Here is a 59,203-nt window from a genome sequence, read left to right on the forward strand (position 1 = left end):
CCTCCCGGGCACACACACACGCGTGTGCACACACACACACACTCCTGGCCTCTGCCCTCAGGCGCCCAACACATACAGAAGCACTGGGCCCACCTCTCCGGGAGGAGGGGTAGGAGCTGGGCAGTGGCTGTGAGGGACCTGAGAGGGCCAGGCCTTGTCTACTAGGGGGTAGATGTCCTTCTGGATGTTTGAGCACCCACAGGTAATGTAGGCCAAAGCCCCTCAATAAAAGAAGGGGTGCGGAGGTATGGGTTCCTCAGAGGAATGGGTAGACATTCATGAAACCTGGACTAGTGGACCCCCCGAGGGTGGTTTGTGCTAGGGCATCAGGTTGTCTGCATGCTTAAAGGGACTGTGGAGGAGGGGTTCTGGGTTACTGAGTACCAGTGGGGAAGGAAGTCAGAGGCCTGGATCACTGGCTCTGAAGGGGGAGGGGCTGGGGGCCTGGGCTCCCATGTCTGAGGGAGGAGGGGCTGGGGGCTGGACCTCCAGGTCTGAGGAAGGAGGGGCTGGGGGCGTGAAATCCTGGGTCCTGGGGAAGGGGTGGGGTGGAAACCTGGGCTTTGGGGTCTGAGGGAAGAAGGCAGCAGTCACCTGGAGTCCTAGGTCTGGAGCCCTAGGTCTGAACAAGAGGGCTGGAGACAGGGACTTTGGGGTCCTGGGGGAGGAGGGGTCTGGGGACTTAAATTTCTGGGCCTGAGAGAGGAGGGCGCTGGGAGCCAGGACCCCTGGCTGCATGGAGACCTAGTTTACAAGCCTGGCCTTCTGGACCAATCTGAGCCCAAAGCTGGGTCCTAGCATGTTGGAGACCAAAGTCCGTGAAAGGCCTCCTGCTTCTTAAGCCTCAAAGTGGGGAGGGGGCAGAGGGCAGCGGCGACCCGGCCGGAAGTCCAGGTCCGGAGCTGATGTCTCAATGCCAGATTCTGAGTCCCTGCCTGCTCCCACTTCTTCCCTTTTTATTGCCAGCCCCTCACCCTCTTGTCCCAGGAGGGAGGCAGAGGCTGGGAGCTGGGGTGGGGGGCAGCCCCCTCCCCCAGCTCCGGCAGGAGGAGGGGTCCCCAGAGAGGCCAAGAGGGGGGCTGTGGATCTCCCGGCAGGGGCGGACGGGGACTGAATGTTAATCGCATCCCGAGTGAGTGTGTGTGTGTGTGAGAACAGAGCGAGCGTGCGAGTCCCTCCCGCTCCGGCTCCTCCAAGCCGCGGCGGCCGCGCCACCCTCCGCCCGCAGCCTCCCTCGGCCCTCCGTACCCAGCTGAGGGGGGTGTTGGCCTGGGTGGGTCCGCCCGGCCCCCAGGGGTCTCTCGTGCTCCTGCCATCCGCCTGGTGAGGATCTGTGGGTCCGGGTGTCTGGGGCTGGGCTGGTGGAGGGGGGGTGTGTCTGTAAGGGCTGCGGCGGCGGCGGCGGCGGCGGCGAGGGAGGGAGGGTCTGCCTGTCCGTACGGATCCCGAGCCGCCTGCCTGGGTGTCGCGGGTCCCCTGCTTTCCCCCCGCTAGCCCCCAAACCCCAGTGGATGGTGTGTACCTGGGCTCTGTGCCTCCTGCCTGCGTCCGGCCGCGCGTCTGGCGTCCCTGGCTGCCTGTGTGTCCTCCTGTCTGTCGCACAGCCCCTGACGGCAGTGGCAGCCCGGCCCCCATCGGCCCCCCGCGTGTGCGTGTGTGTGTGTGTCTCCCTTCTCCAGCTCCGGGGGTGTTGAAGGGAATCCCAGGGAAGTGAGGTGGTGCGTGTGTGTGTGTGTTTCTGCCTGGGTTTCAGAGTGGGGGCGCCCCTGGGGGGGGGTCTGGAAGTGGCCAAGCAGAGAAGGGGCAAGCAGTTCCCCAGACAGGCCGCCTCCCGCCCCTCACACAAGCACACACATCACCACTGGCTTCAGAGGTGACCCAGACAGATAGACAGACAGATACACAGACGCTGGGGGGGGGGGGCGCTGAGGGCACAAAGGGGGGGTGCGAATGAGCCAAGGAGAGGCGGGACTGGACACATGGACAGGGTGGGGGGAGGAGCCGGGGCTGAGGCAGCAGAGGGGGGCAGCCCGGGTGGGCGGAGGGGGATCCCCACGGGGTCGGGGCGGCGAGAGGACACCCCGACAGCCTCCGCAATGTCCGGGGCCCAACTTCCAGCGCAACATGTGTAGCGGCGTCCTCGCCTAGTCGGGGTGGCCGCAACCTTGGGGGACAGACAGGGCAGGACGGACCGAAGAAGAGGAGGGAGAGCCGGAGCTAGGGACAAGCAGGAGGTCCCCGCCGTGACCGCTGCCGCCCCAGGGCCTGGCCCCCCAGCGGCTCTCTGAGCCCTCCGCGGAATCTTCGGGTCGCTGGACTCCGGGTTCCGGTCCTAGCCACCCCGCAATCCCCCCCACAGAACAGGGTCATGAAAAGGTAAGTCCGGGGTAGGGGATGCAGGGGTGGGGGTGGGGACGTGGACCCCCCAGATCTAGGCCGGGGAAAGTTGGCCCTGGGCCTCCGGGAAGGGCTGGGCGGGGGGGGGGGGGGTTGAATAGTGAGCAGAGGTCTTTGTCTCCCCTCACCCCCACCAGCTGCCTTGTCTCTCGGGGCTCTGCTCTGCTCCCTCTCTTTCTGGTCTCTGAGTCCCTTTTCCCCGGTTTTCTACACCTCAGACTTCCCCCCCCCCCACATTCCTCTGACACTTTGCTCGCTCTCCCGAGCCCCATCTACCTGGCACCCCGCACACCTACCCCCATCTCCCCATCTCACCGTCCCTCTGCACTCCCCTGCCCGCATCGGTCCCCCCCCCACCTCACTGGCCCGTCCCTCTCCCTCTCTCCTCTCCCTCTGCCCTCCCTTCTCTGAGCTATGAGTCTGCTATTAATACCCCTGCCAAGGACCTTGAGGGCATCCAGGCCCCAGCACCCCTCACCCCAAGCTACCACCCCTTCCCCAAGGTTCTGGAACACCCTCCCAGCCTGGTCTGAGCACCGGGATCAGGGTGGCGAGAGAACGGTGCTGTAGGTGGGGGAAACGGGACACCGTCTGCCGCACGATGCGCCGGGAGGGCGGGCTGTTGATCCAAGTGGCCTCTCGTCTCTTCTGAGATGGATTGGGGGGAGTGACAGAGTAAGGGCACCCTAGGAATCTCTGGCACCCTCCTCCTCCTCGACTGGGGGTTCAGGCTGTGCTATGGACAGCACCCGAGCCAGGCAAATGGGGAGGCTGGAGCTGGTGGGGGGAAGGGGCTGCCCAGGATGTTGGGACTGATGGGGTTTGAGGCAAAAGGGGGACGCTTAAGGGAAGAGAGGGCTATGGGCCTGGACTCCTGGTTTCTGGGCAGAGTGAAGGCTGGGCACCTGGATTTCTGAGTCTAGAGACAGAAGGGAGCTGGGACCCCTGCGTCCTGGGAGAGGACAGAATGGAGCACTGGACTCCTGAGTCCTGGGCGAGGAGAGAGCCGAGAGCCGGCACTTCTGAGTCTACTGGAGAAGTTGGAGGGTAGGGCTTCTGTGTCTGAGGTTGGAGGGGGCTGGGGCTCCATCTCCTGGGTCCCTGACTGGGCAGGGGACCAGACTCTGGCCCCATGGGGATGGGAGTGGGACCTGAGACTCGTGAGGAGGTGGAGATCAGGGGCCTGGACAACATGATCCCTGAAGGTGCAGGTTCTGGGGATGGGGCCTCCAGAGTCCCCTGGAAACTGGGGGTGCTGCTCTCAGTCCCCTGAGGGTGGGAGACTGCCGTCTGAATCCTGTATGGGAGCAGATGCGGTATCTAGCCTCCCAAGAAGGGGGAAGCTGCCCTCCTGGGCCTCAGCAGGGAGCAGCTCCCCGGGGTCCCCAAGGACAGAGGCCAGGCAGGGGTGGCTTTGAGAGGCAGAGAAGGGGTTGAGGAGTGAGCAGCCACCAGGAAAGGAGGAGAGAGGAGTGTTAACCCTGCCGGGGCCAGGCCACAGCTGTGGGTTATTTTGGGGCAGAGTGGGGGGGCTATTCTGAGCGCTGATTGAGCCAGCTGCTTGGGGAAGGGCAGAGGAGAGGAGGGACATGGGGAGCTAGGAATGGAGAGGGACCGCCATCCTAAAAGCCCCCCACCCCCATTCCTGGGAAGACTGTAGCCCAGGATCTCTGGGAAGGTGTGTGTTGGGGAGGGGGCAGGCCCCTAGGCAGGAGAGGGGGGTGTGGGCCTTTCCCCCACTCTGGCTGTCAGTGGGCTAGACAGGCCCGTGCTACCATGGCAACCAGACAGCAGCCTGATTGACAGCCAAGAGAGAACCCTTCCTTGCCTGGACCCTCACTCCTTCAGGAAGCCCCTAATGCAGGCTATAAGCTCTCTCTGGGACCTGGGAGGGCAGACCCCCCCAGTGTCCTCCTCCCTCAGACCCAGAAGCCGGGAGTCTGGGCTCTTAGCCCGACCACCCTAGGCAGCTAGCATTCAACAGGGGACACAGGAAGAGACGCTGTATTTCCTCTAATTTACTAAATTGCTCTGGGCTGGGAGCCAGGGACCCCTGTCCCCAGCTCTCCGCAGCTGTGCCACCCAACCCCACAGCCCACCCTGGGCCGTGACTCTTTCTAGCTCCAAGAATGGGGGAGCAGGGACCTGAGTGAGGGGCCCAAAATGGGCTGGGGGCTGTCGTCTAGGTGAGGGGTAGGGTCACGGGGGCATTTTCTCTCCTTAGGGTGCCCCACTAATTTCTTTTTCTCTCTTTCTCTTCCCCCACACACCTGACCCCTTTTCCCTTTCTCATCTTTCCCCCCCTCACTTTTTTTTCTCTTTTATTTTTTTGATCTCTCCTGCCACTCGCCTTCCCGGCCTTCCTTTCATGTCTGTGCTGGACACCTCCCTGGTGGGGTCCTGATCCCTGCCTTGCCTCGCTATTTCTGTCTGCCCGTTTTCTGTCTGCTCTGCCTGCCTCCTCCCTCCACCTCCAATCCTGCCTGGTTCTCCATCTCTCATGTGTGCTCGTCTCCTGGTGGCCGTGGGGTCTCTGTCTTCCCGGGTGTCTGTTCATCTTCCTCTCTCTGTCCAACTTACATCTCTTATCTCTTCCACCTTCCTTCATCCATCTCTGCATCTCTCCTGGCCTCCCTAATACTCCCTCCTCCTTCTTCACTCGGTCTCATCTCCGGCCCCTTTCTCCCTGTCTCTTCTCCCATCTCTCTCCTGACTTCTGTCGCTCTCTCTCCCTATCTCTCTACTGGTTCTATCTCTTTCCCTATCTCTGGACCTCTTTTTCTGCTCCCATCTCTGTGGGTCCGTTTCCCATCTGCCCTGTCTCATCCTGTACCTTGTGTCTTCCCCACCTCTGTATCTTCCCCACCCTATACCCACCACCACTCTCCATCTGGGTCTCTCCCTCTGCCTGAGTCTCTCCCTGTCTCTATCGCCCCAATCTTTCCCTCTCCTCCCTATCTCTGCGTCTCTCCCACCCTGTACCTCCTCATCCTCGTGTATCTCTTTCTGTATCTTGTCTCCCACCACTGTGTCTCTCACTTATTTTTGTCTTTTTTTCTACTCCCGGTGTCTCCCCGTCTCTGTGTGTCCTCCCCTTCCTTCCGTGTCCCTCCCCGACCCTGGTGCTCAGAGGCCGCCCGGCGGGGCCCGCAGGCGATGCGCGGCGCCGGTGGCCCCGGCGGCCCTCGGGGCCCCGCTAAGATGTTGCTGCTGCTGGCGCTAGCCTGCGCCAGCCCGTTCCCGGAGGAAGCGCCGGGGCCGGGCGGGGCCAGCGGGCCCGTTGGGGGTCTCGGCGGGGCGCGGCCGCTCAACGTGGCTCTCGTGTTCTCCGGGCCCGCGTATGCTACAGAGGCGGCCCGCTTGGGCCCGGCCGTAGCGGCTGCTGTACGCAGCCCGGGCCTGGACGTGCGGCCGGTGGCGCTGGTGCTCAACGGCTCGGACCCGCGCAGCCTGGTGCTGCAGCTCTGCGACCTGCTGTCGGGGCTACGCGTGCACGGCGTCGTCTTCGAGGACGATTCACGCGCGCCCGCCGTCGCGCCCATCCTCGACTTCCTCTCGGCACAGACCTCGCTGCCCATCGTGGCCGTGCACGGCGGCGCCGCGCTCGTGCTCACGCCCAAGGTGCGCGCGACCTGCGGGAGGGAACTGGGGCCAGAGGCGAGGGGCGGGCCAGTTGCGGAAGGGGCGGGACCGTGACCGTGGGTGAGGGGTGTGGCTTGGAGGGTCAGCTTTTGGAACGGGCCAGGTGGTAGGGGTCAGGTGTAGGTGGGGGCGGGGATGACTTGGAGGGGCGTGACCCATAGAATAAGCTGGGGGTTTAGGGGTGGGGGGGGCCTGCCTGGGGACTTCATCTAGAAGCAGGGTCTGACAGAGGCCAGTTTATGGGGAGGATTGAGGATTCTATGGAAGAGTGAGTGGGATCTTGGGAAGAGTCGGGACCAGCCAGCGAGGGGCGAGACTGAGAGTGAAAAGGGACCTGCCTGAGATGACAAGATCTGAGGGAGGAGTGGGATCTGGGATCAGCACGGGAGGAGTCACTTGGAGAGGAATGGGATTCAGAGAGGGGTGAGGTCTGGTGAGGAGGCAGGAGCCAAGAAGTCAGGGACAGGCACCAGGAAAAAGGGGTATTAGGTACTGAGGGACAGGGAGGCTCGGCCAGAGGAACATGGGGTCTAGAGATCTACGTAGACGGACAGGGCCATCGGTGACAGGGAGGAGTCATTAGTGAGAAGTGGGCTCTGGAGCGGTAGAACCATACAAGTGGGCTTGGGGGCGTGGTCAGTCAATGAAGGGCGGGGCTACCAGTGAGAGGCGAGTCCAGGGACCCTGCAGAGCCTGTACTCTGTACTAAAGGGGCCGTGTCTAGAGAGGAAGCTGGTCCTGGGAATGAGGTTTGAGCCAGGGCCAACTCGGCTGTAAAACGTGGAAAGCGAGAATCCAAAAGCTGGGCGGGGGAGGATGAAGGCTCAGCCACGGAGAGAGAGGTCAAAGCCAGGAGCCTGCAGGAGAGGCTGGGGCAGAGGCTGGAGCTGGCTGTGGCCTGGAGAGAGACCTGCTTCCGGAGGTCGCAGGAGGGGCCTGCTGGAGTGGACTTCCGGTAGCAAAGGGCAGAGCTGGAACTAGCCTAGTGTGCAGACTGAGAAGGAAAAGGGGTCAGCAAACCAGGAGGTGCAGGAAGGGGCGGGGCCTATTCAGGAGTGGAGCCAGTGTGACAGAGTGGGGCTGCCAGAGGATGGGGCCACCTGAGTGAGTGGAACCTAAATCTCCACCAGCTCCCTACTGTGAGTGCTGGTGGCTTTGTTCTGGGACTCTCCTGTCCAGAGCATTCTGGGAAAGGCCTCTGTCCAATTTGCTTTTTCTTTTTGGCTTGGCACTGCCCATAGATTTGTAGGCAGATCACCTTCAAGGTGAATGTATTACCAAGAGATGGGGTCCCTCATGCTTCCATTACTGAGGACTGTGATCTGCTCTGTTTACTGTCTCGTAGTCACTGTGGCCCACAGTGTGTACACGCATTCCCTTCTGGGAAATGTAGTCTTCGGATGAAATAGAGTGGTCCTCACAGCTATATCTGGGCCCCCATTGAATGCTGGGAGCGTGGTCTCCTCAGCACACATCCACCTGCAAAGGGCAAGGTCCTGTCGGGGTTTCACTGCATGCTGGAAGACCTCATACCTGCAGGCCAACTGCCCTCTTCCCTGCCCTTCCAACCACAGGCACACGCCTAGGGAGTAAGTCCTCTTGCTCTTCTCCTTGTGTTTCTGGGGGACTTCTAAAGGGCTAATTCTGTGCCTGGGGTGTTTTAGGTTCTGGAGAATACAATTGTAGAAGGAAAAATAGATATGCAAAGTCCCTGCTGGTAGAGCTTGCATTCTAACTGGGGAGACAACAAAACCCAAACAACATAATAAAATCTGTCCTGGAGGACAGCAACAGGATGTTGTAATGACCGACATGGGCCTTCGATAGCTGACAGTCAGGGGGCCTCCCTGAGATGCTGACAATGAGCTGAACCTGAGGAATGAGGAGGGGTAGGTCCGTAGTGGAGGAGCTGGGGGAAAGTGTCCCCAGGAGAGGTAACAGCTCATTTGAATAGCCATAGGTAGCCTGTGGCTGCCATAATGGAAAGCCTGTAAAGCTGAAAGGAACCTGATGTGTTTGAGAAAGAGCAGAGAGGTGGGGGTGGCGGGAGATGAGATCAGAGAGGCAGTGGGGTCTGGTTCATGCAGGGCCTCAGAGACAGCTTTGGCGTTGACTCTAAGATAGAATCATTGGTATTCAACCAAGAAGGGATGCGATCCAATTAATATCTGGAAAAGATCATGCTGGCTGCTGTCTGGAGAATGGACTGGAAGATCCAAGAATGGAAGCAGAGATGGGTTAGGAAGTTGTTGTCATTGCCTAGGCATGAAACTGGTGACAATGAGCGTTGTGATAGGGACAGTAATGAGGTGTGAACAACCGGGGTTATTGTTGAACAGAGAGCCAGGAAGACTTGGAGATGGCCTGGGTGTGGGCATGAGGGAAAGAGAAGGAAAGGGTGATTTAGCTTTGAAACCTGAGCATCTGGGTGAGTAAGGAAAAGACACAAAGCAGATGTGAAGCGATGGGGAGATCTAGAATTCTGGCTTTGACTCGTTCGTTTTGAGATGCTCTTGGAGACCCCAGGGGAGATGTTTTGAGTGCAGAGGTGGTGGTGGGAGACAGGCATCTTCAACACCCCCAGCACTGTCCAGTGGAATGTTCGTCGGTGAGGATGGCCTAGATCCGCTCTGTCCAGCATGACAGCCACTCGCCATGTGTGAGTGTTGGACACTTGGCATGTGGTTAGTGCAACAGGGTGCTAAATTTTAGTTCATTAAAATTTGAATAGCCAACAGTTGGCTGATGGCTACCATATTGGATAGTGCAGGAGACAATATTGAAACCCGTGGATCTGTATGAGATGACCAGGAAGAGGGGACAGAGAAGGAAAGGGAAGACTAGAGCACTCCTATGTTTAGAATTCTGACTGAGGAAGGGAGTTCAGCCAAGGAAACAGACAGGAAGATAGGGGACAGGAAGATAGAAGGCAAACCAGAGAAGGGCAAGTCCACGCAGCAAAGCTTCTTCCAGGTGGGACAGACAGTACCTCTAGCGCCCTCACTGCATGCTGGGAGATGTAGTCCCTCTCAGTGGATGCTGGGAATTGTAGTTCCCTTGCTGGATGCTGGTGGATTCATTATGGTGATGCTGGTCCTCTAACAGATAAACCCCTACATCATAGCAGCTTACCCCAGCAAAAGGTTATTTCTTATTCATGCAAACTCCCAACAGGTGTTCCTGACTGGAGGTGGCATGCCTCCAAGTGGTGACTCAGGGATCCAGGCTCTTCCTTCTTGTGTCTCTGTAATCCCCTAGGACTTCAGAGTTCTCTTCTGGGTCCTCTGCCTCTGCTCCTAAACAGGGAGGAAAGTAAGATGCATGGGGGAGAGTTGTAACGGATGAGCCTAGAACTCAGTCATGTGGCCAGACCTAACCCAGGCCTAGCTCTGAGCCCCAGCGGGAAAAGGAAGCAGGCTTGGCGAACAGCTAGGATGTCTGTCACACTGAGAGCTGTGACCCATCCATGATGGGTGGGATTTGTGGTCCCTTTATCAGCTTCCGGGAGACGAGGCCCCCTTTTGACCACTGGGAATGGTGACCCCCTTGTCGGTTGCTGAAGGCCCCTTATTGTCTCCTGGGAGCTGAGATCTCAGCACCAGGAGACCTGACGCGCCCTTCCTCCCCCGGCAGGAGAAGGGCTCCACTTTCCTACAGCTGGGCTCCTCCACAGAGCAGCAGCTTCAGGTTATCTTTGAGGTGCTGGAGGAGTACGACTGGACGTCTTTTGTCGCTGTGACCACCCGTGCCCCTGGCCACCGGGCCTTCCTTTCCTATATCGAGGTGCTGACCGATGGCAGTCTGGTGGGCTGGGAGCACCGTGGGGCGCTGACGCTGGACCCTGGGGCGGGTGAGGCCGTGCTGAGCGCCCAGCTCCGCAGCGTCAGCGCCCAGATCCGCCTGCTCTTCTGTGCCCGTGAGGAGGCCGAGCCTGTGTTCCGGGCGGCCGAAGAGGCTGGCCTCACTGGGCCTGGCTACGTCTGGTTCATGGTGGGGCCCCAGCTGGCTGGAGGCGGGGGCTCGGGCTCCCCTGGAGAGCCCCTTCTTCTGCCAGGAGGCGCCCCACTGCCTGCTGGACTGTTCGCAGTGCGCTCCGCTGGCTGGCGCGATGACCTGGCCCGGCGTGTGGCAGCTGGCGTGGCAGTAGTGGCCAGAGGCGCCCAGGCTCTGCTGCGAGACTACGGCTTCCTGCCCGAGCTGGGCCATGACTGCCGTGCCCAGAACCGCACCCATCGAGGGGAGAGTCTGCACAGGTGAGTGGGGCAGGGGCGGTGGGCAGGTGTGTGGGGAGACTCCAGAGCCTGGCCACACGGGTCACGTCTCCTCTCAGAGTCTCAGTCTCCTTTTCCGTAAAATGAATGTAACTGGGTCTCCTTCCCGGGGTTAGATCAGGTCATTTGGAAAAAGCACCCGAGACACAGAGACACAATGAGTGTATTATGATATTTCACGATTTTAAGGTGCACATGTTTTCAGTTTCATGTCTTTGAAGTCCAGATGTGTCTTACAATTGATGGCTTCTCGTGGTTTAATTGGAAGTGCTTTTTTCTTTATAGTACATAGAAACGATACATCTTCTAGTTGATAGCATCCTAGAAAATACCCCAGGGAGTATGAGCTGAATTTCAGTAATAAAAAGGCCCCAATGGCCCTGGCTGGTGTGGTTCAGTGGATTGAGTGCCAGCCTGTAAACCAAAGGGTTACCAGTTGAATTCCCAGTCATGGCACATGCCTGAGTTGCAGGCCAGGTCCCCCGTAGGGGGCGCACGAGAGCCAACCACACAGTGACGTTTCTCTCCCTCTCTTTCTCCCGCCCTTTCCCTCCCTAAAATTAATAAATCCTAAAAATAAATAAATAAAAAGGCCCCAACGGCCCCGACATGGTAGAAGTTTGTTCCTCTATCACTTAAGAATCCGGAGATGCGGAGTACAGGTTATCAGGAGACCCCACTGCTCCGCGTGGCCCATTCAGGGCCCCAGGCACCTCCACCTTGTTGCTCTGCCATCTCCTCTCCCTACAATCGAAGCTGGGTCGGTGGCAGATCTGAATTCCAGCTCGTGAGAAGGGAAAAGGAGGAAGTGGAGAGCAGTTTCCTTTTGGGCAAATGAGGTGGAAGGAAGAGTCTAACATCCCATTGGTGAGAAGTAGTCACGTGTCCAGGGCCGGCTTATTGGCGGTTTACAGTCAGACGTGGATTCTGATTGGTTAGTGCCTGTGGGCGGTACTGATTGTTGGATGTTTTCAGTGTGGCCCACGCTAGTTCCCAGGGCTAGCTGCAAGGAAGACTGGGGAATGTGGACGCTAGCTGGACAGCTGTGTGCCCAGCGTACTCACTATTATTTTATTTTATTTTAATATTTTATTTGCTTATTTTTAGAGAGAGGAAGGGAGGGAGAAAGAGAGGGACAGAAACATCAATGTATGGTTGCCTCTCGCGCACCCCCTACTGGGGTCCTGGCCCACAACCCAGGCATGTGCCCTGACTGGGAATCGCATCAGTGACCCTTTGGCTCACAGATCGGCACTCAATCCACTCAGCCACACCAGCCAGGACCACACCATTATTTTAGAATAAAATAGAATATAGTGAATAGAATAGAACAAAGTGGTGGAAAGCAGCATCTCCACCAGAGGAAGCTTTGTGAGTGGGGACATTGATGAGTTGGGTGACAGAACAGTGAAAGGAAATACATATACCCTGAAATGAGCTGAGGAAGAGGCGAGAGTGGGAAGGAAAACCTAAGGGAGGAGAATTGAGAACTGGTGAGTTGGGAATCAGGATCCAGGGACAAGAGAGTGAGAAAAACATCCCTCGTTCATAAATACTTACTGAATTCAGCCCGCTAGGAACTAGGGCTCATGCTGGGCGCTGAGAACACAGATGAAAAAGACCATGGACGTCTCTTTAAAGAACGCAGGGTCCTGTAGGGGCGGCAGACACGGATGACATGAGGACAACGCAGCGTGAGGCTTGCAATGCTGCAGGTTAAATGGGCATCATGGGAGCACCGGGGAGAGCACTGTCTAAACCAGGACAATTTGGGTTGCAAGAAGCAGAGTCTCATTCAGGTTTCCTCAGGGAAAAGGGGGTATATTGGAATGACAAACAGTCACTGAAACCCAGATGCCAGGAATTGACAGCCCCTCCCGCACCCGCCCCTGGCTTGCCACTCCCCAAGGCTGCCTAGTGCCTTCCTTACCAACCCTTACCCAGGATTCTGCTTCCTCCTAACACTCATAATTTCACTCCTCCCATTCACCACCCATCCCTCCAAATGTCACAGTCAACATCCTCCCAACAGGGGAATTTGATTGGTCCCAATCAGCCTTCCAAACTGGGCTACACAAGTCACAGGTCAGCCTACAACGTTTTCAGGAGGAGGAGATATGTAAATTGAGGCATAAAGGATGAACCACTCACTCGCTCATTCATTCATTCACTGAAAATCCCTTTCCTGAGAGTGCTTTAGGCACAAGGGTACATGGTGTTGGTTGGACAAGGCCGCTGCTCTCACAGAGCTTACAGTCTCATAGTGGATAAACAAGAAAAGGAAGAGCCCTAGCAGATGTAGCTCAGTAAATTGAGCGCCCACCTGTGAACCAAAGGGTCGCCAGTTCAGTTCCCAGTCAGGGCACATGCCTGGGTTGCAGGCCAGGTCCCCAGTGAGGGGCAGGCAAGAGGCAACCACACATTGATGTTTCTCTTCCTCTCTTCCTTCCTCCCTTCCCCTCTGTCTAAAAATAAATAAATAAAATCCTTATTTAAAAAAAGAAAAAAGAAAATAACAAGGGGCGATAACTTCTGAGATGAAAATAAAACTGGTGGAATGTGGTAAGAAATGTCTAGGGTGCTATATTAGAAGAGTTCATCAGGAAAAGTCTTCCTGAGTAGGTGAAATTTGGAGGTAAAAAAATAAAGAGCCATGGCTGTTGTGGCTCAGCGGATTGAGTGTGAGCCTGTGAACCAAGGGGTCGCCAGTTCGATTCCCAGTCAGGGCACATGCCTGGGTTGTGGGCCAGGTCCACAGTAGGGGGTGTGTGAGAGGCAACCACACATTGATGTTTCTCTCCCTCTCTTTCTCCCCCCTTTTCCCTCTCCCTAAAAAAGTAAATAAAATCTTTAAAAGAAAATTAAAAACCAACAAAATGAAAGTTAATTAAAAATAGAAAAAAAGAAGAAAAAAATAAAAGAAAGAAAGCCATTGTGGCTGGAGCTTACTGGGCAAGAGGGAGGGGCTGTGACTAAGAGACAGGGCTCACACAGGGCTTAGCTCATACAGGGCATAAAAAAAAAGATTTTATTTATCTATTTCTAGACAGAAAGGGAGTGAAGGAGAAAGAAAGGGAAAGAAACATCAATGTGCCGTTGCTTCTTGCAAGTCCCCTACTGGGGACCTGGCCTGCAACCGAGGCATGTGCCCTGACTGGGAATCGAACCTGTGACCCCTTGGCTCACAGGCCCCCGCACAATCCATTGAGCCACACCATCCAGGGCTCACTTAGGGCTTTTAAGGGGTTTGGATTGGATTCTAAGAGAACTTGGGAGTTCACCAAAATGAGGGAGTATTCCAGGCAGGGGAACAGCATTGTGCAAAGGCCCAGAGGGGAGGAAAACTTGGGCAGGTTGGTGGTACAACTAGCTCAGGGCAGATGATGGCAAGAGAATTAGGGCTCGTGCAGTGAGGAGGCTGTGGAGGTAGATGGGGCCAAGCCGCGAGGGCCCAGAACACCAGGGTGAGAGTCTTGGACATAGTTCTGGAGCACTGGGGAGCCATGGGTGGGTGAAGAGCAGGGGAGAGGCAGAGTCAGTTTTGGGTGCAGAAAAGCCCTCTGGGGCAGACTGGGGAACAGAGTGAAGGAGAGAGATTGGGGACTGAAGGCCAGGCAGGAAGTCCAGGGGGGCTATGGGGATGGAGGGCAGAGGACAGAGCAGAGAGATCCCAGGGGTGAGAAGGATGGGGCTTGCAGACCAATGGCCTGGGCAGGGCAAGTGAGGGAGCAGCTGAGGATCGGGCCCAGTGACCGGGACAATGTGACAGGCCTGCAGAGTACAGGGTGTCACTGCAGAGTGAAGGTATCTGGGGCTCCAGAGACCCTCGGGGGCTTCTCTGAGGGACGTTTGAACTGAGCCTTGAAGACGTAAGAATTGGTCAGGACGAGGAGGGACAGATGAATGTTTTCCAGGCAGAGAGCACAGCGCTTGCAAAGGCCTAGAGACAGGACACCAGTTGGTATGTTTGCAGACATTCAGCGTTGGTGGGGCACAGAGCAGGTTTGGGGGAAAGAGTCTGAGGATGAGAAGCAATCAGAGATCGTAGGGCCAGAACCCTCGGGGTCTCCACCACCTCAGACCCAGGCTGAGGGCCTGGGGCCTTGGGTGGGTGCGCTGGGCAGTGAGGGGAGGGTCCCTAGCACAGCAGAGTTTTGAGGATCTTGGAGGAGAGATTCCACCTGGGGGCTGGGGCTCATCAGTAGAAAGGGGACTTTTTCTGTTTCAGCCACCAAGGTCCACTCCAGGTCCCCGCATGTCCCCTCCCTTCCTCCTGGGCAGGTACTTCATGAATATTACCTGGGACAACCGGGATTACTCCTTCAATGAGGACGGCTTCCTGGTGAACCCTTCCCTGGTGGTCATCTCCCTGACTAGAGACAGGACCTGGGAGGTGGTGAGTCCCATCCCTGACCTCAGACATGGGAGACAGCCTGGACTCCTGGGTCCTGCCAGAAATGGGGGCCAGCTCCCTGGCCTCTGGCCTCTGGCCTCTGAGGGAGAAGGAGTGGGGAGCCTGGGCCACGAAGGCCCCCAGGGAGGGGGAAGTGTCCCTCCAGGAAGCCTGAAGCCCCTCCTCTTGGCCAAGGTTGGCAGCTGGGAGCAGAAAACTCTCCGCCTCAAGTACCCGCTCTGGTCCCGCTATGGCCGCTTCCTGCAGCCAGTGGATGACACGCAGCACCTCACCGTGGCCACGCTGGAGGAGAGGCCCTTTGTCATTGTGGAGCCCGCTGACCCCATCAGTGGCACTTGCATCCGGGACTCGGTGCCCTGCCGGAGCCAGCTCAACCGCACCCACAGGTGACAACCGTGATCCAGGAGTTCCAGCTTCAGAATCCTTCTCCCTCGAAGCCCAGTAGTCCTGGCCCCAGTCCCCTCCTTCCTTGGCACCCAGGACCCACACCGCCCTCCAGCTTGGTGACTTTGGACAAGTCCCGTAACTCCTCTGAGCCTCAGTTTACCCAGAGAGCACTAACCTTAGCTTTAGCCGCTGCTTGTTCCTCCCTCTGTAAGGCGAGGGGAGCTCCAACGTCCCCAAGCCTGCTCGTTCCCCGCAGCCCTCCGCCGGACGCCCCCCGCCCAGAAAAGCGGTGCTGCAAGGGCTTCTGCATCGACATTCTGAAGCGGCTGGCGCAGACCATCGGCTTCAGCTACGACCTCTACCTGGTCACTAACGGCAAGCACGGGAAGAAAATCGACGGCGTCTGGAATGGCATGATCGGGGAGGTGAGGTGGCAGGGACGCGGTGGGGCCGGGCCAGGACAGGGGTGGGGGGCAGGGGATGGGTGGAGCGGGAGGGGAACCCTGGGTTCAAGGGGTCGGGACCCCAAGAGGAAAACTCTGTGGCACGAGGGGCGTGGTTAAACGGTAGATACGCCTGGACTTGAATAGGCAGGGCCTCCAGAGGTCCCTTGGTGGAGGGGCGGGGCCAGCAGGATGTAACTCCTAAAAGGAGGCGTGGCCAGGAGGACGGAGCCCAAAACCCTGCTGCAGGAGCTGGACATGGCCAGGGCCACCTCTTCCCACCCCAGTCCCAAACTTCACTGCCACCTTTCCTGCCCCACTCTGCGTCCCCCTCACCCACCCACCCACTCTCCTAGCCTCTCTCCTAGGCTGTTACTGGTCTCCTCCCAGGGCGAGTATTGCCTGCCTCCCGTTCTACCTGGCTGAGCTAGCCGGGTTTGCTCACCTCCTCCTCGCCCTGACCCCAGGTGTTCTACCAGCGTGCTGACATGGCCATCGGCTCCCTCACCATAAACGAGGAGCGGTCCGAGATCGTGGACTTCTCCGTCCCCTTCGTGGAAACAGGCATCAGCGTCATGGTGGCACGCAGCAACGGCACTGTGTCCCCCTCCGCCTTCCTCGGTGAGTGTGGGGCCCTGACTGGCGCAGCCGTGTGCCCCAGTTCCGTCTGGTATCACCTGTGCTAGCGGTGTGACTCCAGCGAAGTGGTCTCACGTCTGAGCCTCAGTTTCCTAATCTGTAACACGAGCAGAGTAACTTCTGCTACCAGAAGCATCTTGACCATGAAGCTAAGGAGTTTCTGGAGGCTTCTCTTGCATAGCTTCTTCATGACCCCGTCCCTGGTTTTGTATTCATGATCCTGGATTCTTTTCTCTTAAAGAGAACCCTCCAAATGGTATGAGCTTCAGGCCCCACAAAATCCAAGTCTTCTCTGGCACATTCATGTGAGATGAGGAAAAGAGATTCATTAGCATGGCACTCACACTTGTAGTTGCTCGACTCACCCATCAGACTGTGTTTAGTGAGCACCTAGTATGTGGCAGGCTCTGAGCCACACACAAATCCCTGCCCTCTAAGGGCTCTTAGCGTCCTGGGGAAGACAGAAAATATACTCTGAAGCAGTGGTGTCAAACTCATTGTCACCGGGGGCCACATCAGCCTTGCAGTTGCCTTCGAAGGGCTGAATGTCATTTTAGGATTGTATAAATGTAACTACTCCATAACAGTTAAGTGAGAACTCAGCGCTGCCGGGTAGAAACAAGGTGCCAGGCCAGATAAAACAAGGTGGAGGGCCAGATTCGGCCTCTGGGCCTTGTGTTTGCCACCTGTGCTCTAAAGGGATACAGGGACAAAGTCACTTCCGGTGGTGACAAATACAACGATAAATTAAGCTAGGGGAAGAGAAGGAAAGGAATGGGACTGGGGCCGCTGTGGCTGGGCAGGCGGGCCCCTTTGAGGAGGTGACTAGGTCGTGGAGATCTGTCTGGAAAAGCACTCTAGGCAGAGGGAAGAGCAAGGACAGAGGAGCCAGGTGGGAATGTGCATGGAGTATTTGTGAGATCCAGGGAGGCCTGTGTGGCTGGGGGAGGGGCAAGAAGGAGAGGGGTGGCAGGGGAGGACCGCCTGGGGCCACAGCAGATCACCTCAGGCCTCGGTGGGAAGGTTGGGTTTTACACTTTCCGAAACAGCAGGGGTTTTAGGTGGTGGTAGAAAGGTGGCAGCGAGGGCAAGTCAAAGAGACAGGCTCGTGATGTGATCAGGAAGCTGCCACCCCGTGGGCTGGTGGCTTTGAGGTGCACTGGAGCAGGATAGGAAGCTGGTTTCCTGAGCCTGGGGCAGGCGGAAGGAGACGTGTGCATCCGGCCAAGGGAACGGCATTCCTGTCAGTGCGCTATCTGAAGTCTGAGCAGAGCTCCCGGGAGGGGAAGGTGCTGAGAGAAGCAACGTCCATCCTCCGTGTTTTGTTGTCAGTATTTTTCCCCAGCGATGCCTCTTGGGGCTTCCTCTTCGTGCTAAGGTCTCTGCAGGGCACCTTGAGATGCACCACGTGGGGCCCCTGCGTCCAGCAGAGGAGTGACAAGGTCATGTGTATGACCCACTGTGTTGCCCAATGGAGACAACAGACATGTCCCCAGCTGCTGCAGCAACAGTCCAGGGTGGTGACTCTGCTGTGACAGGGGCAGTCCTGGCCACTTGCACTTGGCCCAGGGAGATCAAATCAGCCAGTGCTAAGCTAAAGGAAATGGCTTATTGTCAGTGAACTTCCAGAGACAGTGTGAGGAGTGAACTTGAGTTTGACAGACACGACAAGATGGCCCCTCTGGCAGTGGAGCTCTGGGGACCGAAGCAAAGAGGGTGTGGCTCATTCTGGGAGCTGTGAGTTCTGGGTGGTTAAAAATATGGGTTCTTGTGTGGTTTTTTTTTTTTTTCTGTAACCACAAGAAGTACTTTAAAGCAGTGGGTTCTTGAGAGAGTCATCAGCCTGGAGAGGAGGGTGGAAGCAAGGCTGAGGGCTGGGGCTTTGTCCTGGGCTGCAGGGGAGCCCCCAAGAACTGTGCACTGGGGAGAGGTCAGGTCATGTCTGGGTGCAGAGAGAGCCTCTAGGGCCATGGGGAGGGGGGAATGGACTTGAAGGGACAGACTGGAGAGATGGTCCAGGACAGAGGACAAGGCCTGACCCCAGGGTGGGGCCTGGGGACCAGGCTGGGGGCTGACAGCCTGTGGCAGGTGAGGGAGAGAAAGGGCGGAGGTGAGGATGGCAAATAGGAGTCGGGTTGTGAGGGGAGGGGGGCAGGGCTCCCAGGATGGGGTCTCTCGGAGCTGGTGCTGGGCTCAGTGTGGGACATGGATGCCGTGGGGGTGGGGTGGGGGCAGGGGGAGATGGAGACTCAGGTTTGGGGCTCAGGAAACACACTTAAGAGACCGTTTCTATGTGGTGGCTGAAGCCACAGAAATGGTGGAGATGGCTGTCGTTGAGAGGGACTGGCTCCCTGAGGCCTGGGTGGACAATGAGGCTGTCCCCGAGATGGGAAACCTGGGGAGGGAACAGAGGGAGGATGACACGGTCTGATCTGGGCTGCACCCTGGTTGCATGTCTGTGAACCCCAATCTTTGGCTTGGCTGAGCCATGACCATGCACCCCCTTACCCCCAGAGCCCTACAGCCCCGCTGTGTGGGTGATGATGTTCGTCATGTGCCTCACTGTGGTCGCGGTCACTGTTTTCATCTTCGAGTACCTCAGTCCCGTCGGTTACAACCGCAACCTGTCCACTGGCAAGCGTGAGTCCCCTTCTTCCATCACCCTACCTCAGAGCGTCTGGACCAGAGATAGAACTACATTTCCCAGCAGGCATTGGGTAGAGCCACAGCCTCTTGAGGTGGCAGAGGCCTCCGGGGCCACTGGGAATTGTAGTTCTTTCTGCTCCATCGAGCCAAAGGGATTTGGGGTCCATGTCCCCCTTCCCTCCTGGCCCCCTGCAGGCCCTGGTGGCTCAACCTTCACCATTGGAAAATCCATCTGGCTGCTCTGGGCCCTGGTGTTCAATAACTCGGTGCCCGTGGAGAACCCCCGGGGCACCACCAGCAAAATCATGGTGCTGGTGTGGGCCTTCTTCGCCGTCATCTTCCTTGCCAGCTACACAGCCAACCTGGCCGCCTTCATGATCCAGGAGGAGTACGTGGACACCGTGTCGGGGCTCAGCGACCGAAAGGTGTGTGTGTGTGTGTTTGGGGAAGGGCGAGTTGGCTGGGGTCGGAGGTCACAGAGTTTGTCGCACCGCGAGATTCCTGGCATCTCTTCCCAGAAAGCGTTCCACACAGTAGAATTCTGGAGCTCACCATGAAGCACCCCAATATTCCCAGGGGAAGAGTGTCCCCAAATGGTCTAGGGGCAGTCTCGCCAAACGGTCTAGACCACCATTTCTCTCAAACTGTGCTGAAGAACTAATTTTGGAAATTTCGAATCCAGTGAAGACCCGTGCTTTTGTAAAATCCAATAGAAATGATTGACTAGAAAAGTGAAAGTTAAAACCAAGACATGCAAAATTCAAACCCAGATTCATAATGTATGAGGTTCAACAGACATACAATTATTCTGTCAACTTACCGTAAGTGCTGTCACTCTCGATCTCTGTGCTTGCTTCCTCGCGGGCCACCCTTTGTTCACTGGGTGTCCTGACCTCTTAGAAGGTTGGAAAATCAATGCCATGAATGGCCACAAGCAATTTTTTTTGAACGGAACGGAATAGAATAGAAAATACGTTTGACTGCCTCTCATAAAATAAGGATGAGTACGGTCTCATGAAACTTTCGTCTCAGTCATGCACGCACCTGTGTGGCTGCGTCTGTTGTTAGATCGTGAACTGTTTCTGAACAGAGGGATAAATAACCGCTACCCCAGCCACCCGTTCCCGTGCCAGCCCCTGACCCCTGGGACGTCCCGTGATCCAGCAAGTTAGGGCTTAATGCCCGGCAGGTCAAGGGCCTCTGGGACTCTTCTTGAGCTCTGTAACCAGGGATTTTTTTGACTGGACCACGATCAGCCCATGCTGGGTGTTAAATATTTCAATATTACTGATTGTGTGTGTGTGTGTGTGTGTGTGTGTGTGTGTGTCTGTCTGTCTGTATCTGCAGATGTATAGCTATCTATAGGTCTGCGGGTGGCGAGTAGTGTTTGCTATGCTGGGCCACTGTGAGCAAGTTCGAGAAACCCTTCTGTACTGGGGTGTCCCCCTCCCCCCTCCCCCTGTTGGCGAGCGTCCTCCCGAATGGAGCGGAGCGTCTGGGTAGAGGATGCCCTCACCCAGATGGCCCCGGGGGGACACCGTTAGTAACTCTCCCTTCCGCCCCAGTTCCAGCGGCCTCAGGAGCAGTACCCGCCCCTGAAGTTTGGGACGGTGCCCAACGGGTCCACGGAGAAGAACATCCGCAGCAACTACCCCGACATGCACAGCTATATGGTGCGCTACAACCAGCCCCGCGTAGAGGAAGCGCTCACTCAGCTCAAGGCAGGGTCAGCGCAGGCGCGGGCCGGGGGAGAGGGAGCGGGGCGGGGCCCTGAGGATGCTTGGAGGTGTGAGGGGTCAGAGGTCCTTTATCAGCCTCAGAGGTCAGCCCAGGGTGGTTCAGCTTGAAAGGTGAAGGTCACTTCAGCTTGAAGGTGGGCGTGAAGTCCCCACAAGCAGGGTCCTTCTTACGGTTTTAGGGACCCAGTAGTTCAAACCCTAGCTTTGTTCCTTTTTGGATGTGTGACCTTGGGCAAGTCATTCAATGTCTCTGAGCTTCAGTTTCCTCCTCTGTAAAATGGGGATAAAAGGAGGACTCACCTCAAAAGGTTGTTATAAGAACCACTATCATGATCATTAGTTAATATGATATATTATTTTGTTATTATTGTTAGTTGATTCATGCCAAACACTCCGAGCAGTGTCTGGCACACTGTAGGTGTTTGCTGCTATTGTCTTCATCCTCATCCTCATCATCATCATCATCATCATCATTGTCATGGCCAAACTCAATGGAATGACTATTTGGATTATGTTGTCGTTTATTTTTTTAACATCAGGTCCCCCAACACAGGGATAAGGTTAAGTTCTGGCCCCCAGAGTACATACAGTCTGAGGCTGCAACAAAGCCAATCACCATAACTCTCCCTGTCCCTGCGTCAGTCACTCAGCATGCATTCACTTCCTACACTAGGCTGTGGACACTTAGATTGCCATTTGTGTCCTCAGGGAGCTTAGGGGCTGGAAGAGAGGTCAAAAATGAACTATGGATGTGCAAGCAGAAAAATCAGAAAGACACGGTGAGCTAGAGCATGACTGAGCTGGGATACACTGACCCGGGTGTTCAGGGAGGGCCTCTCGGAGGAGGCGACTTGAGCAGAGCCCTGAAGGAAGTGAGGGAGCTAGCCAGGTGGACTTGGCAAGGTAGAGCCTTGCAGGCAGAAGGAGCAGGGTCTGTAAAGGGCCTGAGCTGGGAGTGGTAGTGGCTCATTGGAGGAACAGGAAGGAGGCCAATGTGGCTGAAGAGTGGAGGGCAGATGAGTGGACGTGGGGTGTGGCCCTGGAGTCTAAGGCCGTGGCTGAGTTTTATTCAAGGGGCAGTGAGAAGCTGAGGGGAGGAGGGACTTTGAGTAGGGGAGGGGTGTGATCTGAATACTGTTTGTAAATGCCTCCTCTGGCTGGGGTGTGGAGATGGGTGCAGGGTGGCGTCAGTGCGATGGGTGGGTCTGGCTGTCCTGTTCTTTAGAGCACCTTTCCCCAAGGCCCGCCTCTGCTCATGCCTCAGGTGGCTGCTCCACCCGGATCCCATTTTATGGTCCCTGTTTTATCTATTTCATGATTGACCACTGTTTGGACTGGAATTGTTAGGCTGCAGGAAAAGACACCCGATCAGTCTGGTGCATGTAAAATGGATGGATTTGCATAAGGGTACAGCAGAGTCTCTCAGAACCAGTTGTGGAAAGTAAAGCTAGGCATTCATTTATTTTTTAAAAATTTAAAAGGGCCCTGGCTGGGTAGCTCAGTTAGAGCATCATCCACATACAGCAAGGTTGTGGGTTCGATCCCCGGTCACAGCGTATATAAGAAGCAACCAATGAATGCATTAATAAGTGGAACAACAAATCAGTGTTTCTCTCTTTGTCTCTTTCTCTCCCTTTCTTTACCTAAAATCAATTTTTTTAATCTTTAAAAAAAAATTAAGCCCTGGCTAGCATGGCTCAGTGGATTGAGCACCAGTTTGTGAACCAAAGGGTCACTGATTTGATTCCCAGTCAGGACACATGCCTGGGTTGCAGACCAGGTCCCCAGTGGGGGCGTATGAGGGGCAACTGATCTCTCCCTCTCTTTCTCCCTCCCTTCCCCTCTCTCTAAAAATGAATAAGTAAAATCTAAAAAAAAATTTTTTTTAAGAGTACCAGGCACAGTTCTGCACTGGATAATGATAGTTAATAGGTGTCCGGGATCCACTAGGGTGCTTAAACAGAGGTTTCTTCATCTCTTGCAAGAAGTCCAGGGCTGGTGTGATAGCTCAAAGATACCATCAACAATCCACACTCTCTCTATTTATTTGGCCCATCAATCTTGAACCTCAGACCCGCACGCTCATTCCGGCTGCCTCATGGTCACAAGATGGCTGCTGCCCCTCGGAAGCACATCTTGGTCCTGGGCAAGAAGGAGGAGGAAGAGTAAAAGAGTGGAGGATTTTCTCCCGGCAAGATTTTGCCTTTTTCTTGGGAAAAGTATGCTTTTCACAGAGACTTCTGGTTATCTCTCAGAATGTGTCTGATGGCTGCTCCCCGCTGTAAGAGGGGCTGGCAAACTGAGTGTGTTAGTCTCCCAGCCTCTGTTGTGGAAAATGGCAAAGGGAGAGGTTGTAAACGGAGATTGTGGGAGCGAGTCATCAGCCAGGGTCATGCCCTCGTGCAGTTTGTATTCTGCCACCTAGCAGCTTCTGTCTTGCGCCTTGCCTTTCTCCAGTGCTCTGTCATCTCTCTCCATGTCTGGGGGTCACACAGTTCCTGGTCTCCCGTCTCTGGGTGTTCTTTCCATGCTTTCCCTGCACGCCTCTCTTTTCTGATGGTGCAAACTTCAGCACTTTCTTATCAGTCACCTCTTTTTTCTCTCATCTCCGTAACTGCTGTTCTCTCTGCCCAACTTCAACCCCTTCAGGGAATTGCCACTTTCTCCTTGACCTTGACCCTTGCAGCATCATTAACATGAGGTAGGTTTTTGGTTTTAGATTTTATTTATTTATTTTTAGAGAGAGGGGACAGATGGGAGAAAGAGAGAGAGAAACATTGATGTGAGAGAGAAACATCAATCGCACTTTGACCGGGGACCAAACTCACAACCCAGGCCTGTGCACTGACCAGGAATCGAACCAGCGACCTCTCACTTTGTGGGATAATGCCCAACCAACTAAGCCACACATCACAGGTCAGGGCAAGGTGGGCTTTGGTTGAAATAGGCTTTCCCTTCACCACAACTTTGGACCGGCCTAAGAGTACACACGGAGGCATACACATCGTAAATCAAGCCAGCAGGCTGGCAAACCATCAACTGGTTGGATCCTGCCACCTTGACAAACATTCCTTAACAAACAGGCTAGTAAGTTAGTTCAAGTTTAGAATTCTCAGAGTTCCATGAGAGAACCTGACTCCTTGTCTTCCGACCTGCGTCTTTTTTTCTTGCCCTTCCCAGCTTCTCAAGGCTGCCTGCATTCCTTGGCTCAGGGCCCTGAATCATTCAGACTCTGCTGGCACTGTCCCACGTCCCCTCCTCTGATTGACCTTTCTGCCTCCCTCTTACAAGAACCCTGTAATGACATTGGGCCCGTCCAGATAATGCAGGATCATCTCTACATCCTAATATCCTTAATTTAATCATATCTGGAAAGTCTCTCTTTAAAAAAGAAAAAGAATTTAGCCCTGGCTGGGGTGGCTCAATGGATTGAGCACCAGCTTGTGAACTGAAAGGTCACCAGTTTGATTCCCAGTCAGGGCACATGCCTGGGTTGCGGGCCAGGCCACCAGTGGGGGGACATGTGAGAGGCAACCACACATTGATGTTTCTCTCCCTCTTTTTCTCCCTCCCTTCCCCTCTTTCTAAAAATAAATAATTTGGAAAACAAGATTTTATTTATTTATTTTTAGAGGCAGGGGAAGGGAGGGAGAAAGAGAGGAGAGAAACATCAATGTGAGACAGAAACATCAATTGCGCTCTGGCCAGGGACCAAACCCACAACCCAAGCCTGTGCCCTGTCCAGGAATCACCGCTTCCCAGGATGATGCCCAATCAACTGAGCTCCACTGGTCAGGGCTGCAAAGTCTCTTTTGAAATGTAAGATAACGTATTCAGAGGTTCCAGGCAGTAGGGTGTGGGTATCTTTTCGGGGTCATTATTCTGCCCACCGTAGTTTCCTAGAGGATAATCTCGCAGGGAGGTGAGGATTCTGGGTGGACACAGCCCCTTAGCCCTAGGGACTTGAGCAGACGGGAGGGAGGAAGGAGTGTCCTCAAAAACAAAGGTCCAGAGCAGCCCTCCCTTGTGGGAGGTCTAAAGTGTGCATTGAGTTTGGAAAATCTTGAGCAGAGGTGTTAGGACGCAGCACAGAACAGGGGAAAAAATTAGCTGTTTTCTTGTTAATTGTGCACTTATTCATTCTTCTCTTTAGAGGCCAGTTTTCCATATCTTTCTGTATAATTCCGGGGTTGTGGTATCCCCCACAGCCCGTGAGTTCCCAACAGTTTCCTGGGGTGCTTAACAACACTGGTTTTAAACCCAGATGGACCTGGGTTCAAGTGGGAGCTACGTGCTGTGGGGCAAGTCAGTTCAGCTCTTGAGCCTTAATTTTTGCCTCCATGATATGGGCTCAACAGCCCCACTGGGCTACAGAGTGGCCCTGGGAAAAGGAACCGCAGAAGCCAAGGTTCCTGTCTTCTCCGCCTCTTCCTCTCCGGAGCCGCTGGCTCTCATCCGGTTCTCTCCACACTGATCGGTTCTTAGTTTCAGCTGAGCCCACGAATTCTGTTTGGACCCATTTCCATGCCACCTTCCAGCTGCAATCCAACCGAGCTGGTGCGTGCCTACGTTCAATTTCACTTCCCGCTAGTGAGAATCCGATTGGTTCAGTCAGGGGTAAGGTGTCCGCGCTGCGGCCAATCAACGAGGGTGTGTGTGTCAGGACTAGACCTAATCACGTGGTTCTCCTGACTGCCACTTACCTGCTCAGGGTCTCAAAGTTGCCCCGGAAGCCTGTAGGCTAAGCAAGCCTCCTTGGTTTCCCAGAACACCTTTCCTCCACTGACCTCCTGGTATTGCTTCAGCTGCAAGCCGGGTGGACCCCTCAGCCCCTTTCCGGGGCTCCCTCATATGGAGGTCACCCCCTTTCTCTGTGCCTAGCATCCTTGCGTTCATGTTCCCAAGCCCCTTTAGTGAAGCTTCCCCTTCCCAAATCACTTTACTCTTCTCTTTAAAAGTTGTATATTAGTAACATTCGCTTATTGTTAAAGATAATAAGGTAATCCCTGGCCGGGTGGTTCATTTGATTGGAGCTTTGACTGTGCACCAAAAGGTTGTGGGTTTGATTCCTGGTCAAGGCATATAGGCTGCAGGTTCCATCCTGAGTTGGGGCGCATACTCGAGACAACTGATGGATGTTTCTCTCACATCAATATTTCTCCCCCTCGCTCTACCTAAAATCAATAAAAACATATCCTCGGGTGAGGATTAAAATAATAACAACAAGAACAATAATAGTGTAAAAAGAGATCTACCCCCTCCCTCACCCCCTTTATTGATTCATTGTTCACACATTTCCTCCAGCATCTTTTCCTGGAGCACAGCTGGGGAGCTACATATTTAATTTAAAATTGTCTAGGATCCACAGTAAAAGAAACAGGCGGTGTTTATTTTGTTATATATTTTATTTACCCCAATATCTCCAAAATTACCATTTCTATATAGACTAATAAAAATTAATGCGATGTTTCCATTTTTTTCTTATTTTTAAAGATTTTATTTATTTATTTTTTAGAGAGAGGGAAAGGGAGGGAGAAAGAGAAGGAGAGAAACATCAATGTGTGGCTGCCTCTCACTCGCCCCATACTGGGGACCTGGCCTGCAACCCAGGCATGTGCCCTGACTGGGATTTAAACCAGTGACCTTTTGATTTGTAGGCCAACACTCAACCACTGAGCCACACCAGCTATGGCCTATTTTCTCTTTCTTATTTGTTCTTTGGATGTTCTACTCAGAGCACAACTCATTCCTGCTCGTGACATTTCAGGGCTTAGCGGACACATCCATCTAGTGGCCGCCATCCTGGGCAGCGTAGATCTACAACCGTCTCTTTACCTCTTTCGTTATTTTTCCTTCCCTTCCTCTGTCTTTTCCCTTTTTTGTTTCCTCCTCCTCCTTTTTCTCTTACCTGTATTTCTTCCCCTTCCTCTCCATCCTTGTCCCTTCCTTGGCTTGCCTGACTTCCAAGGTGTCCTCTAAGCTTCCTTGACCTTTAGGATCTAGAAAACATTGGCTCCAAACTCCATTTCCTAAGAATTCTGCGTATGCCTGGCCTTTCCAGGGTCACCCCAGTTTCAAGCTCCTCTGTGTGGGATTTATTTCATTTTCTGGACCACTCACTGGCCCCAGTGTGTCTTCCCAGCTCCAGAGCCTATTAACTAGAATTGGATCCGACCCTCCCTTAATCCCCACAAAAGCCCCCACTGACGTGAGGGCCTCATGTGCTGGACTGAGACTGGCTCCGGTAGGGCGTCAGCTGCCAGCACTGTCCAGTCGAAATGCAATACAAGCCTCTGTGTAAGTCTAACTTTGTTAGCCACATGAAAAGACATAAAAAAAGAAATAGATGATGCCCTGGCTGGTGTGGCTTAGTGGATTGAGCACCGTCCTGCCAATCAAAGGGTCACCGGTTCGATTCCCAGTCAGGGCACATGCCTGGGTTGCAGGCTACCTCACCAAGAGGGGGCGCTCAAGAGGCGACTACACATTGATGTTTCTCTCTCTCTCTTTCTCTCTCCCTTCCCCTCTCTAAAAAATAAAATAAATAGAATTTCAAAAATGAAACAGATAAAATTGGTCTTAATAATATATTTTACTTAGCCCGTTATTCAGAATATTACTTATCACAGGTAATCAGTCAAAACATGGTTGAGACTTTTGACATAGTTTTCCCCCCACATGAAATCTTTGAAACCCGGTGCATTTTGCACCCAAAACACATCTCCATTCTGACTCGCTTCATTTCGGGTGTTTAAAACAGCCGCAGTGGCGTGTAGCTGCCGTTTGGGGAAGCTCAAGTACATATATCATCTCAGTGTAAAAGGTTTCATCAGGAACATGAATAAATAAAAGAGCTCTGGCCATACTCCTAGGACTTTTCCCCCTCCTCACTCACCCCCAGATTCCTCCCCTGCCATCCGGCTGACTCATCTCTCCCTTCTCTGTCTTCTCCCTTTTTGCCCTCCTCAGCCCCTCCCTCCAGGAAGGCCCCTGGGATTTCCAGATCCCTCCCTCCCTCTGCAAAGCAGCGCAGCTCTCCAGGCTCTACCCAGCCACCCCTGCTTCACAGCACAAAGTGCCCTTCCCGGGAGACCAGGAGAGCCGCCTTCCCCTTGTACTTCCGCAGGCTCCCCTCGCTTTCCCAGCCCATTTGTTCCCACTTCCAGAGAGAATTCAGTGAGATTTCAGAGACTGGTGTGCGGGTGGGAAAGGGGGACCCCATGTCCCGAATGCACTTGGTTCCCAAGTTTGGGAGAGCAGTCGACAGGGTGACCAGCAAAGGGGACCAGCCCCACCTCAAAAAAATTGAGTCCGTGCTTGAGCTCATAAAACAGGAGATCCATGTACTTCCCCCACCCCATCCAAATGTCCGCCACAACCCCAGCCCTTACTGAGTAAAATTAACCTGAGGCCTCATCGCATGATTTTTTTATACTTAACTGCTTCTGTTGAGGCATAGCGCACAAATCTGAAGCGTGAAGCTCACTGACTGTCTATACACGCATGGTACCTCCCTGCGCTCCCAGACTAAGGCGCGGAAAACGTCCGACTCCCCAGAGAGCCCCGCTCTGCGCCTGCAGTCACCGCGGCGCATCGCTGTAAGCCGGCTTTGCCTGGTTTCGATCCTCAATCAGAGTCAGAGTGCATAGCGGCTTTTGTGTCCGTCTGGTTTTGCCCAGCGTTCCCAGCGGGTTGCTCATCGCTGTATCCCACGTAGTACACCATTATGTGAAGATAACCAGAATCCTTCCATTCTCCTGTCGCGGGACGCTGGGGTTGTTGCCAGTGTTTGGCCATGACGGATGTTCTCCTACGGACATCCTTGTGCAACTCTTTGGAGGTTGTACACATTCGTTTTTGTCAGGTAAATTCCACAAGTAGAACTGCTGGGTCATAGGGAGGAGGATGCTTAGCTTCAGAGACACTGCCAAACGTTTCCCGAAGTGGCTGTGCCCATGTACGCTCTCAAGAGCAAGTGGAGGAAAGTTCCGCTTGTTTTGTACCATTGCCGAGGCTTGGTATCATCCCCAAATCTTCTTTTTTTTCCCTTTTATTATTTTTTAAGATTGTATTTCTTTATTTTGAGACAGAGGGGAAGGAAGGGAGAAAGAGAGGGAGAGAAACATCAATGTGTGGTTGCCTGTCACACATTCCCCCCGCCCCCCACACACACACCAGGGACCCTGCCTGCAACCCAAGCATGTGCCCTGACTGGGAATCGAACCAGGGACACTTTGGTCCACAGGCTGGTGCTCAATTCACTGAGCCATGCCAGCCAGGGCTCACCCCCAAATCTTCTCAGTTTGCTATCCTATTTATTATGTATCAACACTCACTTAAGTTCATTATTTGCTCCCTGGAGCTGCTATAACAAAAACTGATTGTCTCACAGTTTCGGAGGGTAGAAGCCCTCCAGCCTCCTTCCGGGGGCTGGGAGGGAAGGGGCTGCTTCTGGCTGCACTCCTTTGCTTGTCTGCTGCCGTCTTCTCCCTGTGTCTTGACGTCACTGCCCATCCACGTGTGTCTCTGTGTCCAAATTTCCCTTGCTGACCACCAGTCCTGCCCTGACCGGTGCAGCTCAGTGAGTTGGGGGTTGTCCCAACAGCGAAGGGTCACCAGTCCAATTCCCATTCTGGTCACGTGCCTGGGTTGCCAGTTTAGTTCCCTCTTGGGGTGCGTGCGAGAAGCAGCCAATGGATGTTTCTCTCTCACCTCAATATTTCTCTCCCTCTCTTTCTCTTTCCCTTCCCCTCTATTTAAGAGTAAATAAATAAAATCTTAAAAAAAAAAAACACTAAAAAGAAGACACCAGTCCTGTGAGATGAGGGCGCACCCTAATGACCTCGTTTTAACTTGAGTGCCTCTGTGAAGACCCTGTCTCCAACTGAGGTCACGTTTTGAGGTCCTGGGGTAGGGTTTTAATAATATATGAAGGTTGGAGGGCAGAGGCCAACATATAACACAAGATAAATGAATATTATTTCTATTTTTAAAAAAGATTTTTTAAATTCATTTTTAGACAGAGGAGAATCGGGGGAGAAAGAGAGAGAGAAAAACATCAATGTGTGGTTGCCTCTCACACACCCCTAACCGGGGATCTGGCCTGCAACCCAGGCATGTGCCCTGACTGGGAATCAAACCACCAACCTTTCGATCTGCGGAATGACGGCCAACCCACTGAGCCATGCCACTCAGGGCCATCAGTCAGGACTATCCCCATTTTATCATGGGGAAACTAAGGCACAGCAAGGTCCCATAGTAATGAGTGGCATAGCTGGCCACACAATGCTCAGCCCAGCCTCTCAACCACTGTAATACAGTGCCTTACGCAGGCAGTGAGCAACCCAGAAGCAGCCTTGCACCCCTCCCGGGAGGCTTCCTGGATTCACAAGGGATACCCCCGCGTGTTTCCCGTCGCATCCGCTCTCTTACTTCTGCTGAATTCTAATTCTCCCCAGTGTTCCTTTTTACGTTTTTCCCCCTGATTTTTAGTTCTATTTTTATCCGAGTTATTACGTCCCCATAATTCAAACACAAGACTTTTGAAACTGCAAACCAACAGTCCCCATTGGCCTACCCGGCATTCCTCCCACCGCAGCGGAACACCTCATTTATTGTGTCAGTTCATTATTTATGTCCTTGTCACCCAGCGCCGTGTTTGTATGGCTGCCTCAGGATTTTTCAATTTGGGGCATTTTCCACTCCCTTCTCACGATGGAAGGCACACACTCACCCCCTCACTGCAGTTCCCCCAGCCTCCCACGCTGGGATTCTGGCTGGGTGAATACGCAGTGTTTACAGGCTGTGGCTGGGTGAATGCTCCCACGGCTGCCGCGGGTAGTAAACCAGGATGCCTCTCCTCTCCCACGCAAGTCTTTGTTTCTCCTGGAGTTAATGATTGTCTTTTTTTGTTTCTCAGTTGCTTAATGTCTGAGGTATTTTTTTTCTTTGTGCTTTACTAATGCAAGCTCACGTCTTCCATTAACGATCCAAATCCCTTCATATATTTAAAATATTTTTTAAAATTAATGTGTACTCCATTAATTTCACCTTTTTGAGGTAGTCGATCCAATCTGGTGCTTTTTTAAGTTTTAGAGAGAGGGGAAGGGAGGGAGAAAGAGAGGGAGAGAAACATCAGTGTGTGGTTGCCTCTCGCGCGCCCCCTGCTGGGGACCTGGCCCGCAACCCAGGCATGTGCCCTGACCAGGAATCGAACTGCTGACCCTTTGGTTTGCAGGCTGGCATTCAGTCCACTGAGCCACACCAGCCAGGGCCACAGCCTGCATCTTGAATTGATCCCTTCCCCTACCCCCTTCCCCCACCCCAGAGTCCAGATCATATCATATCCCAAGTCTTCCTCTTCCTGGGTTTGGCTCTCTCATTCTTTTGAGCTTCCTGACTGAAAGCTCATGGGGCGGGGAGTAAACATTTAAAGATACTGCGTATCTGAAAACATCGGTGCTCTGATGGGCCATCTGGCTGGATACAAAATCCTGGTCTGGGGCTCATTTTCCTCCAGATGTTGGAAGGCGCGCCTCCTCTGCCTCCTGCCTTCCCACTTTGAAGTTACTGTTGAAACATCCAAAGTCGTTCTGCTTCCTCAGGCTTGTCTGTGACCTCTTTGTCTGTTTCCCTACCTTGGTGAGCTGACATTTCTAAGAAATGTGGCTTCAGTTATTTTCAAGGCTGGGCCTTCCAGTTGTACCCGCATGCCATGTGTTCTGGGGAATTTTCTCAATTTCTTTCAATGGCAGTTTCTTTTTTTCTATTGATATGGTTTTATTTTTTTTAATTTAGTCTTTATTGTATTTTTATCCCTCCATGACAGTTTCCCTCTTCCCCCCATTTCTCTGTTCTTTCTTTCTTTCTGGAACTCTTACTAAGGTCACATTGGGCTTCCCAAACTGTCCACTTCTTTTATCCCCTCTCTGATTTGGCCATCTCTTGATCTCCCTGCTGTACTTCTTTTCTTAATATTATCTTCTACTCTTTGATTAAGCTTTTCATTTCTGCTAGTGTATTTTTAATTTCTAAGCACATTTTTTGATCTTTGAATTTTTATAGGAGTTTGTAAATTTTACAATACCATTTTATAGTATCCTGCTTTAAAATATCCTATTCAGGATTCAAAGTTGCAGTATCTTATAGTTGCCTCTCGAGTGCCCCCAACTGGGGACCTGGCCTGCAACCTAGGCACGTGCCCTGACTGGGAATCGAACCAGCAACCCTTTGGTTTACAGACCAGCACTCAATTCACTGAGCCACACCAGCCAGGGCATAAATTGCAGTATCTTATCTTGTTCCTCTGATGATATTAATGATAATTGTTGGTTTTATTTTTATAATATATGTATTTTATTTCAGAGGCTTTACAATTTTTTTCTGATGCAAACGTTTGAAAGAGCCTTAGATTCAGGTATGAGGAAGGAGAGAATCCGAGGCTTTTGATTTTTCAGCTCATAGTCCTGAATGAAAGCATATCAGAAAATGAGCATCATTTTGCTTCTGGGTCCTAAAGGGTCTGAGATAGCAGCATCCTCACCGATATGGCCTAATAAGCTGACTGATGTGGGGCAGAAGAGCTCCTGTTTTACCCCGGGATATATATTTCCAGGACTTCTCCCAGCCATCCTTCATCCTACACATTCAGCTGTGCCTGGAAGGACTGAGGGTGAACAGGGGAAGTCAGTCAGGTGTTGGGGTCTCCTACTGGATTCTCACCTGGGCATTTCTCTGGGTTCACTGCCGCCCGGCCAGTGGGTTCTATTCTCGTCTCGGACATGATAGCGCACTTGCTTAAGTTTTGCCCTTTCCCAATTGTGCTCGAGCTTACGTGGCACCACCTCTTCTCTGTGGAGCGTGTGGGACTTCCCCATATTGACTGTGAAGCCTCACCTACTTGCACAAAAGCGAGGAGTGGGTCCGAGACTCCCTGTGAGCCGCACTCAGGAACCTGCGTTGGCAGAGCTGTCGAGGATGGCATGTCTCTGTCTGCTCCCGGAATTATGGTTCCGGTCTGGACGAATGTTTCTTCTTTAACTCCTTGGTTGTCGGACTTCCATATGTTTCGATTTTGTCAGTTCTGGTTGTTTTTTGCTTTTAAATTTGTTGTCGTCCTTCTTTCGGTTGTGCAAGGAGACACAGTGTGTCTACCTACGCCTCCATCTTGGCCGGAAGCCAGTTTTGTGTTTTTTTTTACACCATCTCCTATCTGTATAATGTTTCCTCCAAGTTACATCCATTCATTTGTTTCTATTTTTCTAAGGTTTTATTTATTTACTTTTATAAGGAGGAGAAGGGAGGGAAAGAAACGTCGATGTGTGTGAGGAACATCTATGGGACCAGGAATTGAACTGGCGGCCTTTTGGTTTGCAGGCCAGTGCTCAATCCACTGAGCCACACCAGCCAGAGCTGTTTCTATCTTTCTTATTAGAGGCTTTATTTGATGCCTAGTAATTCTTAGTAGTCTGTTCATATTTGGGAGTGGAAGCCCAAAACTCTAGACATAGTGGGCCTGTGATTCTGAGTAAGGTTGTTGACTATGAACTTCACTGTAGGATGATCTGTCTTAACCATTTTTGTTGGGGAATCCCAGCGTCAGTATCTCTCAGTCTCTCTTCTTGGGTTAATCATATACATATATATTACATATATATGTGCATATATATATACATATATACATTATATATAATGTTTTAATAGAGAGAGGAACAAAGAAAAAAAAAACAAGTAATGAGCCATGCCTTGGTTGGTTAGCTCAGTTGGTTAGAGCGTCATCCTAATGCACCAAGGTTGTGGGTTCAATCCTCGGTCGGGGAACATACAAGAATCAACCAGTGAATGCATCAATAAGTGGAATAACAAAGCTGTGTTTCTCTCTCATTCTCTCTCTCTCTCAAATCAATTTTAAAAATTTAATAATAAACCATGATGTCCCCCAAGATAACCCCCAACTTTATGAAAGTTCATGCATTCATTCATCCACTGGCCTAGGCACTGAGGGGAGAGTAGTGAACAGATCAAAGTCTCCGCTGTCCTGGAGCTCCCAGTCCATCTGGCAGACAGACATGTGTGTGTGTGTCTAGAGCAGCGACCCCCGGCGGCCTTCTCTGCGATGAGGAAGTACTCCAGACCAGTGCAGTCCAGGCCAGTAACCACCAGGTCCTGGTCGCTCAAAATGTGGTGTGGCTAAGGAACTGAATTTTCTTTTCTTTTCTTTTCTTTTTTTTTTTTGAAGATTTTATTTATTTATTTTTAGAGAGGGGGAAGGGAAGGAGAAAGAGAGGGAGAGAAACATCAATGTGTGGTTGCCTCTCTCAAGCCCCCAAATAGGGACCTCACCAACAACCCAGGCATGTGCCCTGGCTGGGGATCGAACCAGAGACACTTTGGTTCGCAGGCTGGAGCTCAATCCACTGAGCCACACCAGCCAGGGCTAAGGAACTGAATTTTCCATTTTAGTTAGAAGGTAAATTCAAATAGTCTCATGTGGCTCGTAGTTACCACCCAGGACAGCACTAGAAAATTCTACCCTTACAGAGAGGTACAGACAGTTGGCCATCACATAGCTTTGGCTGGCTCACACAACACACGTGGGCTTACCCTACTGCTGAGGGCAAGCCGCCTCGCAGGGAAAGAAAGGAAATGCATTTCTTCAAAAGAAATAAAGGGCTCTGGTTAGTGTGGCTCAGTGGATTGAGCACTGGCCTGTGAACCAAGAAGTCACTGGTTCAACTCCCCATCAGGGCACAGGCCTGGGGTGCAGGCCAGGTCCCCTGGCTGGGGGCATGCAAGAGGCAACTGATGTTGCTCTTTGCACATCAGTGTTCTTCTCCCTCTCTTCCTCACTCTCTTCCCGTCTCTGAAAATAAAATATTTTAAAAATTAAAAAAAAAAAGGAAGAAAGAACAAAAGAAAGAAACAAGGCTTCTCCTCTTAGCCTGTTCTGGAAACCCATTCCGTTAAGCCCACTCTCTCGGGAGGGGCAGAAAAGGAACCATCAAATCCCTCTTCCCTAAGGGAGGCACTCTTTTCTACTTCTTTCGGATCAGTTAAACCACGCATGCAGACTCACATCATTATGCATTCCTTACCAAGAGCGTGCACTGTTCTCAGCTTGCTTTCTCTGTGGACAAACACCTCTTGGCATCTTTTCCACCTTAAAGAAATCTTACCTCTTGGCTCCAGTGCCTGGCTCGCAGGACGACCACTTCAAACCAGCCCAAATTCATTCACTCAACCACCCCTTTTTTTTTTTTTGAGAGGGAGAGAAACATCAATGTGTGGTTGCCTGTCACACACCCCCAGCTGGACACCCGGCCTGCAACCCAGGCATGTGTCCTAACTGGGAATCGAACCAGTGACCTTTAAGTTTGCCGGCACTCAATCAATCTACTGAGCCACACCAGCCAGGGCTCAACCACTCGTTATCAAGCACCTGCTGTGTACCAGGTGTTGTTCTAGCCTCTGGATACAGCAATGACTCAGACAGACAAGGTCTGTCCCTTGTGGAATTTAAATTCCAGTGGGGCGAGATGCAGGCTGCCCTAAATCAGCGACGACGTTTCATAATTCCAAGGGGATAAGCGCTACAGACAAAAACAGGGCAGGGTGAACGAATCTGGGAGACCCGGGAAGGAGGCTGCAGGCTTCAGTATTACATAGGGCACTCGGGAAGGTGTCTTTTGAGCAACTGCTTGGAGGAAGTGAGCATGTGAGCCAGGGGGATATCTGGAAGAAGAATGTTCCAGCAGAGGGAACAGCAAGTGCAAAGGCCCTGAGGCAGGAGCATGCTGGAGCAGTCCAGGAACCGTGCAAAGGCCAGCGCAGCTGCAGCAACCTAGTGTGGGAGGCATGCGTGGAATATGGGGGGAGAGGGGCAAGGAGGGTATTGGGGGAGTTTGGTGGCATAGACCCTTGGAGCTCAAGGTAACTCTGCTCTCTGAGTGAAGTGGTGAGTCAGGGGAAGGCTGTGAATGAGGAGGAGCAGAAGTGACTGAAATATCAAGATCCCTTTGGCGACAGAGCTGGATAAACAGGAACGTAAGGAGAGGCACCGGGTATTTCATTTTTCCCCAGACCTGCGCCTACACAAAGGCTGGAGAATGGGAGATGGGTGAGTTTACTGGAGGTGTAGGGACCATGGGGGACAGCATTATATTCCCAAACAACAGAGCAAACGATTAAAAGCAAAGGCTCTTAGGTCCCCTTTTCCTGAAGGCCCCTCGAACCCTCCCACCCCTGGAAGCTCTGGTTGGGGGCTTCTCAGTCTTTCCCTGCCTCCCCCGCCCCCCTGTGTCCGCCAAGGACCCCCAGAGACCTTCCTTCCACCTTATCCTCATTTCTGGAGCCTCCACCCCTCCTCTTCAGCCTGACCCTGGAAACGCCAAGGTTTCCCCACTTAAACCCAGAGGCAATTCACCTTTTGCCCTCAGGGGCATTTTGCTAAACCAAGAGAAACTTCAAGAAATTACAGTTTGCCCACAAAGCAGCATTGCCGCAGGCAGTGGTGGCATTTTTCTTGCCTATATATATATGTGTCCAGATGTCAGCTGGGATCTCCCTGCCTGTTGGGATCTATATAAAGTCAAATCAAACGCCATTCTCCCACAGTGGGGTGGTGAACGCCCTCCCCCCGTTTCTACTCTTTCTCCAGAGCTCTCTCTGCCCCGCCCCCAAGTTTTTGCTTCCGCTGCTCCATTCAACGTGGGGAATCCTCCCTATGTGGAGTGCTGGGCCCATTCTCTCCTTTTCTTCGATTTCTCTGCAACCACCCCCATACACAAGGCATTTAGGGGCACGTGTGTGAGCGTGCAGACAGGGCTTTACTGACAGTTTGGGGACACAGAGGGATTTTCGTCAACACACAGGCAAACAAGCCGAAACTCCAGGTGACATTCTCGTCGGAGAGACCCTTTGCCTTCTCTGCCACCCCGTGCACGGCCACATGCCTTGATCTCTCTCGCTTCACCCTCTGCACCTGCCCTGTCCAATACTGTTTAAGTTAATTTAAATTAAAGTTCCACCCTGGCTCACTGTGGCTCAGTGGGTTGACTGCCAGCCTGCGAACCAAAGAGTCGCTGGTTCCATCCCCAGTCAGGGCACATGCCTTGGTTGCAGGCCAGGTCCCCAGTAGGGGGCGTGTGAGAGGCAACCACATATTGATGTTCCTCTCCCCTTCTCCCTCCCTTCCCCTGTCTCTAAAAATAAATAAATAAAATCTTCAAAAAAGGTCACACTGGCCCATTTCAAGAGCTCAGGAGCCACAGGCTGGCTGGTGGCTGCCGGCCTGGATAGCGCCAAGGGCATATTTCTGTCGCTGCAGAATGTTCTTTTGGACAGTACTGGGCAACCCAGGACAGGTGCCTTCCTCTGGGAGCTAGTCTGGTGTCTGCAGTTAAGATGATCAAAATTCCCCCCACACATGTCATTTTTTAAAAAAATGCATATGAAGTTATACACAACATGGGATTCTGGGACTAGCTTTTTTTTTTTCCCTCATCTCATTAATACACAGTGGAAATCTTCAGATGCCAGACCATAAATGTTTATATCCTGTTTCGTAGAAGAGTTACCCTGTGTTCCATGGTGTGGATCTGTTTATGCACTCATTCATTCATTCTGCCATTCACTCTCAAATATTTACAGCCGTCCTGTGTGAAGGACGTCCTGTACGTGAAGGAGGTGTGCTGCGCCACAGCCTGCAACGCAGGGACTCGGCCCCGCCCCTCCTGGGGCTGGAAATCTAGTGGGAGGGGCTGAGAGAGTCCCATAACCTGAGACAGAAGTGTACAATGGCAGCAGCTGTGGAGGGAGTGACACGTGGTGAGTGCCACTGTGTCCCCCTCTGTGAGAAGTGGTTCCATGTCCCTGACCGTCTTCCCACCGAGTTTTAGAAATTAGGGCCTCGTGGGAGAGACAAGCAAAGTTGGATGGCGTGTCGGTCTGAACAATGGAGATGCCTTAGTAGTTTTTATTTTATAGGAAATGTCAGGATGAAATGAGTTATTTAAGTACATGGATAGTGTCCGGCACAATATTAGTGACCATTAGCATTGTATTATTTTTAGAAATTTCATTTAATCTTTATTGTATTTTTTTATTACCATTTAGTTCCCTTATGCTCCCCTCTTGAACATTGTATTATTATTTATATGATTCCTTGTTTGATGCTCAGTCCTCCTTATTTTTTTAAAGATTTTACTTATGCCCTGGCTGGCATAGCTCAGTGGATTGAGTGCAGGATTGCGAACCAAAGGGCTGCTGGTTCAATTCCCAGTCAGGGCACATGTCTGGGTTGCGGGCCAGGTTGCCACTAGGGGATGTGCAAGACACAACCACACATTGCTGTTTCCCTCCCTCTCTCCTTCCCTTCCCCCCTCTATAAAAATAAAAATAAATAAAAGTTTAAAGAAAGAATCTAAAGATTTTTTAAAAAAGATCTTATTTTATTTTTACATAGAAGGGTAGAGAGGCAGAGAAACATCAATGAGTGGTTGCCTCTCGCACGCCCCCTACTGGGGACCTGGCCCACAACCCAGGCTTGTGCCCTGACTGGGAATTGAACCAGCGACCTTTTGGTTTGCAGGCCAGTGCTCAATCCATTGAACCACACCAGCCAGGGCCTTAGGCCTCTTTAAAAGAGTATATAGGACTCCTTTGGAGGACTCTGGTGAGGATTAAATGAGTAATTATTTCATTAATAGTCACCACTAACATTTCTCCAGCACTTCCTCTGCACCAAGCACTATCTAATGTTTACAGCAGCCCCAAGGGATGTATCACTGTTATCCCCATTTCACAGACATTGAAACTGAGGCACAAAGTGGTGTGGCTTGCTCAAGAAGAGTTATATTTAGCAACTGGAGCAGTTGGAGATTAGGGGTGGCAGGGGTTCAGGGATGGGCCATGAGGGCATCGGTGTGGGACTGACTGTGCCCTTCTTCCCCCCACACCCCCCCCCCCCAGGAAGCTGGACGCCTTCATCTATGACGCGGCTGTGCTCAACTACATGGCCCGCAAGGATGAGGGCTGCAAGCTTGTCACCATCGGCTCAGGCAAGGTCTTTGCCACCACGGGCTACGGCATCGCCCTGCACAAGGGCTCCCGCTGGAAGCGTCCCATCGACCTGGCGCTCCTGCAGTTCCTGGGGGACGGTGCGGCTGCACGAGGGTGCCTGGGAGAGGGGGCGAGCCCCGGGCCCCTTGGAAGGAGGGGATGAGGACCAGGACACCAGGGCCTGAGGGAAGCAGTGGCGGGGGGGGGGGCGCCTAGACTCCCTATATCAGAGAGGAAGGTCCTCAAGGGTTGCCCACAGGTGACCTCTGACCGCCTGCCCTTGCCCCCTTTCCCCAGACGAGATCGAGATGCTGGAGCGGCTGTGGCTCTCCGGGATCTGCCACAATGACAAAATCGAGGTGATGAGCAGCAAGCTGGACATCGACAACATGGCGGGCGTCTTCTACATGCTCCTGGTGGCCATGGGCCTCTCCCTGCTAGTCTTCGCCTGGGAGCACCTGGTGTACTGGCGACTGCGGCACTGCCTGGGGCCCACCCACCGCATGGACTTCCTGCTGGCCTTCTCCAGGGTACGCGGAGAGGGCCAGGCAAAGGGGCCAGATGGGTGGAAGCCCGCAGGGATGCCTGGGAATGGAAGGGACCCGGGCGGAGGTGCGGGAGAGGAGGGAGGGGGCAGGGGGAGGGGGCAGGGGGAGACGGGTGCTCCGGGGCCTACTGAGCCGAGCCCGCCTCTCCTGTGGCCCCTGCAGGGCATGTACAGCTGTTGCAGCGCGGAAGCAGCCCCGCCGCCGGCCAAGCCCCCGCCTCCGCCGCAGCCGCTGCCCAGCCCCGCGTACCCGACAGCGCGTCCCGCGCCCGGCCCTGCGCCCTTCCTACCCCGCGAGCGCGCTGCCGTGGATCGTTGGCGCCGCGCCAAAGCCACGGGGCCGCCGGGGGTCGCGGGCTTGGCGGACGGATTCCACCGCTACTACGGCCCCATCGAGCCTCAGGGCCTGGGCGTGAGCGAGGCGCGCGCAGCGCCCAGGGGCGCGGCCGGGCGCCCGATGTCCCCACCCGCGGCTCAACCCCCGCAGAAGCCGCCGCCCTCCTACTTCGCCATCGTGCGAGACAAGGAGCCGGCTGAGCCCTCAGCCGGAGCCTACTCCGGGTTCCCGTCACCGCCTGCGCCCCCTTCCGCCGCTGCCACCGCCGTCGGGCCACCGCTCTGCCGCCTAGCCTACGAAGACGAGAGCCCGCCCGCGCCCGCGCGCTGGCCGCGCTCCGACCCGGAGAGCCAGCCCTTACTGGGGCCCGGCGCGGGCGGCGCTGCGGGCGCAGGGGGAGCGGGCGGCGGGGCCCAGGGGGCGCCCCCTCCATGCCGCGGCGCGCCCCCTCCGTGCCCGTACCTCGACCTGGAACCGTCTCCGTCGGACTCGGAGGACTCGGAGAGCCTGGGCGGTGCGTCGCTGGGCGGCTTGGAGCCTTGGTGGTTCGCTGACTTCCCCTACCCGTACGCCGATCGCCTAGGGCCGCCGCCCGGTCGCTACTGGTCGGTCGATAAGCTTGGAGGCTGGCGCGCTGGCAGCTGGGACTACCTGCCCCCGCGCGGCGGCCCGGCCGCCTGGCACTGCCGCCACTGCGCCAGCCTGGAGTTGCTGCCGCCGCCGCGCCACCTCAGCTGCTCACACGACGGCCTGGACGGCGGCTGGTGGGCACCTCCGCCCCCTCCCTGGGCCGCGGGACCCCCGCCTCGGCGCCGGGCCCGCTGCGGGTGCCCGCGGCCGCACGGGCACCGCCCGCGGGCCTCACACCGCGTGCCCGCACCCCCTGCCCCGCACCACCACCGCCACCGGCGCTCCGCTGGGGGCTGGGACATCCCGCCGCCCGCGCCCACTTCTCGCTCGCTTGAGGACCTCAGCTCATGTCCCCGTGCCGCCCCCGCGCGCCGGCTCACTGGGCCCTCCCGCCACGCGCGCCGGTGCCTGCACGCAGCGCACTGGGGGCCGCCGCTGCCCACCTCGTCCCACCGCAGACACCGGGGCGCAGACCTGGGGACCCGCCGGGGCTCAGCGCACTTCTCCAGCCTCGAGTCGGAGGTATGACGCGGCCCCGGGGGCCCGACCGTCCCCCTCGGTCAGCGCAGGCCACAGCCCGAGGGGGCACGCACAGTGGACAAGGACCCACGTGGGGTGGGAAAGAAAAAGGTGGAACCGGCCGGACCCCGCCTGGAGCAGCGTCCTGTGCCCCTTCGTTTTCGAGGCACTGTGGGCCCCAGGGGATCTGGTTCCCCGAATCTCACCCCGCTTGAGAGCGAGAGGGAGGAGGTCTCGGAGCCCACCGGACTTTTTTTTTAACCCGACAAGGGCTTTTTAACGTCACCAGATGGGGCGGGAGGTGGGGGTTCACGCCACGCCCGCGCCCCACCCCCACGCCCGGGGCCGTGGCCCTCACATCACTGTGCAGCTCCCCGGTCCCGGCCACGCTTCCGGGGAAGCCCGTTTTTAATCTTTCATCCATCGGGACTCAAAACTGTGAGACGCGTTCGTCAAACTGTGACCCTAGACCTTGGCCCCGCCATACAGAAACCCCTGACCCCAGACTGTGACTTCCGACCCCTACAACTGGTCATCCGACCCGACTGTGACCCCTGACCCCAAACTGTGACCCGAACCCCAGACTGTGCCCCGACCGGACTGTAACCCTTGACGTCAAACCGGGACACCCCGTTCCTCCTTTCGAGTCCTCCGTCGCATTTCCAAATTTTGACATAGGACACGCCCCCAACGGAAGCCCCGCCTCCCTCTGCCCCGCGCTAATCCCAACCTGCAGGGCCCAGAACTTCCCACTTGGTCGCACCTCACTACCAGCCCCAGGTGCCACCAAACACATCCTCTCCAAATCCAACCCCTATTTGTGACCCTTCGGTGATGACCCAGCAGACGCCCCCCACCCCCTCACCCAAAGCCTCCTCTTCCCAGATCTCCAGCCGGGCCTGGAGCTGGGTTGTGGAAGGGAGGGTCTGGGAGTCCACACTCACCACCAACCTCCCTCCCCACTCTCCTGTTCCACATTGCAGTGTTTGGAATAAACCATGTTTTTATGCCTCCTCAGTCCAAGTATGAGCTCCGCGTCTGTCTCTTAGCGCACCTCCCCCCCCCCAAACATCTGGAGGAAACTTAAACCCAGAAAAGTCCCACAGAGAAAGAGAGGGCAGAAAGAGAGTTAGAGCGAGAACAGACATCCTGGAGGGAGGTGGGAGACAAAGCCCCAGAAACAGGAGGTGGAAAAAGTCCCTAAGAAGTGAAGGGCTGAGAAGGGGAAGGGGTGGACAGAGACCTAGAGGTATGGGGGACAGGGATTCAGGAAAGAACCAGGATGAAAGCATTTTAGGATCAAGTCTAGGGTCCCATTCCTATGGCTTCCAGGGACGAGGCTCACAAGATTCTTAATATCCTGTTTGTGCAAGCGAGGAGAGTGTCTAATGCATTCCAGCCAACCCACATATCTTAAACACCGTTAACCTCACCAATGAGAGTACATTTCTAACATTTCATTATGCCAGTTAGCCAAACCTCTGGTGCCGATGGGCCACAAAGAGAATCAAAGCACTTGTAATCGCTGCCTCCAGAGGGTGGACTTTCCGATGAAGTGCTCGCTGACCACAGCTGCAATGTGAAGTCCTGGTTAAGCAGTTGACTGCCCTGACAGGGTAGGTTCAACTGACTAACTTGCGTGTTAATATCATTCCGTTTACATAAAGCATTTTGAATTAAAGCCATCATCACAAGGAGGGGAGGAGAAACTGGCTATATGGGTCCTCAGAGAATAGAAACTCACGGTCCTTGTCAGTAAGAGCTCTTATTTGCATACATGAATAATCAACTAAGTAAAAATAAAGCGCTGGGAGTTAAAGGTGGAAAATGGAGTGGAGGCTCAGAACTGCTTTAGTTGATGGGGAAACGCAGGCCCGCCACAGGACTACAACTCCCAGGAGGCCTTGCCACTGCTCCGCAGAAGAGCGCCTAAAGGCACGCGGACCGTGCAGTTTCTCGGTATCCACTGCAGCTCTCCTAGGCTAAAGCAGGACGCCGTTACCGTAATTCTCCTTTTCCCTGTCCCTACCGCCTTCTCTAATCGGTGAACTGGAAGGTTTCCAAGGTAACCGCGCAGCCTAGCGGACCTCCGAAGGGGGGGCGCAACCCGGAAGTGACGCTTCTACCTCGCGCCCGCGGTGAGAGGCTTCTAAGATGGCGGCGCGCAAGGGTCGGCGGCGCACGTGTGAAACAGCGGAACCCATGGAGGCTGATTCCCACGAGGCAGGGTCGGAGGGTCCGTCCCAGGTCTACCTGCCAGGCCGGGGGCCGCCGCTGCGCGAAGGAGAGGAGTTGGTCATGGACGAGGAAGCCTACGTGCTGTACCATCGAGCGCAGACTGGTAGGGCTGGATACCCAGACTCCTGGGTCCTGAGGAAAGAGGGAACTGGTATCCTGGGTCCTGAGGGGATCAGATCCTGCGCTCTTAACGTAACAGGCGCTCTGAGAGAAAAGACTCGAGTCTAAGAAGGGTGACATCACACTGGAGGGGCCTGAGATCCCGCTATCCCTTCATAACTTCCCAACCTGTCTTTCCCGCCCCAGGCGCCCCCTGTCTCAGCTTTGACATAGTCCGGGATCACCTTGGGGACAATCGGACAGAGTTTCCTCTTACGCTTTACCTGTGTGCTGGGACCCAGGCGGAGAGCGCCCAAAGCAACAGGTGGGTGAAACCTGAGGCTTTCCCAGACCCAGGAGTCCAAGTCCCCAGCCTCTTACTGCCGCAGGGTCCAGGATTCAGCCTCCAGCACCCCACTCCCCAGGACCCAAGAGGTAGGGCTTCCAGCTTCTGCCTCCCTCAGACCCAGAAGTTGGAGTTTCCATCTTTCCTCCTCCCTAAGGATCCTGACACCCAGCGCCTTAGGAAAGTCACATCACACTTTCCCCCAGATTAATGATGCTTCGGATGCATAATCTGCATGGGACGAAGCCCCCGCCATCAGAGGGCAGCGATGAAGAGGAGGAGGAAGATGAAGAGGATGAAGAAGAGCGGAAGCCTCAGCTGGAACTGGCTATGGTACCCCACTATGGTGGCATCAACCGAGTTCGGGTAAGTACAGCCTGAGGAGTGCGCCCCACATCCTTGGGAGCACACCCCACCTCTCCTGTCCGTGTGGGCACCTCATCCTGCCTTTCAGCTTTTGGGAAAGCATCGGCCTCGTAATTTTCTCCGTTCATTGGTATATGTCCTAGGTATTCTGGGTTGTCACTGGGTCCTAGGTGCTGTGGAGGTATTTTTGTTTTTCTGTAAAATGCTGCGAGTTACAAATTTGCCTGATGTGAGGATAAAACAGAATGAGTAACATCCAATCATTAGGTGCTTAGAAACAGCGTCTGGTTGTAGTGTGTCTTTGTGGTTTCTTATTATTTTTTTAGGAACTGTTAGGAGCTGTGGCATCACTTTTGTGGTTCAGGGTGATGGCATCTTCTGATGAGGTTGATGTGTGAATTAAATGAGATGACACGGAAACAGCAGTTGAGCAGTGCTCAGCGTATAGTCCTTGCTGTGTGTCTCCACTGACATGTCTCTGGCACTGTTCCAGACCCCAGGGACTCAGCAGGGAGCCAGAGGTCTCTGGCTGCAGGAAACCCACATGCTAGTGGAGAAAGGAACAAGAACAAACTAGGTAGATGTGTACTATGTCAAAGGTGCTAAGTTATTTTACTTTTTAAAGATTTTGTTTATGTTTACAGAGAGGGGAAGGGAAGGAGAAAGAGGCAGAGAAACATCAATGGGTGGTTGCCTCTTGTGCACCCCTTACTGGGGACCTGGCCCACAACCTAGGCATGTGCCCTGACTGGGAATCAAACTAGTGACCCTTGGGTTCTCAGGCCTGAGCTCAATCCACTGAGTTACCCCACCTAGGGTGGTTGCTATTTTAAATTGTGTGGTCTGAGAAGTACTCGCTGATAAGGTGCCATTTAGACAGAGGCCCGCAGGAAGCGAGGGAATGAGCCCAGGGTCTGTGGGGTAAGATCTGCAGGCAGGAGAAACAAGTACAAAGGCCCTGGGATGCACTTGGCACGTTCCAGGAGTTTTGAGGGAAATGGGGGGCGCGGGCAGTGTGTGTAGAGCAGAATGGACTCGGGATGCAAGATCTCAGGGATGGGAACGGACAAGACAGACTGTTCAGGGCTTTGTAAGCCATTGTAAGGCCTTGGCTTTCATTTGGGGAGGAACTGGGAGCCACTGAAGAGGTTAGAGCAGTGGAAACATGGAATCTGACTTGTTTCGAAGATTTTATTTATTTATTTTTAGTGAGAGGAGAAAGGGGACATCGCTGTGTGCACTTGGTTGCTTCTCGCACACCCCCAACAGGGGACCTGGCCTGCAACCCAGGCATGTGCCCTGACTGGGAATCGAACCAGCAACCCTTTGGTTCACAGGCCAGCGCTCAGTCCACTGAATCACACCAGCCAGGGCTGACTTGTGTTTTAAAGGGATCCCTTTGGCTGCTGTGTTGGGAATAGGCTGCAGAGAAGCAAGAGCAGAAGGACAGCGTCCTGGAAGAGGCTGTGGTTCGGGGAAGGATGATGTCAGTGGTAACTCACATGTGACGACAATAGAGGTCACTAGAAGGGGTCAGAAGTGGTGCATCTTTCATGGAACCAGCGTAAGTGGCAGGTGTAAGGAAGGAACGAGTAGAAAGTAAGTCCTGCAGTTTGGGGAGCAGTAGGTTGAGATCGTCAGGTAGGAGCCTGGCTCTGCTCGTGTGGAGGCTGAATGCTCAGTGCAATAGGAGTCTAGGGTTCAGGGGGTTGGAACTAGGGGCCGCTGGAAACCCTGGGCCGGATCTCCTTGTGAGCAAACGGACGGGGGACTGAGAGCTGTGGCTGTCCAACCTTGAGAGGGTTGCAGGTGGCGGGGATCACAGCCTCGATTCTCAGGAGTCTTGAAGTTTCATTCTCCCCCCACCACTACCTCTCCCACTGGGTGGGAGGTTGTCACAGGCACCAAGCTGGCCTTGCAGACTGTGGCCCTTTCTCACAAGGGCTTCTGGGGTTGCGGTCCCAGCCCAGGGGGTGGGGGGCCGGGATCTGAGGAACTGGAGCCCTAGTTCTCAGGGATGCTGGGAGCCGTGGTCACTACTCTGGGCCTCCTGTCCCAACTTGGCTCCCCTTCCTTCTCCCCCACAGGTGTCTTGGCTGGGCGAGGAGCCGGTGGCCGGGGTGTGGTCAGAGAAGGGCCAGGTGGAGGTGTTTGCGCTGCGGCGGCTCCTGCAGGTGGTCGATGACCCTCAGGCCCTGGCGATCTTCCTCCGGGACGAGCAAGCCCGCATGAAGCCCATCTTCACCTTCGCTGGCCACATGGGCGAGGGCTTTGCCCTGGACTGGTCCCCCCGTGTGCCTGGTGAGGTCCTGGGGTGCGCACTTGGTCCTGGGGGTGAAAGGGGGCAGGGTCTGCAGCCAGGGTCGGGGGCAGTGCGCTGAGACTCCAGGGAGGGGAGCGAGCAATGGCCAGCTGGGACCAGGTGGTGTCCTGACTCCCTTCCTCAGGGCGCCTGCTGACGGGTGACTGTCAGAAGAACATCCACCTGTGGACGCCCACGGATGGTGGCTCCTGGCATGTGGACCAGAGGCCTTTTGTGGGCCACACCCGCTCCGTGGAGGATCTGCAGTGGTCCCCGACCGAGGACACGGTGAGGGAGGGCCAGGGGCAGGTCCTAGCAAGGGGCCTGTGACTGGTACCTGGTCTCAGGTGGGGTCAGGGGAGCCACGGGTCGCTCAGACCCTCTCTCTTCCAGGTATTCGCCTCCTGCTCAGCCGATGCCTCCATCCGCATCTGGGACACTCGGGCAGCGCCCAGCAAGGCCTGCATGCTCACCACGGCCGCCGCCCATGACGGGGATGCCAACGTCATCCACTGGAGCCGCCGGGAGCCCTTCCTGCTCAGCGGCGGGGACGATGGGGCCCTCAAGGTCTGGGACCTGCGGCAGTTCAAGGTACTTTCCCGCTGCGCTCCTGGGGCTAAAGAAGCTGCCATGACCGGCAGCCGCTGGGATCCTTGGGCTTTCTCTCCATGAGTGGCTTCGTGCACCGGAGCCGGGAAAAGCCCTTTGTGTTGGGGCCAGTCCCTGGGGTGCAGGTTGGGAAGCGGTCTCGGCAAGAGGACGGCTGGTGTGGAGGCCCTCGCCCTGCCAGCTGGGGCGCTGGCAGGAGGCAGAGACTACAGTTCCCATCTGCCCGTGCGGGCACTTTGCAGCTGGCTGGGCTGCTGGGGGCTCGAGGGCTTGGGGAGTTGTAGTTTTTCCTTTTAGCAGATTCTATGGAATCATCAGAGACTTGGAGCCCAGCTTACTCATTGCAAGAGGGAAACCGAGCCACAGCAAGGACAGGCGCGGGCATGATGTTATGGCCCAAGTGGGCTTTGCAGGCTGAGAGGGGTTCTGGGCGGGAGAAACTGCCGCTTTCAGGATCCCTCTGAGCAAAGCCCCGACTTCCTGTGGCTCCGTGCCTTCCCGGGATCACCGGGTGGTGATTTTTTCCCCTCCGGTGTAACGGGTTCCACGGAATCAGCCAGGGCAGGTGTCTGGCCAGGTCTCAGGGCCAAGTTGACTCACCATTGGAACTCAGAAGCCACTTCTCCACATTGGGGAGACCCGTCCCCCCAGCACCTTTGTTTAGGGAAAGCGTCTTCGATCTTTGCGCCGGCTGCCTCTGGAGCCTGGGAGCCGTGTTCTGCCCCGACAAGGTCCTAGACTCAATGGGGGAAACACTTGCAGAACCACACACGTGTCTGTCTGCCCCACCGGGAGGGGATTATTTACAGGTGACACCACGGTTGCAAGAACCCCTGGGACGTTACACCTTTATGACCAGCTGTACTTGACTCTGTCCTTTCAGAGAGTCTGGGCTTGTGGGGGCTTGAGGGCGCAGCCCTGGTGGAACCCCGAGGCCAGGGAGAGGTGGGGGACTCTCGAGGGCTGGGATGCCCTGGGAGTCAGGCCAAGGCGCTCAAACTCCTGTTTTCCCACAGTCTGGCTCTCCGGTGGCCACCTTCAAGCAGCACGTGGCCCCCGTGACCTCCGTCGAGTGGCATCCCCAGGACAGTGGGGTCTTTGCAGCCTCAGGTGCGGACAACCAGGTCACACAGTGGGACCTGGCCGTGGAGCGGGACCCCGAGTCGGGTGGCGCAGAGACCGACCCCAGCCTGGCGGACCTCCCGCAGCAGCTGCTGTTCGTGCACCAGGGCGAGACGGACCTGAAGGAGCTGCACTGGCACCCGCAGTGCCCCGGGGTGCTGGTCAGCACTGCCCTGTCTGGCTTCACCGTCTTCCGCACCATCAGCGTCTGAGGCATCCTGGCGGTGCCTGGCCTGGCCTGGCCTTGCCAGGGAACCGAAGTTCAGGTTGGTTCCCCTGGAAGGGATGCACTCAGAGCTGGCAACTGGCCCCTCCCAAAGAAGGACCTCGCTTGGCCTGCCAGCCACCGTTGTGGCTTCTCTTGGACTTACTGTGCTTTGAAAGGCTTTGTTTGCTCCAGTGACCCGCCTCTTGCCGAAGGACGGGATTGACCCACAACCCTCTAAAACAGCTTGGCTTGGTTTGGTCTAATGACACTGCTGGCCGAAGGACTTGGTTTGACCCTTGGCCCTCTGAAACTGCTGGGTCTGGCTCCAGGGACCCCACCTGCCCAGAGACTTGGTTCAGCCCAGTGATGCCCCACACACACCACCCTTCAGAGGACTCTGTCCGCCTGTTTCACGGGGCTCGGTGTGGCCCCACTTGCTGTGGGTATTTTGTCAGCCCTGGCACCGGGCCTGACCCTCTGGCCCCAGGGAACCCAATGGCTTTGCACTGGCAGGACCAGATTTGAGGGGTGGGCTTCCCCAGCAGGACTAGGGTCTATCTCTTCTGCCACCAGGACTAACCAGCTGGGGTGGGGGCGCTGCATGGGCTTCCCCCCTCCTCTCTTGGGGAGGAGAGTCGGGGCTCCCGAGAGGCAGTAAAGGACCGGAAGAGGCTTGACGTGTGTGCGGCTCGTCCTGTGAGCAGCTGGGAGGAGGAGCATGGCACCCGCTCCAGCCCTCAGCCCGTTGGGTGGCGCCGCCTGCCCCGAGTCTCATTCCATCTGGAGCTCGCTCCAGGGCCCTGGGAGGGTATCTCACCTGTGACCCCGGCTTTTCAAGGCTTCAATTCCAGGAACCAGGGGGCCCCCCCTTTCTCCTTCATCTGTCACCGTCCCCTTGTGATCTCACCGCTTCTGTGTGCCCTCATTTGTGCCCCCATCTTCCCATCTCCTGTCCCCCACGCTGTGTCCCTGCCCCCTCTCCCTTCTGCGTCTCTGCCACGGTCTCCTCTCCAGCTCGCTTGGGCTGCGGCCCAGCAGCCTGCCTGGCCGTCCTCCCTGGCTCCCCCTCTGCGGCTCTGAGCTGGCCCCACCCCTTGCCCCCCCCTTGGGCCTCTGATCCGCCTGTGGACATAGAGGTCGAGCGCCCAGCACAAGGCCCCCGGGGCCAAGGACAGACCGCAGCCCCTCAGCACCCACAGAGGAGCCCCCAGTGGAGGGCATGGGGGTGGGCTGCCCCATCAGGTATGTGTTCCACTCGGAGGCCTTGAGCAGGCGTCCAGGGGCTGAGGGCCACCCCACCTCCTCCCACCCCCACCCTGCTGGCTAGGGCGTCTCTACCACCGCACCCCTGCCCCGTCTCACCGCTCTCCCTCAGGGAAGCCCTGTCTCGCCCCCAGGGACATGCATCCCCAGGACAGTCCCTCCTTCCAAGTTCAGTGCCTCCGACTCTGACACCATCAGCGTTTTCTGCTTTTTCTCCCTGCCCCCCACCCTCCATCTCAACAGAGCCACTTTCTCACCCTATCTCTGAGTCTTCCGTTTGTCTCTTTTCCCAGCTCCACCTCCCCATTCTTCCGTTCCCTAAGCCATGGTCTCCCACTTCCCATCGCTCCTCATCTGCCCATCTGTTCCTGTCCCTCCCTCCCTGGGCCTCTGCCCCCCTGGTCTGACCCCCGTGTCTTCCTCCCCCTGGGTCTCCCCACTCCCTGTCCAGGTCTCCCCCTCTCTCCAGGTCCCTGCCCACCCTCCCCATCTGTGTTGCTCCCTCTCAGCCCCTGCACCCTTCTCTCCCCAGTCTCTACCCTTACACCCCCTCCCGGCAATCTCTGCCCTCCAACCTGCCTCTCAGACCCACTGGTAGGTGGAGGGTAGGGGAAACGCCCCGGGTCTCAGGGGAAGAGTGTCAAAGTGTGGGTTTCTTTTGGGGGGGAGGGAGGGAGGTTGGGCCTGGAGGCGGAGCTTCTTGGCCTCAGATTAGACATGACTTTGACACCAAGTTCAGGCATCTTAAGCCCCCGTCTCCTTTATATGGAAACATTAAGCTGCTCTGACAGGTTCAGTGGGGCGCGGGGGGAGGACGTCAGGCTCTGGAGCCTTTCCCTTAGGCCCTGCTTTTGCCAGGGAGGGGTCGCCCTGAGTCCCAGGAGCACCCACCCCTGAGAACTGGGCCCTGTGGGGCACAGACAGGCCCCCCAGGAGGTGAAGCCCCCACCCCATGTGCTCCGTGAAGTGGACGGTCACGTCTGCCTTAGTGAGCTGAGTATGGGCCGAGGGGATTTATTCAGGAGGCAGAACCCTGGGCTGGAGACGCTCAGGGCCCAAACTGGCACCCACCCTCACACTGCACCGGGTGGCCGGGTCTCCAAGCCTATTCCCCCATCCGTGAAGCAGGCCAGTGACCCTGACCTCCCAGTGTCCTGAGCAGTCCAGGTGAGCTGTGGGGTCCGGGGGAGTCCAGTGGCTGGGGTGTGGGCACCCAAGGGGAGCTGGTCCTGGGGCCCAGGACACCCTGCGGTAACATCTGTGGTTCGAGGCTCAGGCTTCCACACCCAAGTAGCCTGGATAGGGGTCCAGGGTCTGCCGTTCCCCAGTAAAGGGGCCTGAGCCGAGGGACAGGCCTGCAGCTGTGTCCTCCCCTGTGAAGAGCCAAGTCCCCGGGGTTGTGGTCAGAGACAGTACGATGAGGCCCATCCTGGGGCAGACTGGGACGGCAGGAGGCCAGCCCACCTCCCACTACCCTGTCCCCCATGGCCCCAGACAGGAGGGCTCCCGGGCAGGAGAGGACCACAAATGTCGAGGTCAGAGCCTGGACCCTGATGTCAAACCTGCCCCCTTCAGTGACTAGCCTGTTTCCCCACTTTGGGAGAACCATCTGTAGCAGCCAGAGTAGTTAAGGGTGAAAAAGGAGAGCTGGGGTACATTGTGGGCGCTGGACACAGCCAGACCCAGTCCACTCTGGCCCGGGCCACAGCTTTGCCTCCCTGGAACGGGCGAAATAAACCCCCAGGTGGCAGGGCTGTCCTGCTGGTCATGGGCAGCAGGTGTGGAGTGGGAGGCCGGGGTGGGCGAGGAGGGGGACCCCTAGGTATTGAACTTGACATTGACTAACAGCCCTCTCCCCAGACTGAGTGCCCCCAGCCCTGCCAAGAAGCCCATCAAGATCCCAGAGCCTGGCACAGGTGCTCAGTGAATATTGATGGAGCCCATATGGCGATATTTCACCCCTGGCCCAGACAGGTCCGGGGGACCCCTGTGCCACAGAGCCAGATGTCACCCTGGAGGGAGATGAGGTCCCTTCCCCCTCCCCACCTCCACCCTGTCTGGCTGCTGAGATCTCCACCTCACAGATGAGGAAACAGGCTCCAGAAAAGGAAGTCAGTCGTCCCAGGGCACATAATGGGTCCACAACTGAGCCAGGAGTGGGCCCTGGGTGTATATGACTAGAAGCCCTTCCTGACCTTGGTGAAGTCCAGTTCCCCCATCTTACAGCTGAGGAGACTGAGGCTCAAAAGGAATCGCCCAAGGTCTGAGAGTCAGGAGGGAGCCTCGGTTGTGTGTGTGTGTGTAACAGCTTCACTGAAAGATAATTTCCATACCATTCACCTCACACATTAAAGTGTACAAGCCAAGGGTTTTTAGTATACTCAATTGTGTGGTTATTACTGCAATTGATTTTAGAACACTTTTATATGCCCAATAAGAAAAGCTGTTTCCTCCGGCCACCATCCCCCAGTCCTGTGTAGACTAGGCGTGACTGGTCTACTCTCTGAATTTAGGGGCTTTCCCATTCTGGACATTTCATGTAAATGAAGTATACAACATGTGGTCATCGTGATTGGCTTCTTTCACTGAACATAATGTTTTCAAGATTCAAACATGTAATGTGTGTCAGAACTTTAGAGGTTTTTTTAAAGATTTTATTTTCTTTTTAGACAGAGGGGAAGGGAGGGAGAAAGAGAGGGAGAGAAACATCCACGTGTGGTTACCTCTCACATGCCCCCTGTCCTGACTGGGCATCAAACCAGCGACCCTTTGGTTCGCAGGCTGGTGCTCAGTCCACTGAGCTGCACCAGCCAGGGCAGAACTAACTTTCAATACTGGGTAGTACTTCATTGTATAAAAATACCACGTTTTATTTACCCATTTATCAATTGTTCGCTATTTGGGTGGTTTCCATCTTTTAGCCATTGTGAATAGTGCCACTATGAACATCCGTGTCCAAGTATTGCATGGACACGTTTTATTTCTCTTGGGAAATACCTATGAGTGGAATTGCTGGACCACATGGCAACTCCAGTTTAACCATTTAAGGAACTGCCAGACTGGAGGGAGGGGGTGCCAGTTTCTCCACATCCTCATCAACACTTATTTTCTGGTTTACGTATTGTTTCATAGTATAACCATGGTATGTAGTTGCGAAGAGGTATGCCATGCTGGTTTGATTAGCATCCGTGATGGCCAATGAGGACGACATTTTCATGTGCTCATCAGCTATGTGTAGATTTTTTTTTTGGAGCAAAGTCTATTCAGATCCTTTGCCTATTTTTAAATTAGGTTGTCTTGTTATTATTGAGTTGTAAGGATTCTTTATATATTGTAGGTACAAATGTCTTAGCTATACGATTTGTAACTAGTTTCTCCCATCAGTGGGTTCTCTTTTCACCTTGTTGATAGTGTCCTGTGAAGCACAAACATTTTTTAAGATTTTATTTATTTATTTTTAGAGAAGGAAGGGAGGGAGATGAAAGAGAGAGAGAGAGAGAGAGAGAGAGAAACATCAATGTGCGGTTTGTGGGGGCCGTGGCCTGCAACCCAGGCATGTGCCCTGACTGGGAATCGAACCTGTGACACTTCGGTTCGCAGCCCGTGCTCAATCCACTAAGCTACGCCAGCCAGGGCGCACAAAAGTTTTTAACTTTGATGAAATTCAGTTTATCTTTTTTTTCCCTTTTGTGCCTTGTGCTTTCTGAGCTTTTTAAAAAGATCTTATTTGTTTGTTTACTTATTTCTTTAGAAACAGAGAGGGGAAACGAGGGAGAAAGAGAAGGAGAGAAACATCAGTGTGAGGGAAACATTGATCAGTTGCCTCTTGCACATGCCCTAGCTGGGAACTGCCCTGCAACCAGGCGCATGCCTGGACCCCTGAATGCTACCAGCGACCTTTCTCTCTGCGGGAGGATGCTCAACCAACTGAGCCACGTTGGCCAGGGCCCTGAGTTGTTTCTGAATGGTAGGGACCTCAGAGGTCCCTCTCATTTCCCCGTGCTGAATCCATGCTGAGAGACGGTGGCCTCTCAGTCATTATGAGTTTGGGCTCTGGAGCTAAAAGTCCAGCACTGAAATCCGAGCTTATCAGCTGTGACCGAAGGCAAGCTCAACATACTGTGCCTCAGTTTCCTCTCTGTAAAATGGGAATAATGACTACAGTGCTGTGAGGCCCAAATACGAAAATTCACGTAAAATGCTCAAAACAGTGTCTGGCACTGTAGAAATGTCGGCTCCGATTATTGGGGTGCTTGCTGCAACGGTGTTGTCCTGGCTATAGTTTTGTTGCTGTCATTACAAGTATTACTGTCATTGTCATTGATGCTGTACTGTTTTGACTTTCAAGATGAATACCCTTCCACCCATTTGCCAGATCAGGCCACTGAGGCCCAGGGAGCATGCCCACCCATTCCTGGCACCTCTGATGTTTCTGCCCATTTTTTGTCCCCGCAGGTTTGGGGCGCCCGCCCCCCACTAGTCCAAGTGCAGGGGTTGTCCCCGCCCGATGGGCCTGGCCAGGGCCCTGCGCCGCCTGAGCGGCGCCCTGGAGTCGGGGGACAGCAGGGCGGGCGATGAGGAGGAGGCCGGGCCAGGGCTGTGCCGAAACGGGTGGGCGCCAACACCCTCGCCTGTGGGGCAGCGCCGCGGGCGGTTTGTCAAGAAGGACGGCCACTGCAACGTGCGATTCGTGAACTTGGGTGGCCAGGGTGCGCGTTACCTGAGCGACCTGTTCACCACGTGCGTGGATGTGCGCTGGCGCTGGATGTGCCTGTTCTTCTCCTGCTCCTTCCTCGCCTCCTGGCTGCTCTTCGGCCTGGCCTTCTGGCTCATCGCCTCGCTGCACGGCGACCTAGCTGCGCCGCCGCCACCAGCACCCTGCTTCTCCCACGTGGCCAGCTTCCTGGCTGCCTTCCTCTTCGCGCTGGAGACGCAGACGTCCATTGGCTACGGCGTGCGCAGCGTCACCGAGGAGTGCCCGGCCGCGGTGGCCGCCGTGGTGCTGCAGTGTATCACAGGCTGTGTGCTGGACGCCTTCGTCGTGGGCGCTGTCATGGCCAAGATGGCCAAGCCCAAGAAACGCAACGAGACTCTCGTCTTCAGCGAGAATGCCGTGGTAGCGCTGCGCGACCGCCGCCTCTGCCTCATGTGGCGTGTTGGCAACCTGCGCCGCAGCCACCTCGTTGAGGCCCACGTGCGGGCCCAGCTGCTGCAGGTGCGAGGCCACCACAGTTCGCGGGGTAGAGGGGAATCCCGAGGCCTTGTGGGAGATGTAGGCCTGAGGGCGAGGTGTGCTTCGATCCTGAAGGGTGTGTGGACTACAATTCCCAGGAGTCTCTCAGACAGGGACCTTCCAGCTCCACCTGTGGCCTGTGCCTGAGTCCACCCAGGAATTATAGTAGACGTGAAACCGACAGAAGTCTGCGACCAACTCTTCGTGGAGGGCTAGACTTGAGACAGATTTTGAGACATAAAGAGTGTTCTGGGACTTGAAAATGGGCTCCCTATGGGATTGTAGGAAATCTAAACCTTGACTGGGCCACACCTGCCCTGTAAGGGCTCTGAACTACAATTCCCAGAAGGCTCTGGGGCAGGGAAAGTGCCCCTGGTTGGTAGTGTGAGGAGAAGTGGTTTTTCAGCTGGTGTAAACCACCGCTCAGGTTTCCAGTTCCCAGCGGCCTATGACTTGAGACCTGGACACTGTGGGATTGTGGGAGATGTAGGTCCCAGGATGGGGTGCAGGTCCATGACCTCTGGGCATGGGGTCCCGCAGCCTTTGTGGGAAACTGTTCCCCCACCTTGGTGGCCCAATCTCTCCCACCAGCCTTCTGCTTGGAGGACTACAGGGCTGCGTTGGGAAACTCCTGAATTTTAGTTTCTCAGCAACAAACAAAACCACTCCCATTGACTCCTGGGTTAGTGGCTCCCTCCCGTGCTCGGCAAAAGGTGCTTTAGTGTTTCTAGAATTGTGGTCAAACTGCCCAAATTCTAGGGCTAGCTGCCCTTGTCCAAGTAGACTCTTAACCTTGGGCTGTGGTTGGACTGGGGTGAGGAGGGACAAGGTGGTGGTGGGAACTGTAGCCCCCCAAAATGCCTGGAGTCAGTGGGAGACAGATAGGTGGGGGAGAATGGGTCTCTCCGCCTCCGACCACCCCCCCGTCACCTGGGTGGGATATTATCTATCCCAGAAGTCTGTGGGGTGCTGACGTGGCTGGGTAGGTGGGGGAAAACTGCCAGTGCCTGGCTTGTGGACAACACGCCCTCACCCCTGCCACACACTAACACCCATTTACAGAAGGGGATGCGGGGCTGTGGCTGCATTGGGGGTGGATGAGGGTGCAGAGAGCCCAGGGGCTAGCCTGGAGCACCGGATGTGGGCCCCACATTGTCATCCTGCTTTATCTTCCTCCGGCCCCCTACTGAAAGACACTTTTCTTTTCCTCTTCTCCTCCAATTGCTGCTTGTGTTCTTATCTGTTTTGTTATGCCGATGCCACTCTGTCCCTGTCTTCCTCTCTCCCTTAACTGTTCCTCGGGTTTCTAACTCCAAACCCTCTGGATCTCTGTCCCCTGTTTCCCTGGGCTTCCATCCTCCTCCCCGGAGGCCTTTATCCCCCTCTCTCTGGGACTCTGTCCCCTCCCCCCATGCCTTTGTCCTCCTTTCTCTCTGGGTCACCATCCCCCTCTCTGGGATCTTCTACTCACCCCACCTTCACCCCTGCTGGTCTCCTCTTTCCCTGCATCTCTGTTGCTTTCTGTCGCCATATCTGGCTCCTGCCACCTCTGGCTCCTTCCATCTCCATGCTCCTGGCTGTCTGTCTTTGGCCCCTTGTCTTCCGCTGCAGCCTCGTGTGACTCCAGAAGGCGAGTACATACCACTGGACCACCAGGACGTGGACGTGGGCTTTGACGGCGGCACCGATCGCATCTTTCTCGTGTCACCCATCACCATTGTGCACGAGATCGACTCCTCCAGTCCGCTCTATGAACTAGGACGTGCCGAGCTGGCCCGGGCTGACTTTGAGCTAGTGGTCATCCTTGAGGGCATGGTGGAGGCCACGGCTATGACCACACAGTGTCGCTCTTCGTATCTCCCTGGGGAACTGCTCTGGGGCCATCGTTTTGAGCCGGTCCTCTTTCAGCGCGGCTCCCAGTACGAGGTGGACTATCGCCACTTCCATCGCACTTACGAAGTCCCAGGGACACCAGTCTGTAGCGCCAAGGAGCTGGATGAACGGGCGGAGCAGGGTTGCCACAGCCCCAAGTCCAGCTTCCCCGGCTCTCTGGCTGCGTTTTGTTATGAGAATGAACTTGCTCTGAGCTGCTGCCAGGAGGAGGAGGAGGAAGCCGATGAGGAGGACGAAGCGGAGGCAGAAGATGGGGCTGCCAGTTCCCGAGCACTCACACCAACCCTGGCACTGCCCCCGCCCCCATGACACCAGCTGGTGTCCCCCCATTGGTACCCCCTTCCCAGAGGCAGCCAGGTGGAGAGTTCGGGCCCTCCCCTGGGATGGGGCCAGGTGTTTTCCAAGACTGCCAGGCCTGCTGGATTAATTACTAGCCAGTGAACCATGCCTAGTGGCCCCACCGTGGACAGACTGGATCTTAATCCCTCTGTGTTCTATGCGCCTCCCTGAGACCCCTTTATCAGCCGGATTCCTGAGTCTCACCAGAATTCTGGACCACCCAAGAGGCAAAGACTAGTGGTTCTAGATTCTTCTATATGGCTGGCTCGGATTGTTGAGCAGGGTCAGGAATCAATGAGATATATATATATAGACTGCCTCTGAGGGAGGAAGTCAGCAGTACTCGAGCAGCGACAGAGATCAAGAGTTTACAGGTCTGGACTGACCTGAGATTCAAGGGACAGTTGCTTCGTGCTCAGCCGACCACATAGCACGTCATTTTTTTTCTATACCACCCAAGGAGGGAAAGCTACGGAATGCCCCAAGACTTCAGGGCCGTCGTGATTGACCAAAAACAGGGAATGTTGACTGGGAGACAGGAACAGACCTGTGGTTCCAGAAAGCCCACGCTGTGAGATTCTGTGAATCTGGATTGACCGCAGAAACCAGCACTGGAGGTTCAAGAACAGGTCTGACCCAGGCAGTAGAAGTCCAGACACTGAAGAGCTACGTTTCTAGAATGCACAAAACAACAGAGAGTCTGTGGGTCTAGAAGGACTAAAGTGACAGATGGGGAGTTCCTGATGCAGCTCGCTGGCTATAGAGCATCGAAGCAAGGGGGATCTTCAGTGCTTTTAAATGATCCACAGCTTTGTATTTTTTCCAAGTGCCATTCTAGAATGTCCAAAGGAATCGAGATTCTGTGGCTCTAGATGAATCACAGAGTCCAGGAAGAAGTGGCGATTCTAGATGACTTCTTTGTCGTTCTGTAATGCCAAAAGGAACCCAGGCTTCAGGGATCTGGAGTCGTCCATTATCAAAACCTGGATGTTCTAGGAGGTGGACTGAGCCCTTGACACACAGCATTGCTGGGCTGACCTAGAAAGTGAGGGCCCAGGCAAGGCCCTGTGGGTAACAGGGCTAGTTATTGGGCAAGGGGAGGGAGAGGCCCGAGGCTGGTGAGTCTGCAGTCATGACAGATTCCATGATGGAGCCTCTGGTGAGGCTCTGGAACCCTACACCTAGTGATACGTGTCTGTTTCTTAAAGATGTTATAATATGTGTATTATATATAATATAAATACAGATATCTATGTCTTTCCCATGGTTCTTACAGAAGGGTTAGAAATGGAGGTGGGGCTCATGGGAATGGAGTCTCGTATGAGGATTTAGGAAGCTTTGCTCTGAATCCCAACTCTGCTCAAGTACTGTGTGACCTTGGGCAAATCACTCCTCTTTCCCTGCCTCAGTTTCCTCGTCTGTAAAAATGAGGCATTGGAACTTGAGCTCTCCAAGGGCCTTTCCAGCAAGATGATTCCTCACCTCACTGAGGGTGAAGCGGGGCTGAGGAGCTTCGGGATTTCCCTGCTCTCCCTGGTGCCGGAGCAAATAGTCTTCCAGGGGCAGTGGCAATGGGAGATGCTCTTGGAAGCCTGCTCTGGACTTGGATGTCTGAATGACAGAGCAGGCAAGCTGCAGTGTGGGCCATAATGAAGGGTCAGAATGGCTTCCTCCCTGGTGTAGCTTGGGGGACAGGGGAAGGAGGTAGTTGTGATTGCCAGGGGTAAGTGTGATTAGGGGGAGATTGTCCCCCAGATTAAACCACTGGGAGCCCCGGTGCTGTTTCTGTGACTGTGCTTCTGGACCTGGCCTTCCCCCGTGCTTCTATCTACCTAAGTGCCCAGCAGGCAGGGAGCCAGCCGCAGAAAGAACCAGTGCCAGGGAGGACATGTTCCCACCCTCTGTGTCCCAGGATGGAGGGCGGGCACCGCCATGGCCTGTCAGCCTGCCCAAATGCTGCACCAACCCAGGTCCCCCCTTCTGGGTTCCCCACCTCCCTTTATCCTTCAGAATCCCCATGTAATCACCGGATGGGATTAATTAGCTAGCCGCTCTCCCAGCTCAGGGTGTCTGGGGTAGACACTGAGGGCAATGGAATTAGGGATGGAGAAAGATGTTAGGTGTGAGGTGAGGGGCAAGGTTCTGTTCGGAAGGAGAGTGGGGTCAGGGCTAGCACAGCCTGGTTTCCAATGGGGAGGGCAGGGCCTGGGCCACGCATAAAGGTCAGTGAGGAGATTAGGAAACTCCATGTCTAATCTGTCAGCTTAACCGGGTCCAAGCCCTGAATCTGTCTCCACCTGCCCAGCCCAGGGATGGCAAATGAGGACGAGGCCCAGACACCACCTCAGACCCAATTAGGGACCTACTCGCGACAGGGTGCCGAAGTTCTCCATTTTGGCGGGGGTCCTGCACCCGCTTTGGCTGCAAGAAATGAGAGTGAGAGGCTGCGGTGGGGTTAGGACCTCAGATGCTGGAGGACTGAGAAGATGGAGTGTAAGAAGAGTGGGAGTGTGAGAG

The 59,203-nt window shown here is 54.9% G+C and overlaps 3 protein-coding genes across 4 annotated transcripts; all 3 read left to right on the top strand.

Annotated features, from left to right (window-relative positions):
• The first annotated feature begins 5,553 nt into the window (after nucleotides 1-5,553).
• On the top strand, nucleotides 5,554-41,676 carry GRIN2D (glutamate ionotropic receptor NMDA type subunit 2D). Its single transcript, XM_045856363.1, has 12 exons — nucleotides 5,554-6,018; nucleotides 9,673-10,292; nucleotides 14,592-14,706; nucleotides 14,899-15,110; nucleotides 15,368-15,536; nucleotides 16,022-16,175; nucleotides 18,708-18,833; nucleotides 19,035-19,264; nucleotides 20,405-20,565; nucleotides 38,546-38,733; nucleotides 38,933-39,165; nucleotides 39,346-41,676. Exons 1-12 carry the CDS (start codon nucleotides 5,554-5,556, stop codon nucleotides 40,675-40,677), a joined length of 4,005 nt encoding a protein of 1,334 aa, XP_045712319.1. The 3' UTR covers nucleotides 40,678-41,676.
• A 1,108-nt stretch (nucleotides 41,677-42,784) lies between these two features.
• Nucleotides 42,785-48,631, top strand: GRWD1 (glutamate rich WD repeat containing 1). Its single transcript, XM_045856353.1, has 7 exons — nucleotides 42,785-43,009; nucleotides 43,213-43,330; nucleotides 43,558-43,717; nucleotides 45,805-46,018; nucleotides 46,165-46,307; nucleotides 46,413-46,610; nucleotides 47,645-48,631. Exons 1-7 carry the CDS (start codon nucleotides 42,823-42,825, stop codon nucleotides 47,960-47,962), a joined length of 1,338 nt encoding a protein of 445 aa, XP_045712309.1. The 5' UTR covers nucleotides 42,785-42,822; the 3' UTR covers nucleotides 47,963-48,631.
• A 146-nt stretch (nucleotides 48,632-48,777) lies between these two features.
• KCNJ14 (potassium inwardly rectifying channel subfamily J member 14) lies at nucleotides 48,778-57,939 on the top strand. Of its 2 annotated transcripts, none has more exons than XM_045856354.1 (3): nucleotides 48,778-49,200; nucleotides 53,677-54,436; nucleotides 56,066-57,939. In XM_045856354.1, exons 2-3 carry the CDS (start codon nucleotides 53,729-53,731, stop codon nucleotides 56,654-56,656), a joined length of 1,299 nt encoding a protein of 432 aa, XP_045712310.1. In that variant the 5' UTR covers nucleotides 48,778-49,200; nucleotides 53,677-53,728; the 3' UTR covers nucleotides 56,657-57,939. The 2 variants fall into 2 exon arrangements, with proteins under 2 accessions (XP_045712310.1, XP_045712311.1); XM_045856355.1 differs by lacking the exon at nucleotides 48,778-49,200 and adding an exon at nucleotides 49,835-50,388.
• Nucleotides 57,940-59,203: the final 1,264 nt, after the last annotated feature.

The sequence above is a fragment of the Phyllostomus hastatus genome, unplaced genomic scaffold (assembly GCF_019186645.2).
Source record: "Phyllostomus hastatus isolate PE091 unplaced genomic scaffold, TTU_PhHast_1.1 phas_scaffold_1224, whole genome shotgun sequence".
NCBI lineage: Eukaryota > Metazoa > Chordata > Mammalia > Chiroptera > Phyllostomidae > Phyllostomus > Phyllostomus hastatus.

Bases quoted from the DNA above. Each gene is read 5' to 3' on its own strand.
- GRIN2D (XM_045856363.1), top strand. From the start codon at position 5,554: ATGCGCGGCGCCGGTGGCCCCGGCGGCCCTCGGGGCCCCGCTAAGATG. The intron at 18,834-19,034 runs GTGAGTCCCCTT...GGCCCCCTGCAG, and splicing joins CAACCTGTCCACTGGCAAGC to GCCCTGGTGGCTCAACCTTC. The intron at 20,566-38,545 runs GTCAGCGCAGGC...CCCCCCCCCCAG, and splicing joins CTCACTCAGCTCAAGGCAGG to GAAGCTGGACGCCTTCATCT.
- GRWD1 (XM_045856353.1), top strand. From the start codon at position 42,823: ATGGCGGCGCGCAAGGGTCGGCGGCGCACGTGTGAAACAGCGGAACCC. The intron at 43,010-43,212 runs GTAGGGCTGGAT...TTCCCGCCCCAG, and splicing joins GTACCATCGAGCGCAGACTG to GCGCCCCCTGTCTCAGCTTT. The intron at 43,331-43,557 runs GTGGGTGAAACC...ACTTTCCCCCAG, and splicing joins GAGAGCGCCCAAAGCAACAG to ATTAATGATGCTTCGGATGC.
- KCNJ14 (XM_045856354.1), top strand. From the start codon at position 53,729: ATGGGCCTGGCCAGGGCCCTGCGCCGCCTGAGCGGCGCCCTGGAGTCG. The intron at 54,437-56,065 runs GTGCGAGGCCAC...CTTCCGCTGCAG, and splicing joins TGCGGGCCCAGCTGCTGCAG to CCTCGTGTGACTCCAGAAGG.